This window comes from Leptosomus discolor, chromosome 4 (genome assembly GCF_034619465.1).
Source record: "Leptosomus discolor isolate bLepDis1 chromosome 4, bLepDis1.hap2, whole genome shotgun sequence".
Lineage (NCBI taxonomy): Eukaryota > Metazoa > Chordata > Aves > Leptosomiformes > Leptosomidae > Leptosomus > Leptosomus discolor.
The window spans coordinates 62,762,244-62,822,585 of record NC_141394.1 but is presented as its reverse complement, the minus strand read 5'-3'; the positions used below and the strand labels follow the sequence as shown (position 1 = coordinate 62,822,585).

The following is a 60,342-nucleotide window of genomic DNA, read 5'->3' as shown; positions in this document are numbered from 1 at the left end:
AATACTTTCTGTCACAGACAAAACCCAAGTTCTGCTTGTATTTACATCACACAGCCTCAATGAAATCAATAGGTTTGAAAAGAGCACGGAATCTCACCCTAGCATACCTATATACTGATAAACTCTGACCTGGAGACATTAACTAAGAATCTCCTGAGACAGCTCTTTTTGCTGCATTTCTTGCTTACAGACCAATTGGTTAAAGTTTGTAAGAAACTGAAAAGAAGTGGCTAAAGTAAGCTGTTATGTGTCTACACATAATGAAATGTCTGCTCATGAATGCTGAATCATGTCTTTTAAAAAGTTTGGATACATACAACAGTTCTGTAAATTTCCCAACAGACTTGTGATAGGTGAATATACAATTTAAAATTAAGATATAAAATACATGCCACATCTGAAGTGCATAAACTAGTCAGTATATAAACTGTATTTGGATTCAGCATGTGTTTTTCTTCAAAATGGATCTAAGATCAATAAACCCCATTTCTGTTTTAAGCCCAAGAAATCCTACATCTGCGTAATTGTATCTTAGTACGTGGTAAATGTACACACGGGATTTGATGAACCAGAAGATACAGAATGTTACTGCTAGAGCCCATGTCACTTGATTAGTAATAAAACATACGAAAAATGGACTAAATCTAATAACACTAGAAAAATTAGGCATTTTGTGCATGTTAGTTGTTCTACATATCTGGTAACTCACAGTTGCTGCTATGACTCAGCAATGCTATTAAAAAGTACCAGTAAAAGATATTGTGACTTGAGAAACTTGATCTTCTCTAGGGAGGCTTATACCTATCTAAAGCCAAGGTCTGGTAGGAAATTATCTAAAATCAAGAACCGAAGCAACGTGAAACTCCTAAAACTAGACTGATAATCCTTGACGTCATTGGTAGTCAAATTCTAGCTCTCAAGTTCAGCCACATATTAGATAAAATATATTACTTGTCATGAACAATAGTCTGCAATAAGAGATGTTTTCTGCCTTGACAAGTGAAGATACATCATGGAAGCGTCCTACATTCTTCAGATTGCATCAGTGGTATTTGGGCAAAAAAAATCTCATTACTCCACAGGAACTGATTATTTTAAATAAAGTGGTGGAACTTGTCAAAATACACACTGTCACTTTTTGGGCAGTAATTTGAATAAAGCTTGAAATTGATGAGGGTGAGTCGCTGACAGAAATTTCTTTTTTGTCACACCTCTCTCTTATCAGCTTCAAACAATATATCATGGTTCTGATTGCATAAGGAAACCAGTGGATGTTATAAAGGGGAGCTTGCAGGATTGTCCCATAACTGAGATTAAAGTTTAATATACATTAGTCTAATATAAAGAGAGAACACACTGAGCAAAGGACTGAATATGATGTTCTCTGAAAGAACCTGCTTGGATAAGCAATCCAGGGAGTAGCTGCTTGAACCTCATGCTTTAGTTTACAAGTGAAGTTCTGCTCACAGCTTGAGATGGAGGATTGGTGTTAGGGATTTTAAACCCTCACGAGTTAAAATGGTTCCAAGTGGAGAAAGAAGAAATAAAGATCTGACAGGAATAGCTTTTTAGCTGAAAAAATCCAAAACAGTGACAACAACAAAAAATCCAGTTTACCTGAAAGGTAGTAAAAGCGCCCTGTTCTCCTGTCTGAAGGAAAGCAAATTTGGAAGGCTTTGGGGATGGGGAGGATGTGTGTGGTTTTTGCTTGAGGTGTTGGGGTTTTTTTTTCCTTTTAACGTCTTATCCTTTTGTTTCAGCAGAAAAAAAAATGTTTGGGGTTTTAGGGGGGTCTTGGTGGGTTTTTTTAAAACCTGGGTTTCTGTGGCACTTGGCTAATCTGGCTGGGACACAGCCATCCTTACACATGGCTCACTCTGCCACTAGGGATTGCACACACTGTCATTCTCCTGGCAGTGTCTCATGTAGCACAAAAAAAGGGAACTTTGAGATCTGCACAATATTTATGATACATTATCAGGGTGAATGCAATGTGCAGCTCCCCCTGGACAGGATTAACTCCCCATTACTCAGGGCGTCAAGGAAAGGTAAGTGGCTTATCTACAACAATAAGTGACAATGATGCATGCTTAGTCCTGTTCTGTACCATACCTCGTTCCCTTACCCTGCACGCATGCACCCACCCTCAGCACAGGTAAAGGGACAGTGTCCCCCCTCCAGTCCCTCCCCATCACGGTTCCCCCAGCAGAGAAAGCACCCCTAAGAGGAGACTTCATCACTTGGCATTTCCAGCAGCAAGAGAATGAAAGATGAAGATGGGATCAGGACAGCATGAGTGTTGTGAATTGCTTAGGGGAAGAGTCTTGGGAGCAGCTGACTGAAAGCACTGGGATTTTGTTGGCTGCTGGGATCTTATTGACACTGCTGGGATTTTGTTGACTTCCCTCTGTCGTACATGGCAGCTGCCTCCTTTGGTGATATCTGCAGACAGCCCTGGTTTTTCTTAGGTCAGCTAACATAGCTGTATGGAAAAAGCCAAGCTTCGAGGCACTCAGTACATCCCTTGGATGTTTTTCCTTTTTATTGACTGCATTTACACTCCAGGAAATAAACTGGTCTTAAGAATCATTTGGAAGTATTAAAACGCATTTTGTCTCATGTGGCCTTAAATATGACAGTATGATGTATCTGTTGCTTCACATCCTCTCCTCTTCTCAATCGAAAACCCACCAGAAGAAAGAGGGAGAGAAAATGGCTGAAATATTTCAGATACTGACTATGTGATTTTTACTTTCCCTTGCCAAATTCTTGATGCTTTCCAGACCTGCAGTGGCAGATAAACAGAAGACACTTGGGATACCAGTATCAGGTACATCTAACTGCAGCAACTCAACAGAAAATGCACTAAAGAAAGGTATAACATTGTAGAGCACTGCAGCTGTAAGTGGAGGTGGAATACAATGGGAAAGAGAATTGGTGTTCAAGGGTGTAGGACCGATAAGAAGAGGTAGGAAAGACCACAAAAAGAAAACAACCCCAAAATAGAAAAACAATGACACCTACACCAGACCTTCTGATAAAACCAGCAAACTACCTCTGATATGTGATACTGGACATCATAAAACCACTCTATGCTGACTGTACTGCAGTTACTTACTTGCAATTTAAAAGTAAATCATCACAAAAAAGCAGTAATTGTCAACACTTACTACATGAACCAACTTAAACCAGTCATGTGATACCAGCGGGACAGGCTAAAGCGCTGGCTGGGATTTCTGCCAATGCCTGTTATTTAAGTGATATTTTTTAACAATGACCCTGTATTTCTCAAGCTGCTATGCACTAAACTCCTTGTAAGGAAACAAAAAAGAAGCACCCACTTAAGCATGGGATTTCTTAACTGGATATGGTAAGGATACACAAGAAACTGTTAACAGCCCTCAGTGAGATTCTGTAAAGTTTATCTCTTTATATTGCCTTGCTTTTTAGCTTTGATTGGCATTTACAAGAAGTAAGTTTTCCTACCCATATTGGAGATCTAACTGACTAAAAAGAGACCCAGTGCATAGGAAGGAAACAAGACTGGAAGTAGCCTAGAAAAGCAGGGATTGATGAGTGACAGATGTGCACGTGCTGACAGTGAAAGCAAGGCAGATTTGGAGGAGACGTAATCAACTGCAGTAAGTTGCTCATCTGCAGCCAACACTAGGTTTTCCTCCTGTTTTGTTTACCTATTGAGATTAAGGATGCCTTTTGCAGACCTGCAAAGTCTTACACATTGCACATGAAACTCACCTGACATATTGTTTCCCCAAAGTCCCCAGGAGTAACGGAACTCACACTTCTAACCGGCAAGGTGTCATGGCTTCTGACCCGCTCCACGACCTGCCATCTGGCTGAACGTGGTACCTGCACACCACAGCACAGACACCGTGTTGTGCTGCCAGTAGGAATGTACCCAACCTCAAAGTCCCCACGTATCAAGCAGTCCTGACAAATAACACACTCGACGAATACAGTGTAGCAGTCCACAGGTTCTCAAAAACTGGAAAAGAAAATGCTGCTGGGGACTGTGCCAGGCAAGGGGGGAGGGCTTCCTCTCACACTTGCCAGCTGCAATGTAAAACCCTGGACTTGCTGGCATTGAGCTGCGGAGATTAGTGGCATGCCCTGGTTTTCTGTATGTGCTTGTCTTAGCAGGTAAAGTTCCTACACAAACAAATGATCCTCCTCAATTAAAAAAAAAAAAAAAAAAATGAGGAGAGGCACTCCCTCCATGTGAACTCTTTGCAGAATTTTATTATGAACTAGCACACAAAGCTATTACACTTTGTGTGCTTGTTCGGTTGGAAATGTAGGCAAATATTTCATTAATTCCCAATACACGGAGAAAAAAAATTGTGCTCACTGTTGCCCTTCATACATGCGTGTAAGAGCAGAACTGACAGAAAACTTGATGTAAATCAGGATGGGTATTCAAGGCACTGGCAGAAAACTGGGCATTTGATTTCCCTGTGCTCTCCACGAACTGAGAAGCGAGCTCTCCTCAGTGTTTTGATTTAGCATAAGTGAATTTTTCAGGTTTCTCTACAGTTGGTTAAAGACCTTTTATCTCTGGTCTTCTATTACTATTCTTTAAACTTCATTTCATCCAGAAATGCTCACAGAAAAGTCAAAACAGGTTGCAGACGAATGCAGGTGCATTTTTATACCTATTGTATCTAGTTGTTTTTTCTAGCAAGGTAACTGATGAATCTGTCTTCATTTCCTCACATCTGTGTCACTCACAGCAGTGAAAAAGTTACAACCTGATGTTTCAGAATCTTGAAACATTCTTTGTTTCACAAGACGTATGGCCACCCTCAGAGCTGAAAATGGCTGTTAAAGCTTGGCTTTGGAGGTCAATGATCAGCTTTTCCGTATTACGTCCTTGAACTCTCTCAGCTTATTTATTAATTATTCTGGGATTTTCAGAATGAGAATTTCAGCTTAGTAAATTAGTTTATTAAGTGAGAATTTGATTACATGGTCCTGTATGAAGCACATAGGAATAGATTTTCCCCGAAGGACTAAGTGGATTAAAGTACGTTGCATTTACATTACTCAATGAGATGTACACAGCGCCACACAGCTGCTCTGCTCAAATGAGGGCTGTATTGGCTTCTGGTACTGAGCCTGAATTAATGCCTCACCATGCTGAGCAGACTGCGTAAAATATTCAAGTGTGCACAATAAAACTTCACCTGAATACAGGTCAACTAGCATTCCACAGGAAGCACACAGAAAGGAGCCTTGGGGCTGAATTTGCTGTTCACACTGTCTGCATGTGATACCTCAGGCCCTAAAAAGCAGCTTTTAAACTGTCTCTCAAGCTTTAATGATGTGAATCCTGCTACCTCATACTAGTGTAAAGCCACTTAAACTGCAGCTAAAGGTGTTTTTAAGCTAATCTGGCTGCACTGAAATGGGGTTGAAGCCGTCTCACTGTCAGCTCTAGCTGAGTAGCAGCTCAAGAAGATGCTGCCTTGCAGCTGTTGACCGCAGCAGCTCAGCTGAGGTGCACAGCTGACTGACTGTAACAGCAAGCTTAGTCCTTTCCAAGGCAAAACCAGGCAGGTTAATTAAGCTGTAAGTAATGATGATGTAAGATATTACTTAATTTGTTATTGAGACAGGCCTAGGATGCTCATAGCTGGTTACAGTCCCCCTGGCCTGGCAGGTGGCAACTAGTGAGCGACAGCGGCTGCAAAGGCCTCGGTGGGCTGCTGCCGAACCCGCCCGCGCTGGGTGGGCAGCCGGACGCTCCCGTACGCCGCAGCAGCCAGGCAGGCTTGCGGGGACGAGGCCCCTTTCCTCCGCAAGGTCCGCGGCAGCCAAGGGCAGGGCCGGGCGAGCGGGCCGGGCGCGCTCGGACGTTTCCAACGCCAGCGCGGCCTGGTGCTGCCAATCGGGATGTGTGGCCAAAGACCAAGACCCAAGCACAGGCTTTCCTTTCGCTTATTTCCGACTTCCTTTCTGGCTACGATACGTTATAAACGTTTGTTTAGGAAACAGGAGCACCGCGTGAGATTTTCACCGGAGCGTTCGGCCACGCCGTCCAGCCCAAGGCGCGCACGGCCCGCGGGCTGGAGGAAGCCTGCCCGGGTGCCCGGGGAGAGGCAGCCGCTGAAGGCACCGCCGTGGCGGTGTCCCCGGCTCTGGGGACAGCGCGGGGCCTCCCGGGCTGAGCGGCGAGCGGGCCGTGGGGACCTTCGCCCTGTCGGGCACGCCGCCCCGCTCCAGCCGCCATCGGCGGGGGGGAGAACCTTTCCGTGATGCGTCGCTTTCCACCCGGACGCAGCGGCGGAGGCCCAGCCCCGCTCCCGCCGTTGCCTGGTAACGCCGGTGAAGGAGGCGGGGTGCCGCGGCGAAAGCGGTCCGGGCAGGGTCGCCGCGCCGCGATGCTGGACCCGGACATCGGGCTCTCCCTCACCATAGCGCGGATCGTGCAGCGGCTGAAGGGCTCCAGCCTCCACTCCCAGCTGGAGCGACAGGCCCGGGTGAGCCCCGACCTGGCGCTGTGCCCCCAGGCCCGCTTCCCTTTCCCTCTCCCCGGCGCTTTGTTCCCGGCCGCCGCCCCCGGCCCGGCCCGTGCGGCCTCCGCCGGGGGCAGGAGCCTGGGGCCTCCCCTCCCTTACCCCCCTCCCCGCCCCCCCCCCCCCCCCCTTCGGAGGGGCCGGAGAGCGGTCTGGTTGGTTTCTAGAGCTTTATTTACAGTTTCTTCCCTTGGGACTGAAGGATTTCGTAGGGAATATGAAGACTATCCTTTTGAAAGCTCAGTGCTTCAAATAGTTCCTAAAATTAATCGCTTTGTCTTTTAATCTGTCATTTGGAAAGCTTTAAATACACGCACCACGGCCACCCCCCCCCCTTCCTCCTCCAGAGCGCCCCTGAGAAAATGAGGATTTGGTGAAAGAAAGTGAAAATAAATGAAAAATGCACATGAAAGTACGTTTTTGTAGCTGGGAGAACAGTTGCTATTTTATATTTAGTAATTTGGAACCAGATTTTCGTATTTCAGCTAGACTTCATTTTAGATGTTTCAGATTAAAATTGTGTCAATTTTCGTGACCATAATAACATAACAGCGGTGCTATAGTGATTATTGTGCGTTACTGAAATATTTTGGGTTGGGTTTTATAAAATCTTGGGGTTTATTTTTGGTGTTTCGGGTTCGGGCTTTTTTGTTCGGTTTTGGTTTGATTTGGTTTGGATTTTTTTTGAAAACAGTGCTTTACATTGTAGATTTTTCTTAGGATAAAATGTCCATTATCTGCCTTAATTTTGTGGGTTTTTAAACGATAACATGATTTTCTTCTCTGAATGTCCCTAAAGCTTTCCATAGCAAGTGACATTACTATATGCCTTTTCTGGTTTGTTTTGGTTTTAAATTTACTGATTTGGTCTCTAAATGCTTTTTTAAATGTGTGTCTGCTTTGCTCCTGTTGATTGACTGCTCTCTAAATATGTGAGTAAGCAAATGTGTGTGAGTTGAAGAGGGCTGGAGTTTTATAGAAGAGTATAGACGTTGTGTTCTGTTAAGTGTTGGGGAATTCAGCATCCTAAATAGCCTGACATGAGGTGTGGAGAGTCAAGTTCAACACCTTGTCCTCAATAAAGGCAGTGAACAGGACTCTCTTTTAACAACTCCGTTACTGATTATAATAAAACTTGTATGTACTCATCTCTGCGTTCATTCTTTTGTCTCTGTCTCCCGTGAGGCCTGATTTCGCAGTCATTTGATACTTTGCATGTTTGTGTTGAAACACGAGGAACCTTGCTGTCTCAGGACTTGGCGGGGTGTTTAAATGCTGCTGGTGGATGGCTGTTTTGTACAGCTGTTCAGTACAGGTGGACACTCTGAAGACCTTAGCAGTGCCCTTCTGTGGTGGTGTTTGATGTCTGAAAGGGAGGTTAAATGCCTAAATCCTTCCTTCGCTCTATAGCACATCAGTTTATTCAATACAAGCAGAAACTCTGCATAATCAAGCATAAAGGTAACCTATGAAATGAGTAAAACACGGTGTAATGACCACAGGCAAATCTGTCATGATAGTTTTGCAGAACACTGCTTTACAAATTTATTGGAGAAGAAAATAACCATGTGTATCTATAGGTCGGAAGATTATTCTAGTCATATGAAGTTTAAGGGGACAGAAAATAAACAGGGCAACAAATGTCCAGGTTGGTTCTTAGAGTAGGTGTTTAAAGAGTTTGTAACAGAAGATTAAATCAGGGCTGTAGTTCAGTGTAGTGATCTGAAAGACTAGAAGGTTTTCAGATACATCAGCTAGAGAATTTCTTAATGTAAGGAGTCATCTTTTGGAGCTTGCAGTTTAAATTAACAGGGCCAAATGTACACTCTGTCAGGAATCTGTATGTTCTGGGATTTTTTAATTGCCTTTGCATGCATTTCTGTTCTTTTATGTACAGTATAGACTTGTTTTATTTCTGGTGCTTGTGTAGTCATATTACTGCTATACTCTGCATTTGCAAAGGCTCTAGCAGTGAGTTTCTTATCTTTGTCCGTCCCTTAGTGGCTGTACAGAACTCTGAAGGTTTCTGAATTTTGCTACTCTCTGTATTAATGCTTGCTTACATGGGGTATTTCTGAAGTTGCATTATCAAATACGAAAGCTTTGCTATTGCTATGCCTCACGCCTGAACTCCAGTTTATTGGTAGGACGTGATGGGTTTTTTTGACTGCTGGGTAACAGTCAGTTTTTGAACAACGCTTGGTCTGCACTGGTTGCAGCAGTGATGTACAGGTGGTCCCTTTTTAGCCTATTTTAAGCTATTTTTGTGGACGCGTATTGTATTTTGAGAAACCTTTTGAGGCAGTGCATCAGAATAAAACTTTCTTATTGTTTTGGATATTTGTATTACAGTTGTATTTTACCTTTACAAAGATTCGTCTTTATCTGTCAGTGTAGAAAATGATGATACTCATTCCACAAAAATACTTACCATCTCTGAAAACACGATAGTCAAAATGGATCCTCAGGTCTATTATAATATTGCCTGAAATGTTCAAGAGGTCATGTAGTCTCACAAACAGTATTTTAACTATTAACAAAAACTATGTTTTGTAAGTTCATCGCTTCTTTTCATGTCTAGGAAGGAGAGCTCAAAATGAACAGTTTCTTTCAGGAATTAATAGAATTTTGGGGAAAACACAACATCCTGACGTTATTTGTGATGGGTGATAGAGTAGCCCTGTGGTTATGAGCTGATCACACCAGCGCAATTCTTGGCTGTCATCGAGAGCCTGAGCTGGCATCAAGGACTGTGATACACCATCTCTTTGAAGTAAGTTTGGCATAGGCATCAAATGGTTTGCTGTCACAGCTTTAGCTCTGGGGATACCCAGATAATCACATTTTTGTCCCTAGGACTGAAGTAGAGGTAGGGTCGTACGCTTGTTAATGATGATTTGGAAAAGAAATGTTAGGTTGGTTTTGTAGTTTGAGTTTTGCTATATTGATAATGTGTCTGCAGTTAATACAAAGAGATTAATGCAGGAAAGAGTGTAAATGTGCCTGTCGTTTGCTTTGGAATTTCTTCTGAGCGTATTTTGTAGTGTGTTTGAAAGCGAAGAGTAACAGTTACAAAGAGCCAAAATATTAGATAGTAGCTTTTCAACATGTAGAATTGCTGCTGGGTTTACTGGAGTATCGGAGGAGAAATCTGATCTCGGTTTCTCAGGCACAAGTTTCACTGTGTGAGTTTGTAACCAAATTTGTTTGCTTTTGTCTTAATTTTTCTCTTCCCTTTCTGAAATGTAAATGTTTTTAAGGTAAAAATTAGAGGTGCTTAGAAAAACTGAGACACAGACATCTTCAATCACAAAATGCAGTTTGAAAACAGATTTTTTTTTTTTGGTGAAATCTTGCTAAAATTTTGTTTTAGGGAAAATCTTTGTCAGTGAGCTGACATTAAAAATGGAACAGTTCAGAGACATGAAAAAGGTGCTACCTTTTTAACACATTTGCCTTTGCAGAGAATTCAGAAACTTTGTTTTTCATCATATTTGAAGGAAGCCAGGCTTTATTAATCAATTAAGATTAATCAGTCTTACTTTTGTCCTCTGCAAACCTCTAATAAAAATCAGTCTGACTCTGAGTTGCCTGTAACCTCTAGTGGCCAGGGTCAAGTAACAAGTAAAGTTAAAAAAAACGACAACAACCAAAGAAAAGCCTCAGTAGTTTATTTCTAAAGAACTTTTCTAAAAGAGGACGTGAAAAAAAAAAGAAAGATAAAGGTCCCAAATTATGTTTTAAATTGAACAAGAAAGACTCGCAATACAAGGAATCCTTCTGGGCATTTTCTGTGTAGACGTTCTCAGATCTGTTGCTTGTAGGTATGTTTGTAGTGGGACAACTTGAAGGAACTTGGAGATAAACAGGATAAAAAAGTCTGTCAAAGTAGGCTAAAAGTGGTAACTTGAGTGTAAGAATCAGCCTTGACACCCCATCCCACCCCACTCTGACAATTAAGTTTGGGAGGGAGAAAAGATTTTAGGAGGTACCTGAAGGTATGAACAAAATGTGGAAAGGAGATGTGCTAGGGTGTGTCATGATCAGAAATGTTGTCCAGAGGAGTGGACGCTGGCATCACCCTTTCAGCAGGACTGTGACTAGTACCAGAAAGGTTTAAAGAAAATAATCAGTGAGAGGTAAGGGTTGTCACAAGACTTCACATGGGGCAAAGAAGGAGCGGAGTTTGCTTTGGGAGCACTAGGAACATTGCAGGTGGAGTATTGCCCAACTGTGTGCTTCTAAAGGGAGTACAAGTAAACATCTTAAAATAATTTATGTGGAGTGAATGGTTTGCAAAATACCTGAGGATGTTATTTTAATGACATTTTTCTCCAACAGTTTAAAAAAAAAAAGGATACTGATCCCTCCTTAAGTAAAAGATCAAATTAAGGAGAATGTTTCTGTGAAATGTAGCATTTATTTAATAAAAGTTAGCAAATAAACGTAGGCTCATGATTCATCATAAATAATTAATGGTTCATTTTCGTGCATTGTATTTAACAAAGGGCTTACTATCCCCTCCTGATAGAGCTTGTACTTTGGTTTAAATGATTTGGCAGTAACATTTGCAGTACAGTGAACTTTAAATTGAATGCAGTTGTGTATACATTGAACAGATTACGGAGTTCAGAAGCAATGCAAGCTTGTTTTTTTAGTAACGTAGATTGTGTGTTCTACCTTGTGCGTGTGTATTTTATTTACAGCACTAATTTTATATTCAAATGAAAACCTAGAAAAATTATTAAAACATCACATACATGTTATTAAAAATGTATCCTTCGTATCTTGTGGGAGGATATTCATACATATTCTTGTATGAATAAACATTTGAAGCTGTTTATTCCTGTATGAGGCTACTTGAGGCTCTCTGTTTCAACTGCTAGGTTATTTTTACTTGTATAAGAAAGTTCACAGTACTTTTTCCCTTAGTGTAATTACTGTAGAAATGTAGAAGGCTTGGAAAATTGTCGATGTAATCAGGGTTTTACACTTATCTAAAACAAAAAGGCTTTGAAGAGAAATTAGGGTGGATAGCCTGTGAAAATATTTAGATTGTGTAAAGTTATTTGCAGAACTGTTTTCAGCAGGATAAAAATATGTGTTCACCTGATGCAGTTCCACATTTCAGTATAGTTGGATCACTTCTCTGCAGTGTTTATTCTTGTTGAGAAAAGAAATAGTTGAACACAGCAGTTATGCTGGAACACTTTGCTCTGTCAAGCCTCCTCTTTGTAGTGTGTTGCTGGTCCTCTGGCTATTTTCCTATACTTCTTTGAGTGCTGTGCCTTTGTGGCTCATCTGTCCTCTTGCATGATCAGTGCTCTACCAGTCATGACGACTGAATGCCATTTCCAAATTTAGGTGCTAATTTGCAAATAGATTTGTCTCTGTGTTCAGTTGCTCTACGAATCAATTTACTATGCCCACCAACTTTTTCCACCTAGCACTGTGCTATCCTTTTTCTTGCTTTCAGCCAGATCAGTGTTGAGTGTCTGGGTTTTCTTCCGTCTTGACATGCAAGTACAGAAAGTGTAATACATTTAGAGTGTCACTGACGGTGGTGACTGCCCAGATCTCAGGATACCTTTCCAAATTCAAAGGCAAAGGTTATGTACACAAAGGATTGCTAGTGGTACCTTAGCCACCTTTGAGAAGGTTTGGCAAAATTTTGAAAGGGCCAAAACTCCTTTGTCTTCTGTACAGCTGAAGGACAAGAGGGTCCCAAGAAGGGCTGTAATGATAGTTTGTTTTATGAAAGAGCGTTGAACAGCCAGTTGGTTCTTGACTTGCAAGAAGCTGGCCAAGACTGTAGATGAACATGGACACCCAGCTCCTGAACCCTGGTGCCCTGTCCATAAGAACATGCATAATGCCAGTTATATGGGAAAAGAAGCTGGTAGGCATTAACTTTTATTAAAAATCATTTGTTATTGCTTGCTGAAATATGCTACATTCATCCCTGTTTGCTTTCAGGACTCTGTGTTGGCCTGACTGAACCTCTGAATAGGGTGACTTCTTCCCTGGTCTGGCTGTGACTCTTTGACTCCATGGGTTGTTCCCCTATATATCCTCCCTCTCCTTTACCCTGCTTGTGATAGCCCCCTTATAGTATCAGATATTTTATTTAAAAAAAGGAAGATACTCTTTCATCAAGATGTGTGTATTGAAATTGGAGAGCCTGTAGTTCTACCTGGGTGTATGCTGCATTTTGATCATGCAGAAAATGAATTAAATTCATTAGTACAAATCTCATCAAGGTGGGGTTTTTCCCAATAAACCTTAGCCAGGCATTTTTATCATTGTAAATCATAGTAGGGCTTTTTATATAAATATCATTTTGTCAACATATTTTTCATTCTACCAAAAACTCATAGGGGATGAAAATGCAAATGAGACTTAGGCCCTATGTTGTACCAAGCAGTTCGCAACAAACAAACTCTACCTAAAATATAAGCAGCTAAATGTATTTTGCAATGTAGTACAACACAGAAATAAGTTAGGTCAGTTGGTCTAAAGGGAAAATAAAAATATGTGGGAGACCTTGTCTAGTAATTTTGGAACATCAGCTCCACTAAGTCTCCTTGACTCCTCAATTTAGTTCCCATAAACGCCCGTATAAATTTCAAAGAGGTAAGTTACAGCAAAGCAATTCTGAAGGGATTTCCTTTCATCTACCAAAATAGGTATTTTCTTCTTTGGTTGTATTATACAGAACTAAGGTATGTTGCTCTGTGTCAGAACTGGCTGCAGCCGCTAGCTGGACTGTGCCAGATTCTTCCCATTCAGATATCTTAATTTCTGGTTTAAAAACTGATCAGCAATCCAGTATGCAATGAGTCTGTAACAGTAACGGATTCTGGGGCTCTGTAGCTCTGCTTAGCACTGTAGGAATGTATTGATCATAATCCAGAAGTAAACAAAAGGGAAAGTGGAAATGGAAGGAGGCTTTGGGAATTGCATCCTGAAATGGCAAGAGTGGGGACAGAAGTGCTCCCATAATTGGGGTGGTGGTGGTGGTGGAATTTTCATGTTTCTTATATGAAAATTTGTCTCAGTAGGGCATTTTGCACTCAAGAGAACGAAAAGGGCACAGGAAAGAGGCTAAAAATAAGTTTTGATAAATTAAAGATTAGCATAGGAATATTTACTGCAGCAGGGCCAGAAATAGGGAAATGGAACTTGACTGAATAAATAAGCACAAAGAGGTGAAGGTAACTGGTAGAGATTGATGCACTGCCTTCATCCTTATAGTATAGTCTCTCCTTGGCTGAGAGACCTGGGGCTCTTTAGCCTGGAGAAGAGAAGACTGAGAGGGGACCTTATCAACACTTATAAATATCTAAAGGGCGGGACTCAAGAGGCTGGGGCCAGGCTCTTCTCAGTGGTGCCCAGTGACAGGACAAGGGGCAACGGGCACAAACTGGAGCACAGGAAGTTCTGCCTCAACACGAGGAAAAACTTTACGTTAAGGGTGACAGAGCACTGGAACAGGCTGCCCAGGGAGGTTGTGGACTGTCCTTCCCTGGAGATACTCAAAACCCACCTGGCTGCAGTCCTGTGTGAACCTGCTTAAGCAGGGGGGTTGGACTAGATGATCTCCAGAGGTCCCTTCCAACTCCTACCACTCTGTAATTCTGTCATGCTTGGAGAAAGTTTTCACCAAAGTGCTGTCCTGCTTCCTTTTTGACTGCCACCCAGCTGCATGCCAAAGGGTCACTGTTTTTTTGTTCTGCAGCTGGGGAACAGGCTCTGTTTGGGAACAGCCGTTTACAAGAAAGCCCTCTGTTGTATCTTTTGGCCTGACAGTGAAAATGGGAAGTTGTCTGTGTGGACTGAGCTCCTTTATCCTTTCTAATGCAATATGCTCTATCAATTTCAAGAACTTACAGGAAACCACAAAAAAAAAAAAAAAAAAAAAGGCTTATCATAATGAGTGGCAGACTTTGCTTAATGAGCCAAAGGCTCACAAATTTTACAGATGTGTGCACAGCAGACAACTATAATACTTTTCTCCTGATTGCATTTTTGTCACTTCTTGCACCGTTTACAGTGTCAAGACAATGAACCCACTTTTTAGTAGATTTTAAAGCTTTCTTTTTTTTTTTTTGTGATTCTTCATCTGTCAATGAGTCGTATTTGTGAGGTTTTTTTACATATCTAAAAAGGATTTTGAAGCATGTGTAAACACCCCATGGACCTTGGGATTAAAATTGGCCATATTTAACCCAGAAGACAAAGTTGAACAATTACAAAAGTGTGCAAAAACTTCCGAGGAAGAGTAAGGCACAATCTGCCCAGTTTGATGCATGTTACTGTATTTAAAATTAGTGCAGGAGAGGTACAAAACCACTGCTTTGCAGCCGAAAAAATTTAAACTCAGCCTGACATACTTCAGTCCAAAACAGACATAGGACTGTCCATCAAAGTAGATTCAGAAGGAATCCTTCATAAGGACCTCAAGGCTTCTGCTTAAAAGGGTAATTTGGGAGCTGCCCAAGAACTGCCATGAAAATCTTTTTGTTTCCTTGCCCTTAGCCGTGATCCTTTGCCAGCTTTTGTTGTTGTGCTGAACAGAATACGTGTTTGTCGTTTGACATGAGAGTTATGCAACTCACCACACCTTATGGTTTGTGCTTATGATCAGCTTGGCTCTCTCAGAAAGCGTGCTTACAGTCTCTTTGCTGTTGCAGTTGATAACCCAAATATAAAAGCATTCCCTACCTGTAATGGCAAGGTGACTTAGAATAAGAATGGAAATGCTGATGCTATCAGTCTCTGCATTATTGGCCATTCCTTCTTTCGACTAGGGAAAATGGAAATATTTCCTTGAAATTCTGTGTTGTGAATTCATCTAGACCAACTTTCCCAGCAAGCTGTGCAGCACAGCATGTACCCTTTCCCATGTGTAAACTGTAAGGCAAATGGTAGGATTGCGGAGTTTGTTAGTTGTGTGTGATGGACCTAAAGCGTGCCATGCTGTCAACAGTGCTGTTAGGGCTGGCAAACTGCAGAAGCTGGTGGAAGTTTATTTTTAATAGCATCATAACTTACTGCAATAAAATTGGAAGCTGATACGCCTACAGCATATTGCGAGTAGCTTATGGTAAGAGATATCTCACATTTCTAGGTAGCTGATGTGGCCATATGCTTCTAACATATGCCTTGAGCTGCGGAGTAAGTTGCACACAGGTCTCCCAGCGTTGTTTTCAAGTCAGCAGCCAGGGTTGCTATCCTTTTGTAAACCTCTAGCTTTATCCTCTGGTGGTAATCAGCTATCGCCGCACTCCGTGTTTAGGAAAATATGTATTAGAAGTCACTTCACAGAAACTGCTGAGTTTCTGATTGTTGTCCTTTTGGACCTTATTGTGGTCTATTTGTTTCCTCCTCTTGGCCGAGCTGTAGAAGGAGGAGAAGCCATAGCAGCTGTTGCTGCTGTTGCTGACAAATCTGCAGGACCATCCGGGTGGTAGTGCCGTGGGACGGTTGTAAAGCTGGTTGGTGCCTAATTGTCTGTTGAGTGCATTTCGTTACAAGAGGCTGTATATACCCAGCAGTCACAGCGGCAGTGGGAAATGTTTGGACCACACTTTTTATTTGAAGATGGCATTTCTTAATAGAAAGAGGTGAACTGTGGGAGGTTAAGTGAGAAGTTATGGAACATTTTCAGTTTGATTCTTTCATGTAGAATACAGTGAGTGGCTTCTAGTGATTTACTTGTGTACCTTATGACCAGTTCTTTAATGCGCAAAATCTGGCATTTGGCCTAAGTACGTGGTGTACTTGCTCAAAGTATTAAACATGTCAGTGTATACTCCCTCACCTTTCTTCTCTCTTCTTCCCCACATACAGCTTTTAGCAGTGATGTAAAAGCAAAGACATTGAGTGAGGAAAAAGTTGACAGGTTTTTTTGGCTGCAATTACCATTGTCAAGTTAGTAGGAAACAATTTACTTCGTGTGTAACTTTAAGCATCTATGTTTCTTATTTTATAATTTAAAAATGCAATTAGCTTTCATTTTAGTGCTTGCTCAATGCTTATTTATTTATTCATTTATTTATTTTTCATATTAGGTTAGCCTGCACAAACCAGAAATTAAACTGGAATCACTAAAAGAAGATATTAAGGATTTTCTGAAGACATCGGGTTTGTAATACTTCATTGATGTATTTGTGAGTAGTATAGATCTATGTAAGAACATACATGACGTACATGATGAAAATAGTAGTTTGTGCAGCTTGGTATCTTGTTGCTGTCAGTAGCCAGCAGCAGACATTCAGTGATTCCAAATTATTAAACAAGATAGAGAAAATTAAAACGGAAAAAGTTCTTGGATTCCAGCAGCATTTTCAAAAACATACTATGCAAATAAGTGATTTTATCATTTTATAAGGTACTGGTAATTTTATTGAAAGTTCTGAATGATACAGAGTTCAGTCACTTCTGAAAATGGGAATCAGCATTCATGGAGGTACTCTTGAAAATTTTACCTTTCACTACATTTTCAGTTTCCAATGGAAGTTGCAGGCTATGTCACTATCATGTGAAGATTTGATTATAAGTGATAGAAGATTTATAGTAATCAGGAACACTGTGTCTATTAATATTTATAGTTTTAGTAATATGATGGCTTTGAAAAAATAGCGTATAATTAACCAAAGCTGTGTTGTAATTATTTGAACAGTAGAATGAAATAAAGGACATTCAACTTTTATACAGGTCTACACTTGCAGGTTTTCCTGTCTTAATTAGATTAAGGTTTCTTTATCTCTTCCTGTCTCTCTGGTAGGTAAACATGAATTGAGACAGGACAGAAAACTCTAGTGCCTGCAAAGCAACCTCTGATTAATATTCCGTTAGTATTCATTCCTAAAGTTGTCTTCTGGATATTTTTTTAATTTTAACAGGTTGGGAAAAGAAGCTTCAGAATGCTGTTTATAGCGAACTCAACGTGTGAGTTTATTTAGAATTTTTATTTAATAAGTTCTACTCACATTATTTACTTTTGATTAATTTATATACATATTACGTGTTGCTGTTATCTGCAAGGTCTGTCAAACCAAGGGTACCTGCTTCATTTCTGGTTTTAAAGTGCCATAATTTCTTTTTCATCCTAGTGAAAATATTGGACTCAAGTACATTTTAAAGAATGAGTGAAACAAATATCACCAAATTTTTTAGTTACTTTAGTAATTTCTTTGTTGTTTTACTTCCAAAGGTACCAACAGTCATAATATAATTCTTGTGATTGCTGCAAATGAATTTTAATTATTCAGATGTTTCTGACAGCATTGCACATTTGTTGTTCAGTGAACTTTGGATTAGACTTCTGGGAAGCATGAATTACCTTTACATTCTGGCAAGGTGAATTTCATGACAGATAGAGCCATAAATGCAACTATATAATAAGAAATGTGTATGCAAATCTATTTGTGCTAATTTAAATAAGCTTATTAGAATTACCAGTTTTGAACAATGTGTCTTAGTAGTATGATGGTCTCAGCTCAGCAAAATACTTTTAAATGCATCTGTTAGTCAGGATTCGTCTTCATTGTGTCTTTCAAGCGAAAGATATTTACCTGTCTTTTGGAGTAATGCTTATGCTTTCTTTGAGTTCGCAGAAATAAGCTACAAAATAATGAAATTAGCCCTAAAAAATTGAAATTAGCTAAGAATATCATGATTTCATCAGCATTGTGGAACAGCCAAGAAGCAGCATTGCTGAAACCTGTTAGTATTGATTCCATTTCACACACAGGCACAGCGTTGTCCAGAACAAATTAGCAGCAAGTACAAGAATGACCCTACCAGTTAAAAATGGGAAGAAATCTGGGGAGCGTTTCCCAAAATCATAGGATAGGAACTGTTTGAATACATGTAAACAAATGAAAATTCAGGCTAACTATGAGAGAAGCTTTGTGTAAATTGTGTTTCATGAAAGACATTTGAGGCAGTTGAATTTAAGCTGGATAAAATGTTTGTCATTAACTCAGTGGAAGTAATCTGCACTACTGGAACATAAATTAGTGTTTTGCTGGGTTTTTGTTTTTCATTTTGTTCCGGCTTTTATATTTTGGCATAATGCAGTTTATGAATGCATATCCAACTTTGCTTAGGTCAACACCACAAAGCTCTAATTGCTTCAGACATGTGCTCACTATTGATTTTTAAAAGGAATTCCTCCAAAAAATATATTTTCTGTTGAAAAAATACAGTATCCTGGATAGTAAAAGTTCCAGGGAGTTATAAAAATGACTTGATTTGAAGAGGATACAAGTCTAAAATACCTGATTTGTTCATAGAATTACTTGATTTTATTTTTAAAATATGTGAAATTATGAGGAAGTATTATTTTTAATACAAGAACAACTCTTGTTGAAATGTTATTAATACTTACATTATCTTTATATTGTTTGTGTCCATAGGAAAGGATGAGGAAGAAATACTTCTAAAAACAATGTTTATTTTTAGTTTTGATCAACATACACAGTGGTTTTACTAGTACTGTCATGAAAGAAGCTGAGTTTAGGTTTACAAATACAGGATTCATTAAGCAAACTGAAAATCTGAACATTTAAAATATACTGTACTTTCTTTAAGGTTTCCTTCACCCTGCCATCCTGCGGCACCACCTGAGCATATGAAAGAACCATTAGCTTATATGAGGAAAGCACAGGTTGGTTGTTATCAATTTTACTGTTCATGTCAGATCTTTCATTAGACTATTTGAGATGTACTGTGTATAATCTTATTGTACAATTTCTAGGTTTTATACCTTAGGAAAAACCACAAATTTGTAATTGCAGTGAAATTAATAACAATTATGTATTTGTGACATTTTACATACATACAAAAAATGCTCAAGTAATTCTCCAACCATGAAGGAAGTAGGATATAGTGGCAGGAAGGTGAATATTGTAGAATAGAGACAATGTGAAATATGTCAAGGAAGAGAATTTGATTTTGTTAGGAAGAAGAAAAAGCGTAGCTATAGGTCATTTCACTTTGAGTTTCAAAAATATTGAAGAGACACAGGCAGGCAGTTTTGCAATGAAAGACAACAGGCTGCAGAGATAGCGAGATCTACAGAAATAGAAGATATTTTTAGTACTTAAAAATGTGAAAGGAAGATGAAAAGTATAGAGCTAAGGAGCTTAAGGCATATTGAAAGAGAATAAGAGACTGGACTATAAAAGATTAAATGAGGATTTTCGGTGTCATGAAAAAAATATTTTTGCTTTGTTGGTTTTATTTTTTCACCAATATATGCCATTAGAAAGAAATAACAATATCCACATAAAAATGTAAAAAAAAAAAGCTTCAAGGATATGATCTAACCACAATATCTGAGGTAAGCACAAAACTGTATTTAACTCAGCCGTGCCTAGAAATACATTGCAGTATTCTTTTACAAAGTATTCAACAAATTGTGTTACTTTTTCAATCATATTGTTGTTTATTCCAGTAAGTCTTATCTTGCTGTCCTGGGTTTCAGTCTTTAGCATTTTGGGACAAAGATTGTGTTAAACAATTTTTCTTCCGTGGTGTGAAATGTAATGTCACAATTTTCTGCCTGAAAATAATCACTTTTACTAGTTTAGTAATGCAAAAACCACAGAGGTATACCTATGCGTATGTTTGTCTAAATCAGTTTCATTGGTTATTATTTTATAAAAATCTATACAGTAACCAACATTTTAGCCCTATGTGGAAAGGACACTTTTTCTCATAGTTTGCGAATGAGTAGAAGCCCTGTCTTTTCTAGTTTCAAAATCTCATAGTCCTGTTTCAAAGAGTGTAAGGCATCCATATCCGCTGAGGTGGGTTTACCCTGGTAGGCAGCTCAGCTGCTCACTCCCTGCCCAGTGGAATGGGGGAGAGAATCAGAAGGGCAAAAGTGAGAAAACTTGTGATAAAGACAGTTTAATAGGTAAAGCAAAAGCTACACATGCCAGCAATGCAAAATAGGATTTCATTCACTACTTCCCATCAGCAGGCAGGTGTTCAGCTACCTCCAGGAAAGCAGGGCTCCGTCACACATAATAGTTACTTGGACAAACATAACTCTAAACATTCCCCCTTCCTCCAAGCTTTTTTAGTCAGAGCATGATGTCAAATGGTCTGGACTATCCCTTTGCTCAGTTGGGGGTCAGCTGTCCTAGCTCTGTCATCTCCCAAGTTCTTGTGCACCCCCAGCCTGCTTGCTGGTGGGGAAGCATGAGAAACAGAACTCTATCATCCCAGCCAAAACCAGTAGATCCTCTTTCAAATCCTTTCTTGAAATAACAGCTCTTCAAAAAAGACATGTGAATCCTTTTCACAGGGAAATATTGGTAAGTGGTGGTAGTTGCAAAATAGTAATAAATGCACTGTTAGGAAATTAACATTATATTTTCTAAAACTACTGAGGTATGTCTGAGTGTTTCGTTTTCAAGATGCACGCATATTTATCACTGTAGGTAATAGGTCCATAAGAAACCACTCATGATCAGATCAGCTGAATCACATCTAGGTTTTATTTTGTTATTCTTTTTCATTAAAGAGCAAGAAACAATGTAAAAAACTTACAAAGTCAGCATTTCAATGGTTTTATTTATTTGTTTAAAGTATTTGGAAATAGCAAAATGCAAATATACCAACAAAGGTATACAAAGTTATACTCAGCCAAATGAATATGCAGCAGTCATAATTGACAAGAGAGCAGTCCTCAAGAGCCGGGAGAAGCCAGAAGAGGACCAGGAAAAGAAGGAATCCAACAGGACCTCACTTCCTCAGCCAACCTTCCCCCTTTAATTATAAGGGACCATGACATTATGGTGTGGACTACACCTGTAGCTAACTCAGGTCAGCTGCTCTGGCTGACTCAAAACCGCTAACAGCTTGCCTAGCATGTTTGTCCTGTGATGCTGTCCCAGCCAAGCTGGGACATCCTAATAGGTCATATTGTGTTTTTATTATGCACAGCTACTGTTGAAGATGCTGCTTCCATTGTTGCGAGCTTGCTGACATTTTCTTTATCCTTTTCTATCTTAATTATTTTTGCTTTATTTCAGAATTTTGGAAAGAATGGTAATACTCTCTGAAAGCCATCTTACTTTGGTATCAGTGATTGGAATGACTTTGAATCAGTAATTAAAAGTATATCATTGTTTTTCTAGAGTAGATAATAAAATGTTCATAATTAACCCTTTTTCTCCTCAAATTGGTTCTGTTTTCTCATTCTTAGGTGGCAGACTGAAGTTTTTGTACTGTATTCAGTGTCTCAAAAGAAAAACAGCTTTCTAGGAAAGGATAGAGCATTAACGGCAATAAGTAGTAATGCTGTAAATCATTCATGCAGTTATAGGAAAAGTACTGCTATTAATCTTTACATATCTTTGAATATTAATGTAACATAATCTGTATTTTCTAATCGTGTGTGCTGGAGAGCTGGCCCTGGGTTTGGGTTGAGATAGATCACTGGATACAGCTGCTTTAGTCTGTCATTGTTTCCTAGACAGAGAAATACAAAGTCTTGTATTCTTTTCTTTCCTGAAAAATCTCAGATACAACATTTAGGACCTTTCTTCAAAACATCAGGTTATTTCACATCCCTGGTGTTTTCTGAGGTATTTGGTCTGGTTACAGTTTTGGGGAGATAGCTCCCCTCTTCCCACCTTGTTAAACAGCAGAATTATTGCTTAAAATTTAGGCATCTTAATGCAGACAAAGTGTTAGCACTAGATTCTGGGATTAAAAATTTGAACTTTGCTAATTTGCTTTAACTGCCCAGCAGAGACTGATGTGAGTTGAAATGTTCCTGAATCCATTGAACTGCTGTATTGACTATTTTTATATCTACATTTTGATGAGGTGAAATGATTGCAGACCTCTTCAACTGTTTGTTTTGCTCCCAGAGTTCACTGGGAAAGCCTTTGCTAGGTTTAGGACAGCTCAGCTACAAACATCAATGAAGCGAAATGGACAACACAAAAATAAGAGCAAAAATTGCTAAAGAGAAGCTTAAGAAGCTGAGTCCAAAGAAGTGTTAGGAAGTGTTTCCACAGTCTGATGCCTCCCATGAAGCTGTCTTTAATTGTGTCGTATGTAGATTTTACGAAGTTCACAAGAAACCAAACACTTTAAATCTCGACAGGAACTCTTTATCGTGATAGCCCCATAATATATGATCAATAAATTTGCACTGCTATGTTTTAATCTATACAGGTCCTTTTTACTGTTTTTAGCTGTAAGCTAGGAGCTTGTTTCAGGGTTTTGAGAGAAAGGTTAAACAAGTAAACTTAAGGAGGAGATAGGTGCACAAGAAATGGTGCCCCATCATCCAGTTACAAAGCATAAGGAGTAAGAAAACAGGAAAGGAGCAGGCAGTTCTTTGTTGGAGTAGGTCTGCTTGGCTCCAGCAGCTGCTTTCCACAATTGGAGTGGGAAAGGTGTTGCTTTCCAGATCAAGGCCGTGTTAACTAGCTATCTTCAAAGGAATCTGAGATACTCAACTGGCTGTGCAGAACCCATGTTGTTTGAGTTATTAATACATATTTTTACTTGATGTTCTTTAAAGTTTTGTTCCATTACTTCTAAATTTATCTTCAGTGAAAAAAATGGTAGGTTCATCTGAAATGTCTGCAGTCAGAAACATAACTCTGGATGATCTTCTCCAATACAGTATACCTTCCTGAAGGTAGGGCAGCTCTTGAAGCTAGAGTACTGGAGTGCATTCAGAAAAATGAGAATTCTGCTTCAGGAAATCTTAATGGTGATTCAGTGCGTTCTACTTGAGTAGCATCAGCTGGATATCTAAAAATACAGGCACCTGAAAAGATAAATTGATCTCTGGTGGGCTGCTCTTCAGACTTCTGAGAAGATGGAAGACCATAATTGTCTGTATTTTAACCTGTCTGTATTTTAACCTGTTTGTCCCTTGCATCATTAGATTCTTTATGTCCATGCTTCTAGACAAATCTATGAAAGTCTTGTTGAAGTGGAGCTTTGCTAAAGCAGATCCTTTCCTTGCAGTACTGAAGTTTTCTGATGTTCCTCTTAGAAAACTGCCGTGAAGTACGTTGTTATATTTGCTATTGATATTCTGGTAGTTTTTTTGCCCAGCTAAGACCAGATTCCCCTTGTACATGCTGTACAGACACACAATCAAAAAAGCATTCTGACCTGTTTGTTTATAGCTAGAGCACTCCCCAGTCCTGTTTAAAATATGAGTAACATGTTACAGTTGATTTCAATAGGAGCGTGGGTACCAGGAACTTTCTAAAGTCTAATAGAGGTGTTCCTATCTGTATCCTGATTTGTCCCAGAAGAGTTAAATAATCCCTAAAGGACAAAAAACAGGTAAATTATTCATTTTCTCTCTTGAAACAGACTGGCAGAATCTGAAAAATTAAAATGGCAATACTGCATATTCTAATGCTGTGACTGCTGAAGATCTGCTTAAAACATCTTTCTTCAATAGTCAATTCACCTTTCCTAGTTTCTGAATCTCCAAGAAAGTAGACTTGAGTGCTTGAATAGTTGATAAAAAGAAATGCTATTTTGTTTGAAAAGTATTGAAGTCAAAAGAAATTTGATAACATTTTTATTATTCCTAAAAGAATTTCTGTTTCTTATTACAGAAGTTGGAGTAGGGAATATTCAGATCTCTTTTAGATCATGTATTGATTTGGTTCCTTGTGTCCTAAATTAAGTTATGTCTCTTATCAGAGGCCAAATTAAAAGTTCATGAGCATCAGTACTAGAGCAGTACAAACAGTTTCTGTATTTCTCTTCTTTTTGAAGTTTACAGGTTTTGATTAGAGAAAATGTACCAAATAAAATCTCTGTCCTAACACCTTGAATTCTGCCCGTAGAGTAGATGTTATTAGGTACACTCTGAAAGAATCACATTTCTGTCTAGTCTTCTAGAAGAAAGAATTTTAGCATTCATTATTGTGAAAAAAATTGTAACTAATCCTGGCTAGTTTATGCAGTTGTGACATATTTCTGTTTAGTTTATTCCTTGTCCACCCAGGATCATTTAACTGCAGTGAAAGTTTATAAATGATTTTGCTACAGGATAAGATAAATCTGATTTGTAGTAGACATGTTTGAAATTGTTTGCAAATTGCAGTACTGCCTTCCTCGGTTTCTGCTGGTTTACTGAAGGTTATCATTGTAACCGTAGCAATCCCAGCAATGTGTTTTCTTAGTGTTAAATTTCTTCATAAAATTAGAGGAATCATCTTGGAAAATTATTGTTCCCATCAGTGAAATGACTTTATGAACTCTGCCACTGGCTTTTATTTCAGTTGAGGGCGCTGCATTCAGTTTCTGCTCACTGCAGGTAACTCTGCTGTCCTGGGGAGAGGGGAAAGCATCTTGCTTAGAGAGGCTGTGTAACCCTCACTTTTGTTTTGACTTGGTTGCTTCTATTTGAATATCTTTTACTGGTCAAAGTCCTGAAGGCTGAATTGTAGCACAGTTTATGAGTATTCCAGAAGTAATTTATTACTAACATATTGCATCCCCAATGCAATAAGCAGGTTAATGTCTGGTCTGGCGGTTGTCAGTCACACTGAGAGTATTGACCTCTGCTTCTTGGAACAAGCTGATTCTCAGTCTTGCAAAGCTGCCGTGTGCCTCTTCTGTGCTTCTTTTGTAGCTTTTATCCGTGCTCCCCCACCCCCTGCATTAATTTTGATGAGATCAAGTGTACCCTGATGAAGTTTACCAGTGACACCAAACTGGTGGGGAAGTGGATCGTTCGGAAGAGAAAGCCACCTTGCAGGAAGACCTGGATAGGCTGGAAGGGTGCGCTAACAAGAACCTTATGAAGTTCAACAAGAACAAGTGTAAGGTTTTGCACTTGGGGAAACATAACCCAGGAGTGCAGCACAGGCTGGGATCTACCTGGCTGGGAAGCAGCTCTGTGGAAAGGGACCTGGGGGTCCTGGAGGACAACAAGCTCACTGTGAGTGAACTGTGTGCTGCTGCAGCAAAGAAAGCCGGCAGGATGCTGGGTTGCATCAGTATGGGCATCACCAGCAGAGGTAAAGAAGTCATTAACCCACTCAACTCAGCGCTTGTCGGACCACACCTGGAATATCATGTTAAGTTTTAGTCCGCACTATACAAAAAAGGTGTGGACAGGCTGGAGAGGGCCCAGAGAAGGGCCACAAAGATATCAAAGGACTGGAAAGCCTGCCATATGAGGAAAGGCTGCAAGAAGGGGGTTCGTTCAGCCTTGAGAAAAGAAGGCTCAGGGGAGACCTTGTCACCATGTTCCAGTATTTAAAGGGCGGCTACAAAGAAGATGGAGACTCCCTTTCTACAAGGAGTCATATGGGAAAGATGAGGGGTAATGGTATGAGTTACTCCTGGGGAGATTCCAAATGATTGGACACAAGAGGAAAATTTTTCACAAATCAGCCATTTGAATAATCTCACCAGGGAGATTGGGGAGATTATTGGACACTTGGACACTTTCAAGATTCGGCTAGACAGGGTGCTGGGCCATCTTGTATAGCCTGTGCTTTTGCCAGCAAAGGTTGGACCAGGTGATCCTTGAGGTCCTTTCCAACCTGGTGTTCTGTGATTCTGTGACTGATCTTGATGATTTCACTTTGTTTTTTAAACTGTTACTAACACCTCTGTATTCTCTCTTTATTTCCACTTTATTATGCTAGATGGCTTAGTAGTTGTGCCTTCTCACTTCTCATTTCTTCCAGCAGCAAACCCACACTTCTCAGCAAAATTGGGTACTGTAAATGGTCTACACCACTCCTCCACAGGAGAATATCCAGTTTGTGGCATGGTGTTGTGTAACTGCAGCATTTGGAAGGGATTTGAATACGATAGTGCAGTTAAATAAAAATATTGTACAGAATATTATAAAAAAACCTGCAATTTGGAAAACATTCCTTACAGTCAAAACTCAGGTCTGTTTGGTTTATGCAAGAGAAGATGAAGGGATGGCTTGGTTGTAAGAAGAAATTTCTCATGAAAGATTGCTATTTTGTTTGATGGAAAAAGTCGAGAGAGGATCTTCTAAATGGATGCTAAAATGAAACAATTACAGACATGATATATATATTTTTTTTAACAGAACATTTGAACATCTGCCCACTTGCTTCCTGTCTAATAAACTGCAGCCTCTTTCATACAGAACTTTAAGTTTGAGTAACGTATGTTTAGACAGTAACTAACTGTTGTAGAATTTGTGTCTGGAGCAAATTACAAATAATTAATAGAGCTAAATGACATTAAGAGGAGTCTTTGCATTCATTTGATTGAGGCCTGACTATCATCCACAGAAAACTAAATTAAATATAAAACCCACCAGTGCTGCTGTAATCACGGAAGCAAAATCCTAAGTCTGTTGACAAGGAAGTCCATACTAGTTGGCATTAACTTCAGAGGAATTATCCACGGATTAGGTACCATATGGTAAGTTTGAAGTCTAATGCAATAGTCGGAAGAATCTGATTGCTCTTTAAGCTATCCACTTGGTACTGAGGTATTGTCTACTTCTGATTTTGTCTTTGATTAGAGAGCTCTTTCCTGAGCATTGTTTTAGAAGAAATGGGGTTTTTTTGAGCATTAGAGAATACCAAATTTCTGTCTTTTTTAACTTCTGAGAAAGGTATCTAAGATACCTTTTGTGGAGGAAGACTTACACTCTCTTCGGGTCACAACGTGGAGAAGGCATTCTCTGTACACAGTTGATTGCCTTCATTATAATTGTTTGAAAAATTTGTTAAATGTTGATATATAAAGAAGCTTGATCATTAGGCATATGTCAAAAATCGATAATTGTGAAATACATGCCTTTTGGAGATTTGAAATGTGAGCAACTCATTTTTCTGGTTCTTTATTGTGATGTAAATGATGAAATCTGTTTGCTCTATTATTTCCATTTAAATAAGCGTGTAAATATTTCCTTAATGTTTTTACAGTTGTCAGTTAGTAACTCTTGCTATCCTTTCTTATATATGACTTTAAAAAGCTGCTTGTTATTACATGTTAAATGCAATTGGACAAAAAAGAAATTCCATATGATTCAATTTTTTTGTGTTTTAGGGAAGCTGGGAGAAGCGAATTCTAAAAAGTCTAAACAGCATGTGCACAGAACTCAGTATCCCACTAGCGCAGAAGGTAACGCATTAACTTCTGTTGCCAAACTGACATTTTTTGGAAATTAGGCCTCATCTTGCAAACTTGTAATGTTCATTTTACACGTGATGATCAGGAGCTGCAAGGCCAGTAAACAAATAATTTTAGTACAGAATAATTTTCAGGGATAGTGGCAATGTATGCATCAGCTCGGCTTGGGAGAAGATGGAGTCTATAGGTAGATCTTCTTTGCTGTTGCAGTAATTGTCCTCTTGAGGGAGCAGCATGTTGGAAAGCTAATTGCTATGTTTATTGCTCTTAACAGAGCATTTTTGTGTGCAGACTCAGCTGTATTAACATCTAGCAGCATAGCCTGTACACAACATAGATATACTTTGTGTGCTGGAGAAAGCTATAGTTGAACTGGTACTTTACGAGAGAGAGATACTGGTCCATTGCTAATTTTGTTTGTCATTCATTCTACTCTCTTTTATTTTGGTTTTCATTCATTTAGAGGCTTTAATTTTAAAGATCATGGTATTGGGGAATAATGTTAGAATGTTTTGTTCTTTATCTTTCTCCTGTTCTGTATCTATGATAGGTAGCAGAACCACTACGGTTCATCGTATGAGATAAAGGATGCAGCTGTTTTTGCTTTTCATGACTGTGCCAGGGACAGGAATTTGATGGCAGAGCCCAACAGCTCTATGGAATGAGCAGTAAATCTTCAGTAATATGAAGCTGACTACTAAATAGCCTAAAATACATTTAATATTGTATTTTTAATAGACTCCTTTTTCCTTGAACTGAAACTTGGACTTTCTACAGTAGAATATGCCTTCAGGCTGGGGATAATCTGTAAGCAAAATAAGTTTGTGTTGCTAGTGCAACTTATTTTTTCAAGTGTTATTTATGTGTTTGGAATAGTTTTGAAGTGTTTTTTACATTTGTTTACATTTGAAATGTTTTTACTCATTCTGTTAAAAAAAGAAGAGTTACCTTCTTATGCCTTTCAGAGGCCTGTAAGTGAACAGAAAGAACTGCTTAATAAATGGAATGAAATGGGAACTGATGAGCCAGGTAAGGTCAACTAAATTTATATGCATTCATTTTTTGTACATAGAAAAATAGCATATACATCTAATTTATCAGTCAAAGATTAATCTAATCACTTCAAGGTAAACTAATTTCAATGTTTTTTCTCATTGGTAGTGTGTCACTAAGCATAAATAAACATTCATTTCATTGTTATTTTCTTTCAAGTTATTCTACTAACTTTGAGTCATCACTGGGGGTTTATGGTATAATACTCCTCACTCCAGTGCTTTAGAGATTTATACAGCTAGGGCACAGCTCCTCTTAGTGTGAGCTCAGGCTAATAGAAAGAAAATGTTCAGAACTATGGATAATTAAGCTCAGATGTTTTATTAACAAAAGATAGAGTAACACTTGCAAAGAATAGTCAGTCATGTTATCCTTTGGGAGGGCAAGGCTAACTGCCGCCTTAGTTCATATCCAAGTTCCTTAAAAGAAATGATTTTGCACAGGTACTAGTTTGTATTGCAGTACTGCCTCTGAGATGGCAAATACTTTTCATGGGTTGTTTATGACCGGTCCCTATTTTTTATTTGACAGCAGTACATTTAATTCAACAATCTATGCTGTTAAAAATAAACTGAAAAACCTCTTTTGAATATCATGTCTCCCATGTCTAAGAATGGTTCAGTCAAAAGTCTTATGTGGAATAAGTAAAAACTTCCTGTTCATGTACTTGGGGCTTACAAAACTAAGGCACCAACAGTAGCATAGTCTTGGAGAATATGTGGTGGTTGTAGCCTTGACATCTGTGATAATGTTATTTTAATCTTTGCTCTAATATGTTATTGAAATTGCTAGATTTCCCATAAAGGTATGGGAAAATTGCATGGTTTTCTAATCTCTTGGTTTTAACATAGCATCATTGAAATGTTGTTTCAGATCTAAGTCTCTTCCGGCCTGTTTATGCACCCAAAGATTTCCTTGAGGTAAGCATTTACAAAACAATGGCTCAGCAATCAACTTGCATCCATTATATAGTCTTTTATGTGAAGTGGGAAAAACAATTGCGAAGTGTATTTCAAACAATTTGTCCTCTATAGCAAGTGAAAGTTGGCATGTTTTTAATGACTCCATGTTCACTTTACAAAACAAAATGCTCTTGTCTCTTTTTTTTAACTGCAGTTTTAAATTGTACTTGTGATAAATTTGTCTTTTTCCAAAGAACAGGTTGGAGCTAACTTTCTTCATCTGAGAGCAATTCTCCAACTGATTTCATAAAACATGTTACCTTTTAAATTGCGATATGTTAAGTTGATAAATTGCAATTTGTGAGGCTGATAGACTGTTTGGTTGTAGATAGTAGACCTGTATGCAGTTGAAATTGTAGGTCATCTATGAATATGTGAAAAATCAAACATGAAGCAGAACTGTGTGGATTTTAGAGGCTTCTGTCTGTAATCAAACCATTAAAAAATAATGACTGCTGAATCTTTAAAGTAAGAAATGACAGCATTACTCATCATTTTGTGTGGTTCAAGCACAGAACATCTTGGTAAAACAGAACTTGCTTTACCAGCTATGCTTAGAATAGGCATGGTGATGGACAGTAAACATTATTGATGATAGTGAACTTAATGGTGACACAGTAAGAGATTTTGGATTAAAATGTGATTGAAAATAAAATTTAAAAAATCAGTGTCTGTATAGCCTGTGAGTTATACAGGAAACAAATAGTATAGAGTATGACAACGGTGTACAATTACAGAGTTAAGATGGCCTCCTCATTTATAGAATAAAACTTAAAAGTCTAATACTGAATTATCAGTCAGAATCAATGGATTAATATTTCAATGTGATTCAGTGCAAGTTTAGTCTTTCATAGAGGAGATTTATAGTGTTTCTGACTTAAGTGTAAATTGTTTCATGGCTATGAATTCTGAATGCATTCCTGAATCCAACAATAAACTTTCTATACATTTTATTACATTTCTAAAGAACTCCTCTTGTTCAGTTGGTGATAATGTTATTGAAAATTTTTAATTTATTCCATTTTCCATCCCTGTACTGACAGCCAAGTTGTGTATTTAATTTTGAATCTGTAAACAAATCCATCTTAATTTTAACCTTATCCAGTGACCTTCATTGTCACTCTCTTTTTCTTTTATACTCTTTTCTTTCCAGAGTTTGCAGTTTGTTACATTCTTTTAATTTACAAGTCTGACAGTGAGGTTATATGGTATTAGAATACTTAGAAGACTGAGTATTGTAGAGGTAGGATGTTGTGGAAGAATTTCATAAGAGCTGGAAACTTATCTTAGAAAGAATCCTTGCCAGCTCGACATTGTAATATCAAAATCTATACCCATGGAATAACAGTACGTAACAGACTGTAAATTCCTTTCTAGATCACAGTTACTTACCTTGACATTATGATTCCTTGTACCTTAAATTTTATGCTTACTTCAGGTTTCCAATTCTGTTTGTTTTTTTTTCTTAAATGAAGGAAGATATTTTAGTGTGTTACTTAGTAATAAATTATTTTAGTAGCTAATCGTGTAGCACTTTGATTGAAAGCTACGTAAGATTGACAGTGTAAGAATATGGATAAAAATTCTTTCAGAAAAAAGTAATACTGAAGAATATTCTGGATATTTAGCCATCGGAAATATACTCTTGGGTTTCAGATAGCTTTGATGAAGAAGTGAATTTTAGTCAAGACATTACTGTGTAGCCAGCACTTAATCCCATATATCAAAAATCTTTCCCTTTTTTATTTCATAATTTGAGTTTACTTTTCAAAGTAGAATATGTTTGCTTCCTTAAAAATTTGGCTCCTTTTTGATTTTGAAAATGTTAAGATAAATTTGATAATTTGGGCCTATATAGATGATAGCTGCAGGAAGTGGTTTTATGCTGAATGCATTATTTGTACTACTGAGCACGTTAAGAGTTCTGAATGTAAATTTTGGAATGTACACAAGGAATGACATAGCTACCATTTTTAAGGTACTGATGAATCTTCGAAACCCAAATTATGAAAACGGAGAACAGCCTAGTTTCAGAAATCATCTCGGGCTAATTCAGGTTCCTTTAAAAGTTAAAGATATTCCAGAATTGGTAAGTATATTTTTTCTTACAAGAGGCTTCTGTAAGAATTATTTTGCCTTGCTAATGAATAAAATTCTAAACAACAAGGAAGAATATTAGTATCATAAGTTTCTCCTTTTGAAAGTGAAAATCAAAATATGTAGCTGTAACACAGAGCATAAAGAAGTTTTATGAAGAGACATTTTTAATGAAAAATAAAACATAAACAGTAAATTGTGTGGCAGTAGGAAGGTTTTCATTTTACGATATACAGTTTTGATTTGTGCCAAAAATATACTTCTGTACATGTTATTAACTCATTTGTTTTCTGTACAAGAAACTTTAAATATGTAGTTCATCTTAATTCTACAGTTTTATTTGATGCTGTACAAGATCAATAACCTGAAGATCAGTTAGCTTCTGGTTTTCTTCTCAAAGTAATTTTAAGTCCCTTTATTGTCAGATTGTAAATAAAAGGAAATGCTTGGGTACTAGTATTATAATTGGAAAATAGGAGAGCTCTTCTTAATCCTTCACTGATAAGGCTCTTAAGGCTTTTGTGCTAGTAGAAAAACTTACACTTGGATTGGAGAAGAGCTGGGAATTAGAGATCCTTAACCTGGTCATTAGTTCACCACTTTATTACATCCAGGTGTAGGTCATAGTTAACATGAAAACTGGGGCCTATAACTAAAACTAGAATAAGAATTGATGTGAGATTCTTCTCTAAAAACCTAAGTTCTATTTCATATGTATGCATTTAAAAGACCCACGTTTGGTTTAGAAAATACTCGCATTAAGCCTTTCAGAAGAAATCTCTAGTGATTTAGAGAATTAAACATTGTTAATTACTGATTTATGGTTTTGTTTCTTTTCAGAAAGAAGACTTCAGTGAACTGGGCTTAAATATAGGACAGTTGGGTATTGATGATTCAGCACAAGTGCCTCCTGGTTAGCTAATCTGTGCTTCAGTCATTTAAATAGAACACTAATGAGTAGAATACTTTGCAATTATCAAGTAATTTGTGTCTTTTTTCCCATAGTAAACCATAAATATTTGTTCTGTAACTATGATTGTTGTGATTTTCTTAGTAAAACATAGTTAATAATAGAAAACATTGCAAATATGAAGAGTCAGATATGGAGAAGATTAAAAATCATTGCCTTAAGTTGAAAATATGTTAATTTCAGTGTGTTTGAACACTTCAAGATCTAAAGAACTAAATTGCCTGTCTCCAAACATACAGAAAATATCAATAAATGTTAAGCTAACTAACAGATACGCATATATACAGGCATCTTTTAAATAGCTATCTAAGAAAAGATTACAGAAAATATCCATATATTAATATTCAGTAGCTTAAATAGTGCATATTTTCTGTTGGTTTCCCATGTATTTATTTGTGTAGAAACAGGTTTTAAAATGGTCTTTCTGTATGAAAATGGAAAACACTATAGTATCACGGGATTTTTCTTTTTAAAGGGAAACTTAACTAATTGAAAGTCTAGATGCATGTAATATAGTGCTGCTTTGGGATTTGTGTCCTTCAGAACAAAAAATTGTTTAGTATTGTTTCTTCTTAGCTTTTGAAAAAGAATATTGATTATTTTTAATTTTTAGTGATGTTAGTGGTAAAAATCAGCTGAATTTAATGGTGTCTAGTAAAAATATAAAAGGCATTACTAGCTGGAGTATCTTTTTTCATTTATTTTTTGCCATTTTTTTCATGTTTCTTTATTTTCTAGAATTCTTTGAAAATGAACATGTACGTGTTGGACAGAAAGGTATGGATCTGTTTTAATCTGTAACAAACTGTGAGTAGTTAGGAACACATTTAGTAAATTTCTGTCTCAGTTATAGGTACCTCTTAGAATTTTAGGAATTTGACAGACTAACACAAAGCATTGTCAGTAATACCGTTGTAATTTAGACAGAGACAGACAGTAATGCTGTTGTGATTTAGACAGAGACAGAAAAGCAAGCATTTGCAGTCTACCAGCAGCTAGCAGATAAATAGCTCCACAGATATTTCATTAAAAATGAAGTAGGAAGCATAGAGACATAACTTTTTGATGATAACTTAGCTTATGCCACTACTGAATTTGATTTTAAAATCAAAAGACTCTGGACTCACTTCTCTGCACACAAAGTTCTCATTAGTGTAATGGGATTTATGCCTGTGCGTCAGAACAGAGTCTTTTTAATGGTTATTTGCAATTGCAGAACTTGCTAAATATTGCAATACTTAGCTACTATGGAAAATGGACTCATTTGTATACTGCTTTTTCTGAAGAAGTTCTGGGATTTTTTTTGTAGGTTAAGAGATAACCTACAGAAGAAAGGGAAAGATAAAATAATCATTTATTAGTTTGTTTGTAGAAGAAACATACAAGGAATAATTGAAATCCATCAGTATCTGCTCCTTACTGTCTCTCGTGATTCCTGCTAAACATTATCAGCTTCAAAGAAAAAAATATAGAGCAGGTACCATCCCAGAAGTCCTACATCCCCCCTTTTTTTTTTTTTTTTTTTTGTTGTAGTAACTCCTCCTTTTGCAGTCTTCTTTCTATCCCTCATTGTCTGTTTTCTAATCCAAGTGCAACTCATTAGGGAACTGTTAATCTCTGTTGTTTTCCTGTTTTTTCCAAATAAATTCCCCATCTGGACTTCCCGAGCCAGTCAATCATCTCCACACTGTAATTTTTACTCCTCATCTCTGGTCTGTGTAGAGCAGCCTGTGTTACAGAGATTGTCTTAGCTTTTCCTGTATGCAAATGCACAGATTTTTGTAAAAATGTATGTTAAGAGTCTTGACCATAAACCAAAATCTCAGTTCTTCCAGTGGGAGTCCTACTGCATGCTCTGTTAGGTGTTGGTTATCACTTTTGTTGCCACCGATGCATTGATTTTGCTCTTATATTACATATATTGCCAAGTCTGAGGATTTATTTGTTGTATTTAGTAAACCCCATCTTTATATAGCAAAACTACTTTTTAATATTTTGTATCTCAGTAAGAAAAAGAAGATAAACACTCACGGACACTGAGATGAATCACAGTCTTTTCTAAAGTTTTGTGGGGAATGTGAGAACGTTTTTTCTTTTTGCCCTCTTTGATTAGGAAAAAGGAGTCACACACCATCTGAGTTAGAACTCTGCAGGTTGAACAGAAAATTGTCAGGCTGGTCTAATTAGTATTTAAGAAGAGAGGGAAGGAGAGGGGAATCAATTAAATAGATTTATGATTCCAAACCTCATTCTTCTAAGTCATGACAGGGCAGATATTGTGAATATTTAATGTAATGAAATTTAGAAAAGAAAGTTGTTTCTGAGAGACTTCAAAAAAAATCAGAGGATAGAGGTTTGGAAACTTCTGAGTACCAGTACAACATCTATCTAATGTCTAGATATTCTCACATAAATATTCTTCCAAATCTCTGTGTTGTGAAACACATTTCAGGTCTGAGGGTACAGTTAATCACATAACCTTGATGGGAAACAACACTTCTACCAGATTAGATAGCTAAAGATACACATCTTTCAAGTTTATAGATTTAAGTAAGGAATGAGATAATCTGCTCCAAGGTATGTTCTGTCATGTTCTCTCATTATTGGTATATGTACTCTGGAGGATAAAGACTTTCTTTCTCAGAAGATTCTGTTTTTCCTTCAGACTGACATAAAACAAATATCTACTGTTGACAGGTTTGCTTAGATGAGTCGTTGTTGTGAAGCTTTAGGCTACTCTGTCACAAGGGTCTCATCCTGAATACAGTACTGGACAACAGAATCACAGAATGGTTTGGGTTGGAGGGGACCTTAAAGATTATCTAGTTCCAACACCCCTGCCATGAGTAGGGACATCTTGCACTTGAGCAACCTGGTCTAGTGAGTCAGGAATCTTTTACGTTGTTTTGCATTTCCTACAATATGATACAACGTGAAGATGTGTATGCCAGTTCAGATAAATTCAGGGCATGAAGTAAAAGTCTTTATTTGACACCAAGCAGGGGAACAGAAAGGAATATTAAAGTAGCGTAAGGAACAGCAGACTGAGCAACCTGGTGTAATGCAAGGTATCCCTGCCCATGGCAGGGGGTTTGGCACTAGATGATCTTGAAGGTCCCTTCCAACCCAAACCATTTGGTGATTCTATGTCCAGTACTGTATTCAGGATGAAGCCCTTGTGACAGAGTAGCCTAAAGCTTCACAATGACCCATCTAAGCAAACCTGTCAACAGTAGAGTATTTGTTTTATGTCAGTCTGAAGGAAAAACAAAATCTTTTGAGAGAGTATTTATCCTCCAGAGTATGTATACCAATAATGAGAGAATATGACAGTACACTCTGAAATGGAAAATTCTTGCCCTATGGTTATCTGTGAAGATGTTCGTATAGTGAACATAAAAATAGGGGAGACACAACAAACCAGAATGAGTGGCAATCTCTAATTCGAACTGAGATATCGCTCTAGTTAAACAGGAGTATTTTGTGGCTATATATGGCTGCTTGTTCCACTTGATGCCAGCCCACTGGCTGCAACTAGCCTTGATACAGTCATAAATACATACTAAGAGGATGCATACTAAGTGTTGTTTTATGACAGAAGGTATTACAGCCTTGCTTATTAATACCAATTGCCTTGTTTCCCAGGGAACTACTTCAAAATTGCATTGTGGAAACGAGACCATTTAGATATTTTCCCATTACCTAATGCTTACAGCACAGTAAACTGGTTTCTAAAGTTAAAGTTCAGAGTATTTTATAATTTGATAAACTTTGGAAGTCTTAGACTACGTCAATTCATTACATGCTTTGTTTCTTACAGTTTTAGCCGAGCAAGATAGTGCTGCAGCTCAACAATATGTTCGTCAGGGCTGTCCAACAGCACTCCGAGCTGATCTGTGGGCCCTCATTCTCAATATTTCTAATCAGCCGGAGGTAAGGAGCAAAGTGAGAATAAAATATGAAGACTAGGTGAAAATACGAAAGTGTGAGCATGTATCTTGTAGTATTCTTTTTCCAAAATAGAAATGCTCTACTGAGTTGTCACAGAAACTGATAAACTTTTTATGAGAAATATACACATGCCTGTAAAAAACTCCATGCTGTGGTGAAGCCATTTAGGCTCTTCCCTAATTTTTTAACAGCTATATGAGCAAAATACTGTAGAACAAACTGTTCAATTGATCTGGCTAGCTCCTGAAGCTTTCCTTTATGGTGCTAACTTTTTCGGAAGGGGACAAGAAAAAAGTCCTGGAAAGAAGACTGACTTCTCTTATCTTTGCTAAGTTTTGTAAAAAGAAGATGTGCTATACGTTTTTTCCTGTCATCCTATTCATGTATGTATCTTGTAAATTGCTTTATATATTATTGCATATACTCTACATATGTACAATCAAAATGACGTAAATAGGAACTAGTAAGATGTGGATTGTTTTCATACTCCTTTGTACAACAGCAGTTTTTCGTCGTACTTTATAGTTGATGCAGGTCCTCAACAATGACATCTTTTGCAGTATTCAAAGCCATGCTATGGTCAATATATCTAATATACCTTAAAAAGTTATATCCCTATTTAAATCTTTGCAGAATTGTGAATACTTTTGATGCAAGGCTTTTATTGCAATAAAAAAATAACATGTGTACATGTACATTTGCTCATAAATGTGAGAATTTTACAGTATCTCATGTCCTTTGAGAATATAGCCATTTTCTTGTAATACTGGGGCATTTATTGTCAACTACATAGTACAATCATAAGATCTTGCCCTCAAAAATAAATGTAAATCTTCTTCATTGGCAGCTACCGAAGGAGTTGGAGTTATTTGGTCTGGTACTAGAATTACTTAGTTTATTCCTTTTTGAAAAACAAAATAGGCTTTTATTGCTAGTAAATAAAAGACTCATTTTTCTGTAGAAGAAAGAGCTGTTGAAACAATGGTGAAAATTATGCATCTTACTTAAGATGCTCAACACTAGATTTAAGTTATTTTAAATTATCGGGACAGCTTGAATTTTAGAAGTCTTTCCCTTTATGAGAGCAAGAAATATTTGAGGTGTGAAATTGATGTTGTTGGTTGCGTTGCGTCTGTTTATATTCTGTTAAATGCTGTGTGCTCTGAGCATTTTTATCTTAATGTGGAAAACAAAATAATTGAATAAATTGATTTCTGAAAGTCAAGATAATAATCAGAAAAATGAGGAAAAGTATTTCATTTTATGTTCATGTAAAGCATGAGTTGTTAGGGAAATAGATTTATTAAAATCCATTTCCAGAAATTCACATGGACAGTTTTCAACAGTTACCTTTTTTAAAGAGGAACAAGCTATGTCTGTCTATTAATATATGTCAGCCACACCGTTAGGTCCTGTGAAAATTAACTCCAGATTATAGCTGATTTTAATATGTGTTTATACTATGCATGAAGTGTGAATATTTTAGATATTCTCAAAAAGTTAGTCTCTGCTGTGAGGTTATTAACTCAATTTTCTGTTAAGTAAGCTATAGAACAGTACATTAGTTGTTTGATCACAAGTTCTCATGTGTGTGCCTTTACTGTATAATAAATGGTAATTCAGCTCCAACTTATTGCAAGGATTCACATGGACGTTTATGTCAGGGCAGCTAATATGTTCTCGTTGACATAATATTTTACCTTGAGAGGACTCTCTGTGCATTTAACAGATGATACTCGTCAACTATAGATGAAGAAGAAAAATAAGCTATATAAGCATGCAGTGTGCTGAGATTCAGTGCAGTAGACCTTCTCTTTTAGGAGACATTTTACAGGGTCCAGAGCCTTGAGAATGAACTGAGTAGGCTCTGTGTAGGGAATTATTGGCGCGATAATATTTTGTGATGATACTGAAAGAACTCCAGAAAGATGAGGACGAGTGGCTGGAAAATTATAATGATAACATCAAGAAAAAGTGGTAAGAAAGAATGGATGAAGTGATGCAGACTGCAAATTTGTCACTACTTTGAGATTGTTGAAGTAAAGGATGGGAAAACAGTAAAACACAAAATCCACCCTCCCTCCCCACAAAGAACAGAAATTAACAATTCTGTGGACAAGGTATACTGTGTTGGAGAAAATAATCTAAGCTGATGATGTAAGTGCATATGAAAGTTTTTCTGTCATGCTAAACTGAAACTGTATCTTCTAATGTAACAGCTATCGGAGCCTTTTATCTTATGTTCCATAGCATAGTATAGTATTTGTTATGCTGGGCTCCAGGTTACAATTGTTTTATGGACTTTGAGTAATAAAAATAGAAATGCGCTACAAGGATAGGCTTTCTGCAGACTGCCCGTGGATCAGGTAGGATAGCACATGGGTTCCTATAGCTATGTTACAAGCTGAATGTCCGTAGTTCATTTTAAACATTGCATTTACTAGCGTTTCATAGAAGTAAGGCTGTAACTACTGCCAGAATGCTAACACCCTGAGATGATGTCCTTGTATATACTGAATACACTGCTTTATTTTTTGTAAAATACAGCAAAGCAGTTTTCATATACATGTAGCTGTTTTATGATCTGCTGTATTTCATATAACGTTGTTGATTTATCTAACACTTCTTTTCTCTACCTCTTGTGTACTGTTAATCTGCTGGAGTTGAATTGTGTGGTTCCAGAGATTTCTTGCTGTAATATTTCTGATTTGCGGTTTAGGCTCTATCATATTTACAGCTGTATGAATCTATAACACGTAAGGACTGTGAATTTCCTTTCTTTAATGTAAAACATTATGAAGGTTTAGTATGGGCAGCATCGCATGTGTTACCATCCAATATTGTTGTTTGGAAAATTTTATTCAATAAAGCTCAGCTTCTGTATAAAGCTAATACGCAGACAAGCAAGTGATACTAGCAATCTACCCTTGCAATCATAAAACCGATAAACTGTAAGCTGTATATGCAAGTTTATTTAGAAATACATAAACACATTGTCTGGCAATGAATTGTTTATTAGTTTTCATTTGTAGTGGTACATTTTAGAGGAACTGTGCTAAAAGAGCATTTTTAAGGTTGCAAAGTCAAACGTTTAAAAGCTGAACAGTGTCACAGTTAATATTGTCTGTGCAAACAGTTCAATTTGCTTTCTCTATATATTTTATTGTATGATATTAAATCACACAATTACAGATTTTTCCTGTGGGATGTCTGCCTTATTGATTGTATAAAATGGATAGCACACACTTACTGAGAATCTGTTGTATTTTTTTTCCCTTCTGTTCAGTATGTTACCCGATTGTTTATTCACTGTGTGCTATTCAAGCAGTGCTTAGAAAACAAAATTGTTCATTAACTCATAGGCGTTTTTCTTCACCTCTATTTTTTTTGAGTTAATGAGGTGAAAATAAATCTTAATTCTGTAAATTCCGGCATGCAGAAATTAGTAATGCCTTGCTTTACTAGAGGTTTTACTGAATGTAATTTCCTGGGTTTAAAAACTTAATAAATAGGCAAGGTGGTAAGTTCATAACAGAGCATTATGTCACTGTCTTATCAGCAGGGTGTTTTAGATTAGGATCAGTAGCCACTGTACCATTCAAACAGAAGAGATGCCAGTGGCAGTAATGGATTGTCATCATCTTTGACTGGAGAAGGATGTGCTTTACAAGTAGATTTTGCAGGTGTCTGATAAAAGGAGAATAAGCTTTAGATCCTCTTCAAGGATTTGCCAGGAGGGACATTCTTTAATTCTTTTGACCATTATTTCTTTATGTAATCTGATTAGTTTTTTGTTTTGTACTTGTTTCTGATACTCCTGTTCCAAAATCTACAGCTCAAGAATGGCTGGTTGCCATTCTTTAGGCTTCATCCAGTTCCCACAAATCTTACTGTCTCCTTTCTAGATTCCCCTGTGTCAGTCTTTCTTCATATTCCTACTTCTGTCTCACCCAACCGTTTCTTGTATTAGATTTGAGATGCAAGTATAGCTATCAAATGATGAGGGTAACCTAAAAATGAGTTATGAGCTGCCTACAGTTCAGCAGTGAGAGTGGAGCTCCGGTGCCAGGGATTTCATGGCGGGCCACAGGTGGACTGTGCCTGCACAGAGGCTGCTGAGTAATCCAAACCTTAATTTCGAAGAAGGTGAATCACTAGATTCTGCTTAAACTAGTTTTGCTGGGTACAGCTGAAAGAATACTGTTCTCTCTTGCCTGTGAGCTACTTTCAGAGCTCCCTTTTCCTTGTGCTCTCTAGTGGATGCAGTATGGGGTTTTTTGGGTGGAAAGTTTGGTATGTGGCTTTGTAAGGTCAAGAGGGTTGGGCACTGCAATCCTCAAATGTACTTTGTTTCAATTTGGAAGGATGAGTATGTTTGGATGTGCAGTATAAAAAATATATATAGTTCTGTGAAGAGCTACAGTCTATACAACAATGCAACATATCTTGAAAAGGAAAAAGTTTACAAGTCAAGATTATGTTAAGATTTGGCAGACAGAGAAGAAAGGTTGAATCAGATGACAATTACAAGATTTTGGTTTTACAATTCAAAACATTTTAGGCTAAGAAACATACCATATTTTTGGACACTCCTGAAACTTGGTAGTAGTCATTTGTCTCGTCTGGAGGAAGAAATGCAGCCAATGAAATAGTAAAATGAACTTGAATCTTTTTTGAAGCCTGAGTGATGCTCTTAAAAACATTCCTCACTGTGTGAGGGAAAAACTGATCATGGAGCAGGAGAGTTGTGTGGCTTGAAATTAAATGTGTGACCAGTCCTGTTTATGATTCAGTTGTAAGGAATACATTTAATAGCATGAATCACAAGCCTCCTGTCTTTCTAAGAGGCATGGGCAAGATCCTCTTGTAGTCAAGTTGTGGCTGAAAAACTGGCATGATTCCCAAGCCCAGTCTTCATTTTGCATCACAATAATCACAATTTAAGATAAAATGAATAACAAGTAATAAGTTAAAACCTTTATTCCTAGGATGGTTATGATTGTTTTTTCCTTGCAAGTCCCTTTTTAATAATTTCTGATCTGTTTCCCAAGCTTCTCATGAGTTCTAGTTCTGGTGGACAGTTTGTCCTTCTGGTCTTTTTACTAAATTATTGAACTGTTAAAATATTTCAGTATTGTTTTACTCTGCTAGTGTTTGTAATGTAAATTTGCTATTCCTTTTTTCAGGTAGAGTTTTGAGTTGTGTTTGAAATTTTAGTTCATGCTGAAATTATAACAGCAACAGCAAATGGTGTTTGATTTTTCCGAGTAATGACCGAGTTGGTCTAGTGGGTTTTTGTAAGAACAAAGGAGAAATTATTATTTCTGAAAAAGAAAAGTTGATGAACTGTTGACCTTTTTCATTTAAAATCATATTGAAGAAAGTATTCAGCTGAATTATAAAGAACTTGCATTCAGTTTCTGCGAGGTGCTGAAGAATCTGACGCCAGTTGTTCTCTCTTTTAAGGCAGTGCCCTAAACATCAGGTTGCTTATTCTACCACCTTTTTTAATTGCTTGAAATGTTTACCCTATCTGAAACCAATTAAGGAGGAAAATTGGGAAGGATGTGTATTTCAGAAATTGTACATGATAATGGTTAAGGCTAAGTAATTACAATCTCTGTTCTAACTCAGACAGTACTTGCCCTGTATTCTAATAACTGGATTGTTTTCTGAAGTCAGTACACAAGTCTGAAGTGTGGGAAATATTAAGTTTCTACACTTTAGCTTTGCTAAAACAAAAATAAATGTTGCAAAATGGATTAAATGCACATGTCTCTCTGGCTTAACAAATAGCAAATCCTCTGTTCTGGTTAAACCTATTTAAATTTCTTTCAGCAGTTTCGTGTTTTTCTTCTGCGGAGGATACTGTTCACTGGCTATTGGCATAAACTGTAATTTATGCATAATTGCAATTAACATGAATCTTTACACTTCAATTAATAATACAGTTGAATTAAGACATAGGAAGCTGATAAACATTTTCAGAAATTAATAACAATCATACTTCAGTATGAGGCCATAAACAAAACTTCACTGGAACTAGCACTCTAAACTCGTTATGTCAGTACAGTACAGCATCACTTATGAATTATTTTTTTCTTATACTGAAATCTGTTCTTCAGACATTCAGTATAGTCATTCCTTGCGTACCAAATCACAGAGTCTATTCTAAGTAATACCAAGTTATCCTGACTGTTAAGATGAATGGACCATGTACTTATGTGATTACCTTTTAGTAGTGGGTTTACAAAAATTTTAATAATAACAGGAAAATCTGTGGACTCTTGCAAGCAAATGTGAAACATGATTGAATGGCTTTCTAGTTCGGGAAGGAGATGGTTAGCACGAAACACTGGGCTAGTGATAACGTTAACTTGTGGCTTGGAGCCACTGTGTGACCTCAGGTGAAAGTATTTTAAGAAGAAAGCTTTTTTCAGAATATAAATTTAAAGTGTGCCCTGTATGTGTGTAGCAAAAGATTATTCTCTTCCTTCATACTGCTTTCATCTCCTATTTCCAAACAGCCTTTAGCAATTGTTGAAGGCAGTTCTAGAGAACTAAAACTAGGAAATTATAACAGGAAACCAAGAGGTTATTAGAATCTCTTTCTCAAGTTATGATAGATTAGTAGTTGCATTATTTAGTACCCTTGTAGCCATGAGTTTCATTACCATTTCTTATGCAGGAGTACTTACGTGTACAACAGAAACAGTCATGCAAGTCTGCTTAGCATGAAGAAGTAGTTTTGTTTTGTTTTGTTTTTTTTAATTATTATTGTTTTTATTAGCTCCTTCTGTTTTAGTATATACAGTCATTTGGGATGGCAAAAAAACCTTTCAACATTATTTGTTTGGCAGTGTTACACTTAATTAGACTATAGTATTGATGCTTTGAAATTGTGAATTAAATATTAGAGTAGTTTTCTGTAGCTTTTAAGAACAGAATGCTACATTCATTCTGCAAATAATTTACATTTAGTAAATACTTATGTCTGATCCTTCCTAAAGAAATAGTGTAGTATTTGTACCTCCCCTTCTTATTTCTCAAAAAGAAAAATGTAAATATTTTCCCTGTGGTAGCTTTTGTCCTCATTTCAACTTAACAATTTAAGAATATATTAATTCTAGTAGTTTCTAAATGTATACTATTCACCAGTTCTCAGTTTTGAATTAACACAAAGGGCAGTTACAATGTTCCCTAGCCTTCATTTTTTTTCCATCCTCTCCCTCTCAAAATTTCATCTTACTTCCCATTTGTTCTTTAAATCCCTACTCCAGACTTACCCTTTTTGCAAAGAAATCAGCAGTAAATATTACATAAAGCTTAGAATATACAAGTATTTCTGTGTCCATAGAGACACCTTGAAATCAAATAGTTTTGTGAAGTGGGAAGGAGCTTTGGGACTGCTGATTTAGTTTATGAATAATTCCAAATCCATCTGAAACTGTGTTATTCAGCCTGTGGGCATAATGGCAAAGAGGCATTTAGGGATTTAGGAATTACATGATGATAATGCAATATTTACTTCTTATTTTCCTTTGCAAGCCCTTTTTAAGGAGAAAGAGATGGACAAGCAAAAGCAGAGAAATGTTCATTCTGATTCTTCCTCATTATTTTACCCTTTTGTGTTCTGTGAATGTTCAGGAAGTAACTGGATTTTAAAAAAAGATATAAGTTCTTTGTCGTCATCACAAAAATTTTTAAAGTATTTATCATTTCATCTTTTCGCAAACAAACTATTTAGAGATTGATATTAAATTAGCATCAAGTATTTGCAGCAGCTCACTAATGCTAGAAGATGTGACAGAACCTATTGGTGGAAGAGTGCGTGAAAATAGAGGGTAACAAAGAAAAAAAAGCATAATGATTTTGAGCATTGAAAAGGTTTTAGGGGTAGTGACCCAAAGGGTGGAAGACACAGATCTTTGGTTTGAACTAGTTCCTTCATTGTCATTTTATTAATTGTCTAAAGGGGAGATAATTTTATAATGTCTCAAATATCTGCCTCGTATCTCAGGGCTTAAATTAGAATAACTGTGATAGAATGCTTCATAAATTAGGCAGTGGGTTTTTCAGCTGAATAAGGTCTTATATTTTTTTTTAATTGTTAAAAATTGGCTTTGTTAGTTGAAATATAAATTAAAGTTGTGTCTCAGACTGATGATAATGTTTTTAATTTTAGGATATCTTGTATTATGAACAGCTTAAGTCAAATGTGATTCAGCACGACCTTTTAGTGGACAGCCTGATTTACAAAGTAAGTAATTCACTAAACAGTGATTAAGTGATTTATATACTCATCACACCGCTATATTGGGTTTTTTTAACAAAGACAGTGTTGGATGGTTTGGTTTTAAGGAGGGTATGAGTGATTAGTAATTGAATTTATTGTTGTAAACTCTCTCCTTGTGCCTGTGTTAGCTCTTGTGTAAGACATTTGTTTGAGTTGAGTCATAAAGAAATGGTAACTTCATTTGAAGGAATAACTGGTTTTGCAAGGGAGCAAGCACAGGGCTCTGACCACTGCCATTTCAAGTTGCAATTCCAAATACTTTAACAATCAAGTTAATTTTTTAATTTTAAAATATGGAGTATATGCTGAACTACAGCTCTTTCATGATTCAACGGTGAAAGTGTCTTCTGCCACTGTGTTGCATTTAGCTTCTACAGGAGTCTGAAAAGATGTCTTTTGGCTTCAAACTGCTGTGGTTTTTGGTTACAGGATGTAAAGCTGACAGCAAGCAATGATGACTACTATTTTGTATTTGAGGATTATTTATATCAGGTATGTAACATTCTTAGGAAAGCTAGTAAGTATGCTGCAGTGGAATTGTATCATCTTTGGAGTAAGAATTGCCTCTGTGTCTCATGTGTAGGCAGAGTACAGTAGGACCCTAGACAGGTGTGTCTGCCGCATTACATATACTTTCCCTTCTGAATAACAGTCTTGTACACTTAAACAGAGTAAGCAGGACTAAATCTCCTACTCTGAAGGTCCCTACACAATGTCTTTCCAATGCAGTAAGCCAGAAAATATGAAGTCTGCCATATTCTTCCCTTTTCCAGCTTTGCAATAATAAAACGATTAACTGCTGTGGCATACAGAGAAATTAAGACTGGAGAGGTATATTCAGGGTTCCAGGGTTGTTTTTTTTTTAAAAAAAAGTGATATTACTTTATAGTGACCTACCGCAATACACATAAAAGATACTGTATTGACATATTTTATATTGAAGGCATTGATTCTGAATGAGGTAGTGATACGTATGGTTACTTTTAGGATTGCTCCCATTCTAAAGCTGCTTCTAGCAATGGGGAACCCAGCTAATTTATACAGAATTATCTTCATTACTGCCTGTCAAATGCACTTAAATAGAAGGAGATTACATTTATGTATTTCCTAATGTGTAGTTGATTGCAGTGTCAACATAAATGTCATGCAGCAAATTTACCATTTCCACAGTGCTTTCAATTTCATTAGTCACATCTGTTAGGTTAGACTTGCTTAATTTTTTTGGTTTAGAGCTACGTGAAACTAAATGATTTCTTCTTTGATGGCAATACGTAAAACTGCTAGTAATTTTAACTGAGCAAGAAACTGTCTTAATGCTGCTTAGGCCATATAGATATAAAAATATGCGTAACTATTTAAGCATACTATTCAATCATGTCTAAATACAGTATTTTAGCATAATAAGCGTTTAAATATTAATACTTAAAATTATAACCTCATGAAATCATAGCCTTTTTTACCTAAAAATAGTTACAGTATTAAGATCTGTATCTGAATTTGTTTCTGAATGAAAATTTGAAAAGTGACTGCATAATGACAACTCAAACACTGATATTTATTCACTAAAATATTTACATGGAGAAGTTTTTTGTGATTTAATGGTCAATGATGATCTTCATTATTGTGACATTATCTCTTCATCATAGGGTGTGAAAACCTCATTCTTATTTCTGCTTCATTTATGTATAGACTACTAAGGAGTGTTAATTAGTCATTAACTGACAGTTCCAGTGGACACAGGATTATAATCTATGAAAGAATATGAACTAGTATGCAGTATGATCTTTTGTTTCAAGACCATCAGAAATAGATTTTGTTCATCATTCTCAAAATATAGCACAGTTGAATATTTTGATTTTTTTATATATCACTATTAACTAAAAGAATGATTGAGGAATGAAAATCATAAAAAGGACTAAACTATCCTTAGTAATGTGAAGGAGAGTCACCAAAAATCTTTGAAAAATTAAGTGGCTAGTTTTACTGCAAGGCTTTGAGGCAAAGAATATCTCAAACTTCTAATTAATAATTGTTCTAGTTTTGTTTGGTGCTTTGTGGTATTCTTCAGACTCTTTTCTAGATGAAAGTTATCTGCTTTCCCTGATAATTTTCTCTTCCAACTTAATTTGCAAATGTGTTGCTGGAAAATGATTTTGTCCTATGGCCCATGGAAAAATTCTGCCGTATGAGTTACTCAGATACACAATAGTATTTATTGATTTCATATGATAACTGGAATTAAATATTGGCTAAATAAAATAAGTAATGAAAATGTTAGTTTAAACCAGATAAATTATTTCTATGTTTGGGTTTGTGGGGTTTTTTCCATGACTAGTTAGTGCCTTCAAGTTTTCCAAGTTGTTGAGCAGAGTGTGTGTGGCATTTGTCTGTGTATTACCTAATAGATAAAGCATCCATCAAAACCAGAAAATTTGCATGTAAAATAACAATGAGTTTATTTGGCTGGATTATTGGTACCTCTTTAGTGGTATGCAGTACTTTCCAGGAAGTACCCTGTGAAATGATGTCATTTATTTCCTTTAATATCTTTGCTTTCTTTACGGTTTACATATTTTTATTACTTCTTTAGAAAAAAGTAAAAAATAGAGTACACTTACTTTTAATACGGTAATGTTTTTTTGACAAAAGCTTTGGCCTTGGTTTTTTTTTTTTCCTCAGTCCTTTGAGTTCAGTGGTTTTCTTTTCAGTTTTCATTATAAATATCCAATAGTTTGCAAAACATTTCTGTACTTAAAAAGGGGTTTCTGTCATTGTTTTCTTTAGCATTATCATCTTTGTGAATGACAAAAGTAATATATGAATCAATAAATTTGTAAATTCATTATTTCAGGCCAGAGGTTCAATTTGAATACTTTAGTCTTACATCCTGCATAATGAATATATGCAAAGAACCTCACCCAGCAGTTTTTAGGTATAATCATAACAACGTTTGAGCTAGAGTCTAACTCATATAAAGATGCATAGTCTTAACTTAAAGACTTCCAGATACTGGTACTGGACACTGTATTCCTACAAAAGGGGGCCTCAAATTAAGGTTACATTCTTTCCCCTATGAGAGAACATAATTTGTGTCCTTTTTAGATTAGTTTCTTTTTTCTTTCACCTCAGTTAACATATACAGAGAATTACATTTGCCTGTGTATTGTTATTGTCAGCTATATTTTGGCAGCTATGGAAATTATTGTGTATTGTGCAAAAATAATATTTAGCTTAAACTGTTTGAGATAAAGAAATTATTTATTTTTTAAAAGATGTTTGTATCTGAGAAATAGTTTTGAGGTTCAAAAGAGGAAAAAGTCTCAAAATATGACCTGCTTTACATAAAGATAAAAAAAAAAAAAAAAAGCAGTGATGTTCAGCTGTCACAGTGTTTCGGTTTTGCATGTTTCCTTTTGACAAATGCCAGTATCTGGCAAATGTTTGCAATAATTAGTTGAAGGAAAAATCCATTCGTTTTTATTCACAATAAATTACGTAGTGAAAGACCATCTAAAACATTTCCACCTTTTACACCTCGGCTACAGTTAAAACAAGCAAACAAAGAAACAAACAAAACCTGCAAGAGCAGAGGGTTTCAGGTATGCAGAAAAGCAGCAAAGTTGAAATCTCTCTTACTTCTGCCCTCTTGTGTACATTCTTGATAGTGCAACTTTCATTGCATGAAAAGGTAAAAAATTTTAAGTACAACACTAATTATTACATTTTTCACAACTGTATATAGGATAAGATCCTTTATTGTTAATGTTTTCTAGGAATGCTTTTACTATTGAATTTTATGCTCAATTGCTGTGACTACTGGATTTTTTCATTTATGTAAACAAAAACATCAAATCTATTTTACAAAATGCAGTGTGCTTTTCAGAACTTAGAAATACGAGGTGAACATTATAATCTCTGCTTTTTGAAAGAACTGGATATCATGCAAGCATTCTGTAAAGCTCCTGGGAGTGAAAGCAAATGTAAGGATCAGTGTTCTGGAACGGCACACATGAAAAAATGTAAATGTTTCATTTGCTTATTCACTTACTAGGACTTCCCCAGGTCATAGTAACTGGATAGAAAAATAATCTAATAGACATCAAAGCAGCCAGTTGTGTGCATGGTCATTAATGATGTGACAGAAGAGGATAAACCTGTGCTGAGAGGCAAAGAGGGTTGGAGAACGTGGATATTTTACTGACAGCAAATGAATATGAAAGTAAAATCATAGCAAGTTCAAAGTGAGCCTGGGAATTTGAATAGGAAAGTAAACTAAGTTAGTCAAGAGCCTTCGACCTTATTAGGTCTCTTCAATAGCATCTAACAGGTGCTAATTAAGGCAGGTCCTTAAATCTGTTCTGTTTGACATTGCTTTGGTGATCCAGTAAGTCAGCTGATTTTTAGATGCTGTCTTTTCTGCAGGTGTTGCTCTGTTTTTCCCGAGATACATCTGTATTGGAGCACTTTACTTACAGTAGTGCCACCCCACCCAAATCATACATACAAGGTAAAAGGAGTTCTTTTAAAAAAGATTATGTAGCTTTTTGTTGACTGCTGCACTAATACAGTATGCGAATTTGCTTTATGTTCATTACACTTAGTCGACTACATTTAAAAGAACGTTAATAAAAACTTCATGTATCCAGTTGACATCTGCACAGATTCTACTATGACAGCTTAGAAGCTGATCACATGAAGGGCAGATTACAATGTTGTTCTTTTACTGTAGTTTTCTGTGTATAATTCTCCAGTGTTCTACCAAAATAAATTAAACATGCAACTATGACAGTATGGTAAAATCTTGACATCTATCTTCATTAGAGCTAGATGTTTAAATACACAACATTGTCCTCTGCAACTTCAATAACCTTAGCAACTGGAAGTGGTGGTAGGATGTTACCTTCCCAAAGCAGTGCGTTTTGCAGATATTTGTAGACAGGAGCAGAACATGTTGCTGAAGAATAGTGGTCTCCGTTCAAAGGTTTGGAAGAGCTCTACCAAGCATACTGATTTTTTTCAAAGCATGGCATCTTCCAGAGTGTTAGCTTACTTTTGGATGTTCTTTGGCTTAAATTCTCATATGTGAGTCTTATTTTTCTGAACAATCTTAAATTTATTGGTTCAGTCCACTTGCCTTCTCCACCAACTTCTAATGCCATACCTCTGGACTCTGCTTCCTTGCTGCTTAAATCCTCACCTTTTCCAACCACGACTTGGCTTTATCCGGAGATTCCTAATTTTGTCTTCCTTCTTGAATCATTCAGCCATCCAATCACTTTTTTTTCCATCTTTACCTTCTGCATTCCCATTTTCTTCCTCGGTCCCTTGTGCCAGTGTGTTTAGCCAGATGTGATCCCCCTACCAAGTACTTTATGAACAGGACCTCTGCTGACAGTTTTCCTCTTGCTTCTTGTGTCACCAGAGGCAATGTTTGTTTTCTAATTTTTTTTCTTCCTCCTTTATTGCTTTGTAGGTCTTTTCTCTCTCTTTAGCTGAATTAGGGAGTTTTCTTTATCTGCTTCTTGACACAAGCAAAGGGCTCACTTGAGAGCAGAACAGCAGTGGGATCCCAGGTCTCACATCAGGCACACAGCCACGGCAGCCCAGAAACACAGCTGTGGGGGAAATTGTGCTTATTCCTACACGTATCTGGGGAATTAAGTTGCCAAAATCTAAATCTGCTGAACCTGTGCAGTGTAAATCTAAAAGGCTTGAGGGTCCGATATTTGGCGATTTTTCCAAGAGATGTTCTTTATGCTAAAAATACTGTCCTTCCAGGTTAGAACTCCCAGCTGTACAGTAAGCAAACTATTGAAAGAAGAAAAAAAAATTGTTTTAGTTTAATTAAACAATTGATTGCTGTAATTGCAAACCACAGTATTTTATTTTCATGGGGTAGTAGACAAGAGCTTTGCAGGGTAATTTTGAATTTAATTCAGTCAATTCATGCTACAGGAAAATATCTAAGTCCAGATTCTATTGAACCTGACAATAATTCCCTGCTAAATTCTTCAGTAGAGTGAACAAAATACAATAGATCTAAAGGACCTCTGAGTATTCTATAAATTTTCGTATAAGTAATTACATTTTCTAGTTGAGTGAGAAAATAATTTTTAAATTATTTAAAATGAAAATGAGAAATCATTTTAAAGCTAAAAATTACAGGTTTTAATTAGTTGTAATTATGCTTAAAAACACTTTTATATTTCTAAATAAATTGTTCATTTTTTAATAGTGGATTTGAAGTTATTAGACTCTCTAGTTGAAACATGGTTAATTAAAATAGCATGTTCATTTTGCAGGGAAGATAAAAAGCTCTATGGTCAGTCTATACTATTGTCTTGACTTAATTAATCTTTTGTATCCAACAGATTACTTACGTTATTTTTTTTTTGTTATATCAAAACTATACCATCCGTCTTCCTCTCTGTTGCAGGCTTAATGAAGCCTTGAGTATTTTTTTATCTGTTCTGATATCTTTTCAAATGCCTTTCCTGACCCCTTAATCGTATCCTCTCATAGAGCTTCACTGTCTTCAAGGTCTGCAGCAAACATCTTTAGAGCTCCTAAGACACACGCAAATAAAATCTCTATGGGACAGCATTGCTGAAATCCTCCTCTGTTTTGCTGTTTGTCATCCTCCCTTACAGGTGCTGCATTTTAGTTTTATGTCTGACACCTTACCTGCCCTATTGCATTGCTTGCTTGTTTTAAACAATATCAAATAGTCAATAATGTGATTAGTTATGATTTTTATAATTGTAACTTAGAATCTGCCTTTTTAATTTAAATATTTACATCTTTTAACAGTTTAATCACATTTTAATTATGGTTTGATGATTCACAGGAAAACTCGGAATGGAAGAATATGCTGTTTTCTATCCTCCAAATGGTAAGAATTATACTATTGCTTCCTCTAGTGGTAGATGGGAAAGATACAGGATTTTTTTTCTCAAATACAGGATAACTTCTTTTTCTATTACAATTTAGGTTTTGCTGTCACTCTGCGAAATTCATTAATTTAAAGGAGTAAGCTGGACTGAAGCTACTCCAAAACCACATTCAGCCTGGTGTTAGTAGTCACATATGGAGTTTGTCTATGTGTGTGGGAAGGAGAAGAAAAAACAACTTCTGGTGCAGCAGCTTGTATTCCAGTCTTGCATCGCCACTTAGAGGATCTGAATGATATGTGCTGAAACTGTCTGACCCCCCAGATTTTTCAGTACTCAACAAACCACACCTTAATGTCTTTTCCATTCGAAATTTGTGTTAATTTTAAAAATTCAGGCATAACGAATCCATATAATTTTAAGCTAATATCGTTGTTGTTGTTGTTACTTCAGTTATTGAAATTCTGGGGTTTAGCTCTTGTTTTGACCATTTCAATCCCTGTCTATTGAATCCTTTCCCTGTTTTTGCGCTGCATTAGTATTTTAAGTTCAAGCTCTTTGCTCTTGCTTTCAAGGCCTTACATCACCAATCTTAAATCTGTGTCTTTGGCCTTGTCTTCTTTGTGTTCTGTCTTCCAGTGGTGTCAGTTGTAGCACATACCTTTATTCCCCCTTCTTCCATTTTTGCCTCCGCAATTCTTTGTAGCTTTGTAACCGTGACGTGGTGTCCTTAGGACGTTTTGTGAAAGCAGCTCTTTCTTACTGGTCCTATATGAAAATTAATGAATGGGAGCTAAGGTCAGCTGGAAAGGAGGAGAGAACTGTTATGATACAACTGCCAAGTCCTCTAAATGTTTTATCTGAGTGCTACATGAATTACTAGAGGTCTTGGCCTCCTTTTTTCCTGCTCCCTCCTTGTCAGTGCATGACATTTATGGGGTGTCATTTATCTGAAATTAGTTTCTGATTTCAGCAAAGCTTATACGTAGTAACTTCATGGAAACAGAGCTTTCCTTGGCTTTCTAGGAACTGTAGCACGTGTTTAAGCATGTAGTTGGTTGTGCTGAAGTAAGTGATACAATTCCTGTACTGAAATATTTACAAGATTGAGGTCTAAGACCACAGGTGCCATAGCAAGAAAATATTTTATTCCTATGGTAGGCAAAATACAATTTAGAAACTTGGGGGGAAAAATACTTTTTTTTTTTTACATGGATAAAAAGAAATATAAAAGAACAAAAAAAGAAATATTTTTGTTTTGTAGGTGTAATTCCTTTTCATGGCTTTTCTATGTATGGTAAGTGTGACTCTCATAAACTCAAAACCTCGGGATTGCTTTTTATCCTATTGCAGTTTAAAGCTGTACGTACTTTTCTGCAACTTTTAAACTTGTATTCTGTTCTTTGTGTATGAAGACTGTTGTACATAATTTTAAAAATTCCAGGCTGTTTCTATTTACTTACATTACAGGTCACTGCCGTGTGGGAGTTCCTTCTTTGAGAGCTAATAGCTGAGCTATACATCCTAATGTATATGAATAGAGGGGATGAAGTTTGTTGACAGAGTGCTCTTTTGTTGTGTTTCACTACTGGGTAGACCAAGTTACCTGTGAAGAGTTCTTAAAAACATGAATTATGTGAATGGCCTGTTGCTGTATCCATTTGCCTAGAACAGGCATTAAAGGAGCATTAAATGATAGAATGGTTGCTACTTTACTGCGTAGAGGAAAGCTCAAATATCAACAAGATTTCTAGGGAAAGAGCAGAAAAACCTCCTCAGGTCTCAGACGTAACAAGGCAGCTAGGGCAGAGATACTCCAACAATGTGAGTCTATTACAGCTTTTCAGTTTTTTCCTTTCATTTATCAAAGGTGTTTGTGGCATCATAGGGCAAGCAGATTTTAAGATTGTACTTAAAATGCTGTCTTCTACTAATAATAAAGTTTAAAGGCGATTTAAATGTGAAATGCAAATCTGAACCCAAGTAGGGAGTCTTAAGTCTTTGAAGTAATGACCAGCTTAGTTACAAACTCTTCCTTAGGTACTCAGAGGCTTCCAGTTTCCCTGTGTGAAACCGCTTTTCAAAATGTTTGGATTTGACTCTGCCTTTGAGAAAAGTGTCTCTCAAACTGGGTGTGAGCTTCTTCCCTCCCTCCTGTCCTCTCTCTTTGCAAGGGCTCGGAATATGCCGGTTGTGAGAAGGAGGGAGGCTGAAAAGCAAGGCAGTAGAAACATGTTAGTGTAGCTCCAGGCTGTGGGTATGGTAGCTGGGACCAAGCAGAGCATCCTGTGTGCTCCATGCTGTGCTGCTTTAGGAGGAAGTTTCTGGGCCCTTATGTAAATCCTGTACACTTTTGCATGTTGGCATGCATACACTTGTAGGGTGCCACCTGCCAGGCACGGTTCTGTTATCCTCCCTGCCTTTATGTACATACGCACCCTGCCAAGTCTTCCACCTCCATCTTAAATTACTAAAAACATACGCACTAGTAACACCTTCTGCTTTTCTTACTCCTACGTAAATACGCATTCCTGTGAACATCTCACCCTACCTTAGCACCCCACCTCTCATAGACTTATGCCACTGTTTTCTATTAATCCACCTTCTCTGATATATATATATGAAAATGAATTCACATGTGCATACACCCATCTATAGATATATAAATGTACGTGTATCTATGTGCATATGTATACATATGTATGCAGACAAATGTATCCATATTCCTAGCTTTGTGTAACTAAAACTGAAAGGGAAGATGAATGTAGAGATAGAGACTATGAGTGTCTTAAAATGTAAGCTGTCATCCATAATGAGTGCACCTGTAAAATGAAGCAGTAGATGTGCTGAGTGGACAGATAAAAAGGCTGTTTACAGACATGTACATAGAACAACTCTCTGTGAAACATGCATTGAATGAATAGAGTAGCAATCAGAGGGAACTGATCTTGTTTGTGCAGCATATACATACAACAGATATATCTGTATGCTAGACTTTTAGAAAAAGAAAAAAGGGACTTATTGAAAACCAGTTTGAGAACGGCTGCTATTCAAATGTAGCCAAGTCTTATTTTGAATCAGGTATACTAAAAGACTTCTAAACAATAAACTACCAAATGTCCATGGTTTTCAGATCTTAAAAGAAATGAACAGGTCTCTATCAGTCTGTCATACTTATGTGATGTTATTGTGGCAACCAAAAGCTATATTTTTAATATTTTCGTTTTCACAACACCCATCTTCAAGCAGTAAACTTATTCTAGTCTTACAAATGGGGAACCAGTTCGGAGATGGTCACTAGCCCAAGGGCACACTGGAAGTTATAGATGGTTGAATCAAAAACTTGCACTGTTCAACATATCGCTGCCCTACACCCCACAGAAGCTATCCTTAAGGCGGAAGGCAGCACTGTAGCAAGCAGGATTGGATTAGTTTAGATTCTTGAAATATATAGAACTGTTACATAGGATGTATTGTACTCCCTTTCTTAACTGATTACATGAAATGATAGACTCTATTATAAAATACTTCTTTCTAAATAATCGGGTTAGTATTGTTTTTGTAAATTGTACTATAAATTACTTGTTTTTTCCTCATGCTTCACACACTTAGTCATTGAACTCTTTTAGGAGTTTACAGTGTTGAATCAATTGTAATTCTTTTATCCTTTCAGTTGCTCCACTTTGTTTTCTGTACCATGAACCTTCCAAATTGTATCAGATATTCCGTGAGATGTATGTGCGTTTTTTCTTCAGACTCCATTCCATCTCTTCTCATCCCTCTGTAAGTTCATTACAAATTAAAACCCACTCCCTTGATATTCTATTTGCTATGGAACAATAATATACAGTGGCATGATTTTCTGTGTGATTGAAATATATCCTTTTAAATATAATGAAATATTTCAGAAATGCTTGGAAAAATTATTAGGTAACTCCAGTTTGGTTATTTTTCTTCGTCAATGTTAGTCTTTGCTATAGAAAATAATGTACTTTAGTATAACACAGCTCTCATTTAATGAGGGTGTGGGGGTTTTTTTTGAGTCAAGTCTTTTATATAATAGATGTCTCAGTTCAAAAGGTCACTTAAATGCCTACTCACTTCCATTTTAATTGATGACATGTAAGTGCACACAAGTATTTTCTGGGGTAGAGGGACTGAAATATAGTCATATACATACTGATATTGTTTCAATGATATTGAGTTAATGTCTATTTCTTTAACTCAAGTATCTTGTGTGACAGCATGTGCTTTTTAGCACTACTAGATGAATTTAAATGATCTGATTATGTTTATGACCAGGACCAGCTGTCTTGAATGCAAGACAGTTGTAAAAATGTAAGACAATTGTGGAAACTGGCTTATCTTCTCTTTTTTAAGAATAAAACATAGTAAATATATTTTTTTTTCTCCTTCACAAAGGGCCAAATAGTTATATAACTTTTTGAAACCATTTTCTGGTTAAGAGAAAATCCTTTCCTCAATACACCAATTCAAGGCTGTGCATTGTGCTTTCAGTCATTAATAGCAGGGAAACAGGTCAAATAGGAATCTATTAATTTTCATGGTAATTTTTAAAAGAAATTTTAAAATGTGTTTACATTTAACTTTTTTTGTAGTTACCCCATTGCTGCTTGGTTTTAGTTATCAGAGGGATACTATTTCACACATCCTCTGTTTTTTAGTGCAACTGAGGTCTATTTCATCAAAGTGGAAATATTTCAAGTAGGTCATGTTATAATAACCCACTAAGTACTTAGACCCTGACATACAAATACCATAAGTAACCTGGAGCCAAAAGGGACTGTCACAACATATAGTGCTGCTAACGCATACATAGAATTGTAGGAACAAGGCTTTAGTGACTGAAGGCATTAGAGCTGCTTGTGCCCTGCTTACCTGAGCTGTATATTATATTGAATTAAAAATTCATGCATGCTTACATGCTGATACTGTTTTCTGAGATTTGACAGGATAAGTGTTAGTATTCAGGATATGATCTTGTTTCATTAGGGCATTGTATCGTTGTGTTTGCTGTTTGAGACTCTTCTACAAACCCATCTGCCCCAGCTCTTTTATCACCTTCGAGAAATTGGGGCTCAGCCGTAAGTATTTCTTTCTGACTTGCTACAAATGTTGCAGATTCATGTTCTGAAAACGCTATTCTGTAGTACTTCAATTTAAAAGATGTGGGAAATTATTCAAAAGTGCAAACATCAATGTGCGATTTTCCTTGAAAGTCAGTTGTAGTCCTTTGTCTAACCTGCATATATGTCCTTTGTACATTTCTTCTGTACATTCTATGAAAGGAAAATTGCTCTATGAGAAAAGCTGCCTTGTTCAGCTAAGCTTCAGTTATTCATGCCAGATCTGATAGAACGAAATGATTTATTTCCTAGGGGACAGAAGACAGAGATATGTTAGTTGCAGCAGAAGCTATTGGAAGGGGGGAGAGAGCAAGAGCCTGTTGTTCTGTAGTGTACTCATGGCACCAAGTGCAATAGAACCTGAAAGTCTTGCTGTTATAATTGGTATCCATCATAATAGCATAATAGCAGAAAGGATGAAACGTGGGGAGTGATAATAGGTGAGGATCCCTCTAATGTGATAGTTTAGGCAGAATATTTTAATGATATAGTATTTTGTCAAATGAGATGCTAGTTTTCTGATGGCTGTTGCAAAGGAAAATATTGATTATTAATGCAGCAAGAGAAAATGGCTATTCTTCCTGGAAGAGAAAGGCAGAAGAATTGAAACATTTTCAGTTTATAGAGTATCTGTCTGATCATTATGGGAAACAAGAAATGCAATAACTGTTGTTTATCACTTGTTTGCAGGCTACGAATTTCATTTAAATGGATGGTACGAGCATTTTCTGGTTATTTAGCTACAGATCAGCTCTTGCTTCTCTGGGACAGAATCTTGGGATACAACTCTCTAGAAATTCTTGCTGGTAATAGAATTATTTTTACAGAATGTGTTAAGTCGAGGTGGATGTAAGGCAAATACATGTTAGCTTCGCTGTATTTTGTGACAAGAAGAAAATAGTTGTTCTTTGAATGCTGAAAGCAGATTACGAGCATGTCAGAGAGTATAACTTTTAGAAAACTAGAATTGCATAAATACTGCATCTCTACCAAAAATATGTAAGGTAATTTTTTTTTATGATGGCGCTCCAAAAATGCTAAGCACTCTTGGAAGAGAACATAGGATGTTCTCCCAGCTTTGGTGGTAACAATAAAAGATTTCATCACCTTTCACAAAATACAAGACTCATGTTACTCATTTATGGCAAGTTCTTCTTCAGTACTTACAGCAACTGAGAGTTCCCCTGATTTTGCTGGATTTCTGCTTTCAAAGTCCCATCTTTTAAGAGACTTTGAAAGTTTTATACTTATTTTTTATAAAGGAAATAGTGTCCTAAAATTTACACAAGGTTTAAGATGAGGGTTCTAAAGAAGACATGTATCTTCGGTTGGGTCAGTTTTTAAATATGAAGTAGGTGAATAGAAGAGAAAAGGTTTATGATTCCATTTTTACGTATACGACAGCTATGGAGAGAGATATAATTATATAAAATAGTACAAAATGAATGAATTTTTGTAATGTTCTATAATATTCACAACTGGAATACTGCTATTTAAATAAATTAAAATTGTTGGCTTAGAAATGAACTAATTGTAAATCACTTTGTCCCTTCTAATTAAAAGCTAGTCATCTTAAACTCAAGCATTTTCACTAAGACTTTTCTGTAAAAATGTTGTGTTTTTTCTATCCATTTTAATGAGTGGCCAAAGAAACTCAAACGCAGCCGTGTGTTGTATATTACTCTTCAGAATCAAAATAATTGCTCTAAGGGAGTGAGAATTGATATTTTATAACAAGATAACTCTAACCACTAATTAACTGGTCAGCAACTTAAATATTGGGCATTTTCTTTCAGTCCTGGCAGCTGCTGTGTTTGCTTTCCGAGCAGTCAACCTGATGGAGGTGACATCACTGGCTGCAGCTGAGGTAAGGATAAGTTTCAGTTAGAGGAGATGATTGAAATAGTTTCCGATGCTTTGCCAACAAGCGTAACTTAAACCTCACATGGCACGTGGTACATCGTGCAAATCTTTCTGCCTAAATTCTTGCCTTAGATAAAAAACTAATGAAATTGTGAACATGCAGTACATATTACTGCTTTTCTGCAGTAAAAGGAAATAAAAGGGTATATTTGCTAAAAAAAAATGCAGTGTTACCAAATTATTTTGTACAGCTAGATTTTTCTCTGTTTTAATATACAATCTGTGTTTGTGGGATATATTGTTTTTAAAATACTGTAGAGATTTGTACATTTTTTTACATTACTATATTTTAATGTAGTTGCTTTTGTGCTTTTTGATATTACAAAGATTTTACAAGATGTCTTTTGTCAATGTTGAATCTGAAATTTCACTGTGAGTACTGTCATGGGAAATTAGAAAATTAAGTTAAGATGAAAATTATTATTGTTTATCTCTAGTAATTTGTTAAAATATTTTTTTTCCCAAAAATCTGGTGATGTATTTTTTCAAACTTTGGGAGCTTGTGATGACTCTCTTTTTATTTTTTTTTAAACATACGTTCATGAGAAGACATTGACTATTTGCGTCATTGCATTGGACTTACTTCACAAGTACTAGCCAAGCCACAGGATAAGGATTCTTAATTCCCAGTTATTTTTAGAAGCAAGTTGAAATGTTAGACCCCTTATTCACCCATGATGCCATGTATATTTGAAGTCAGGCTAACTGCTAAAAAAAAGTTACTTGGTTTATATACATAAACATACGCTTTTTCTTTGAAATGTTAGAATGAGAAATAATACAATAAGGCACTAACATAAACCAGCACAATTTGTTTCTAGCCAGGTCTGAATCTAATTATTGTTAGTATTGTTGTCAGTATTTGAATCTTTTTCTGACTTACTGACTTGCTTTATAGCAGTTTGATTCAAATGTCAAGTTTAACAAGCCTTTTTGGTTTTTATCCTAGGCTGTACTTGCTGACCTTTCAACCCTGAAAGTTATGCCTCTTCTTCAGATCTTCTTATTTGCTACTGTCACTTGATCTGCTTCAACAATACTGGTACCACAATTCTGGTCTGTCTTGAGAAGCTAATCAACTATGCAATGTCTGCATAAAACCAAAATAAAACTGTATGTATGGTATTAATGTAGAAATCATGACCTTAAAATTTTCTAACTGAAAACCATGACTTTGCACACGAGTGTGTGCAGTGCATGCTACTGAATTTCACCGTAACAGCAATGGTTGTTACTTGTACATTGAGAATTACTGCTTGTGCAAATGAACAATATGAATTGGTGTCTAAAATGCATGAGATATTCAGTTAAATAAAGTAAATGTAATTCGTTATCTGAGTTTTGTGATGTTAATGTGGGAGTTGTTAAAG

The 60,342-nt window shown here is 36.7% G+C and overlaps 1 protein-coding gene across 2 annotated transcripts; it reads left to right on the top strand.

The window, feature by feature from the left end:
• The first annotated feature begins 6,401 nt into the window (after positions 1–6,401).
• On the top strand, positions 6,402–59,996 carry TBC1D19 (TBC1 domain family member 19). 2 transcript variants are annotated; one of them, XM_086464225.1, is made up of 21 exons: positions 6,402–6,500; positions 16,610–16,682; positions 17,444–17,489; positions 19,137–19,212; positions 27,600–27,674; positions 28,649–28,712; positions 29,610–29,656; positions 31,677–31,787; positions 32,636–32,708; positions 33,504–33,542; positions 36,586–36,698; positions 44,902–44,976; positions 45,442–45,504; positions 49,435–49,519; positions 51,860–51,904; positions 53,167–53,199; positions 55,576–55,685; positions 56,916–57,007; positions 57,740–57,855; positions 58,846–58,916; positions 59,922–59,996. In XM_086464225.1, the coding sequence occupies exons 1-21, from the start codon at positions 6,402–6,404 to the stop codon at positions 59,994–59,996; spliced, it is 1,581 nt and encodes a 526-aa protein (XP_086320351.1). The 2 variants fall into 2 exon arrangements, with proteins under 2 accessions (XP_086320351.1, XP_086320353.1); XM_086464227.1 differs by lacking the exons at positions 16,610–16,682; positions 17,444–17,489; positions 19,137–19,212.
• The last annotated feature ends 346 nt before the right edge of the window (positions 59,997–60,342 follow it).

Excerpts from the sequence above, each read along its gene's own strand:
- TBC1D19 (XM_086464225.1), top strand. The coding sequence starts at position 6,402 with ATGCTGGACCCGGACATCGGGCTCTCCCTCACCATAGCGCGGATCGTG. Across the intron at positions 6,501-16,609 it reads AGCTGGAGCGACAGGCCCGG|GTTAGCCTGCACAAACCAGA; the intron begins GTGAGCCCCGAC and ends TTTTCATATTAG. Across the intron at positions 55,686-56,915 it reads CCATCTCTTCTCATCCCTCT|GGCATTGTATCGTTGTGTTT; the intron begins GTAAGTTCATTA and ends TTGTTTCATTAG.